Source organism: Pinus tabuliformis, chromosome 6 (genome assembly GCF_031772625.1).
Source record: "Pinus tabuliformis cultivar Carrire ecotype Pingquan chromosome 6, CPIR1, whole genome shotgun sequence".
NCBI lineage: Eukaryota > Viridiplantae > Streptophyta > Pinopsida > Pinales > Pinaceae > Pinus > Pinus tabuliformis.
This window is the reverse complement of record NC_142292.1, coordinates 867,059,172-867,131,260: the sequence shown is the minus strand read 5'-3', so window position 1 is coordinate 867,131,260 and position 72,089 is coordinate 867,059,172.

The window sequence follows — 72,089 nt, the reverse complement described above, 5'->3', positions numbered from 1 at the left end:
AAATGTAGTATCCTGAGAGTAAGAATATATGAAACATTGAATAATTAGTCATTACAAACTACATAAAGTTATTAATATTTAATTATATCCATGGAGGAATGTATTCCTATGATAATAAAGTTACGAATATTTTAAAATGTGTTTAATGGCTTAAGAATAACGTTAAGCACATAACTGCAAAGGAATTTTGAAAAGAATCCAAATGACCAAGTACACATTTATAATTAAATGGAAGTAAGATGCAGAATCATAAATAATCATGATGTGTACTATTGTTCCATTCAAAGAAGATATATAGTGGAAGGGAAACCCAGTATACCATCTCATTATAAAAGGCTTGGGAAAATCTTATAAGCCAGAGTAAGGTGGTACAAGAACCATAAACAATTTGTTCCATATGAATAAATTACTCCATATGAATTGGAGTCCAAAAGCAATTATGTGTATAACCGAAGAAATCTAGATTTTGTGGAATATATATATATATATATATATATATATATAAGGTGTGTTTGGAATAATATAAGAATGCAAGAAATTAAACTAGGAATCTATGATATTAACAAATTGTCTAAGAAAAATTATTGACCCTAAGAATGAGGAGCATGTTGTGCATCCACAAAATACAAGACGTTGTAACGTATATAAATACCAATAGAAAATGGATTAAAACAGAGGTTAAGAACCTATATCCTACAAATATGGTTAGCACAATAAGAGCAAGTACTGGAAAAGGAGTTTCTTACGAATATTTAATATTAATATTGGTACAACTGAAACATTCCTATCAAGGAAATAGGTAAATATTTTTGCAACTTCCTCACTTGAGGAGACTCGAGAACTAATTCCTTTATATATTAAAATTTACAAAGTTTAGATATGTGAATTCCCTCAATAATTAGAACACAGTGTGTGACCAATGAAAAAATCCCACCAAGAAAACATACATACATATATATACATATATATCTATATATATATATATATATATATATATATATATATATATATATATGAAATCATGAAGAGGAAATTACAATGGCCTTGAAAAGGGATAATAAATTCTTGATTGGTAGAAATGAAGGACGAAATGGTCCTCAGACATATATGGAATATGAGGTAAGGAAATCGTAACCAAGAGAATTGGTTGATAAGAGGATACCTCAGAAAAATGTGAAAAGTCACATAAGTGAAAGGCCACTAAATATGTTATATAGTCAAGATGGGATAGAATATCATCATAAATTGTAGTGAAAGGAAAAATCAATCACTAGAACAACAAACTAGATAGAACAATTGGAGACTATTAAGTTAAAAATAATAGTAATAGTGGCATTTTAACAGCCTGAGAAACTAGAAAAAACATGAAGGCACTCAGAGGTGGTGCAATAAAGATGCAGAAATTGTCAACCTTACACAGAAAAGGGTAACAGTAAAATGGACCAAAGCTAAAATTAGGAGTGAAAATGCGTAATCCCTCAAGTGGAACTATAATAAACCCTAATTAGGGAAAATAAAATCATTGATTTTCAACAATTTCATGACTGAAATGGTCTCAAATTTATATGGGATTAGAGATCAATATTTTTATTTTGTTAGAAACTTCACAAATAAACAAAAATGACCATAAAAGTGGTTGATTGGAATGATGTAACTAGATAACCTAGAAGTTTTGATTAAAATCCTGGAGTAGCCTAGCATAGTGGAAACAAAAGTTGGCTTAATTGTGAATCCATAATTAGGGAAGAAATCCCCAAAATTAAACTTTTGCTAGATTATGTATTGTTATAATATATATGCAAATAGGTGTGAAGATGTCTGGAATAGATGAAAAAAAACAATTTTACCAACATGTTATATGTTAAGAAATTTGAGTGCCTAGAAATGAAAAAGGAAAATACTCCATGATTATACACAAGAGTAAGATGCACATATTCTCCATAGATAACCTAAAATGTAGGTCAAACCAGAAAATTAAAGAAGTGAGTTCAATGAAAAGAGTGGATAAGGTAAACAGAAAAAGGGGTGTTGTAGAGCTAGGGAATTATATTTTTTTTGACCTTGAAATTTGATTATATCAAGATAACCCTTAATTATCTATGTTGGTATTGTAAGTTTCTTGTATTTTGTCCTTGTACTTGTGTAGGCCTATAGAGTACCATCAAGATCGACTTAACTATGTCCACCTTGGAACGGAATTGATAATAATGTAATAGTGATGAAAATGGAAAAGATAATAGGTTTCACCACACTTAAGTATGCATGACAGATGTGTAATTGATACGATGGTATCAAAATAGCAACAAAAGATAGAATGTTACAACTAGGTATTTAATTATTATGGTCTCTGTGTAAGTGACATGAAATGAAAAATGGAAATTCGATATCTTTAATTTCATATTGAATGGCATCCATGTGACTTGGCATAGTCGTGAATAAATGGACAAAAGAGTTGTTGGGCTGCCAAATTAACATTCACTTTCACTCTATTTTTCATATTTAACCTCATTTTGTCACCTCATTCCATCACATTATCATTACATGACCTCACATTATCATTACTACATGAGTTCACATTTACATTTTCCAAAGTTATTAAGTTCATGTACTTAGAGTGAATTTATGATTAAAAGTTAGAAAAATAACATGTATTTTCTTATACCTAAAAGTGTCTTGAGTTTGATGACATGTGTAGATCATTTGGAAGCTTCCAAGGCACCCTTATGTGGCCTCCCAAGCACAAATTCGAATTTCAACTCAAGAGGTGGACCATATTCCAAGGAGAAAGATCATGGAGATCATGATGTGTCATAGGATTTGTATCTAGTATTTAAGGATAAGTTGAGACAAGTATGGATCTAGTATATATTTAAGGGATCTACATTTATCGAGTAGATATCCCTAATTCATGTATAAATAAGAGGAGCATCCTTAAAAGGAGGAAAAATGTTTATCAGTTATTCATTAGCATCAGATTTATGATTGTTCATTCAGCATGAATAATATCATTTTCTCCAAAATTATGAGTTATGAGTGTTGTTTGATACTTAAGGTGTGAGAGTTGTTCATGTGTGCTCATTGAGGAATGGAAGGATCCCCATACCAAGATAAGTACACTTATTTGTAGAGTAATGTTCATAGTTGTGAATATACTAGTTTTAATTATGGATGTTCATCTTATATCTTTGCTGTAAATACTTGTAGATAATTTCAGTATGAATTCATGTTATGGCCATGTTTTGTTGTGTGAAGATTGATCTCCTTTCAGTAGCTAGTTTTTATGTGGAAGGACAACCAGGACTCTTAGAAAAGATCCTCTTCTCTGTGAACTAGGACTGGACGAAATCAAGATTCGCTTTCTTATATGCTTTCCTAGACTAAATTTATATGCTTTCATAGTTACATTTCATCATGTTTTCTTAGATGTTTGGAAATGTTATTATAGAAGGAATGTGTAAGGATAACTAGGACTCTTGAACAAGAAGCTCTTCTCCGTCTTCTAAAATAGACTAATCTCATTGACCAATAATTTATATGCTTTCTTAAAATAGATCTGAATATTTTCTTTTCAAAATAGTTTAGATTTGTAATATGCATTTCCATTCTAAACAAAATTCCTACAACAGTTTCATCTGAGGTCCCGTATATTTTGGTTTTCTTCTAAGATTATGAAACCCCCTGGTTGACAAATTAAATGACAGGGATTTAGCATACCATTAAACCACCCTACATTTTTTGCGTTGTTGTCGGGGAAGAAAACTTAGATGTAAGCTGGTTAGGAGGATTGATTAGGAAACATTTTTCATTTAGGGTCATTTTCATTTAGGGTTAACTGCATTTCGGAATTTTCATTTAAATTTATTTTACATTTGCATATATAAAACATCCGCAAATCAAAAACCCCCATTCATTAAAAAATAAAAAATAAAAATCCATATGTATATATGTAAGAACGATGAGTATAAGTTTGGAACAACTGACTCAGATCCTAGCAAGAGTTAGGATCTCCTCTTCTTGCGAAGAACAGATCTTGACAGCAAAGAAAAGCTTAACTACTCCTCCATAAGAAAACAATGAATCAACATTCAAGTAATTCTGAACATCTAATGAGGAACAATTATTTGAACAGAAGATTGAGGAGGACAAAGAGAAGTTGCATCATGATCTAAATAAGATTGGAAATCACGCCTATGAAATCCTTATCGAAAGGTGGTTTCAATGGTTTCAACCAAATACCAGGTTAGATCAATTTCATTTTTGTTCTTATTTCTTTAAATCACAGTCACAAAAACTAGAATGGATCATCTTTGTATATTTTCATTTTAAAATTGCAAAATTGAAAATGAATATATTTTTATTACTATTGCGTGAATGGTTACATTGGAAATTTAACTATACGTAATGGTTTGTAATTTTCAATTAGCATAGAATAGGTAGGATGCTATCTGTTTCGAATAAGTATGCTCTCCTCCTGTGTTTTTGCACTATCTCGAGGATCAGAAAGTAGGATGTCTATAAACGTTTCAGGGTTTGCAATATACTTGTCTCCATTTGCTAAAAAAGATTTTTCTTCATCCTAAATCAATAAATTTTCTAGATCGTTTTAGAATTAGAATAAAATTTAAATTATTTTTAAAGATTTTAATTTTAATGCAACACACAAAAAATATTAGGAATAAAACTCAATTTCTTTTTAAGGATTTTATTTTTAAAACAACATAAAAATTAAAAAAAATATTAGGAATAAATTTAATTTCTTTTTAATTTTAAAAAGAAAATCAATTTTATTCTATTTTTTAATTTTTTTTAAATATAATATAAAAAAAAAAAAAAAAAAAAAAACAAAACAAAAACAAAACAAAAAAAAAAAAAAAAAAAAACAAAACAAAACAAAACAAAAACAAAACAAAACAAAACAAAACAAAACAAAAAAGACAAAACAAAACAAAACAAAAAACAAAAAAACAAAAATAAAATTAGAAATAAAATTCAATTTTTTTTTAAGATTTAATGCAACTTAAAAATTAAAAAATATTTTAGAAGAAAATTTAATCTCTTTTTTTTTGTAGTTTTTAACACAATAACAAAATTAAAAATTAAAAAAACAAAAACAAAAAAAAAACAAAAAAATTGAGAACCCATAAGCCTTTTACCCTACTGTGAACGTGTGAAACAAGTTTGATATTGCATAGCGAAACAATAGGAAGCCACAAAATAGTGGGAAGCTATGAAACAGTGTTTTCTTGTGCCTCCGCTCCATAGCATCATTCCTTTATCTTACGAATCCATATTCACTACAAGTAGGCAGAGAGATTCCATATATGATATTGCTCTCTGATGAGTTTTTGTTTTTTATAATGACATATATAAAACATTCATGTCTCTCTGTTAAATGCAAGGCCTGCATATCGAGAGATTAATTGGTAATTGGTTGCATTCTTGCTACTGTCAACGAGCTCATGCGAATGCTTGCTAGGATATGTTTCTTTATGTCAACGAGCTATGGAATCGTCTTCAACCCTCTTAAAACATCGTTTATCGCACCTTAAGCTACTTTTATTAGGTTTGTATCATCGCACATTACAAGTGGATTTTTTGTATTAACACAAACTTTTCCTATGTTCTCTCTCCCCAAGATCTTGATTGCCTAATCTAGCATTCATGTAAAGATATGATTCAATTGAGTGATATATTTAGAAGTCAAATTGGCCAGTGAGGAAAATCAGGAATTTGTTCGCATATTAAGGAAGAGATCACACCAAAGATAAGTGAAAAATATGTTTCCAACTTTGATTTGAATAAAACTGTCCTTAAAAATATCTCAAAGAAAATCGATTGCAATTTCAGCGTAAAATCCAAAATTCGAAAAGGGAGGAATTCGCATGAGCAGGGGACTGGATGAGATGCTACAATTAATACAAAAATATTATTTCTTCAACACTCTGTGGAATGCAGTCACAGAGAAATAATGCAGGGGTATCAACGAAAATGAAAGAAACACCTAGATCTACGTTAGCCGATGATCAGCAAGTTCCCTGTGAGAATTTGCGTGGAAATGATTTCGCCCAACTTAAAAAAATATACATGGAATTATGGCATGTGGTGCGGATTTCCCTTCGAGATTTAAAGTAGACAAAAACACACAACAGCCAGAGAACATAATGAACTTTAGACCCCTGCATCAATGCTTTTAGAGAAGCCAGCTAACCATTTTGTGTTGAAACGATTCTGATATTGTGATATTCCAAGGCCCATTCCAAGGTCTCATCTGTGACCTTACACTGAATGTTGAATTGGAGCCTACAGAACTGTGAATTGTTCTTCCTATCATTTAAATGCGACCAAGGAATTGGAGAAACTATGTTGCTATTGAATTGCGGTTCTCTATTATTTGTATTACAATCACTTTGGAAAGCTCATTCCCATTTTAAACTACATGCATACAAACATCCAACACTAGACATTTAGTCTCCACCACTTCATCAAGGCCTATGGCTTCTCTGAAGAGTAAATCAATGGTCTTCCTGTGAGATGAAATTTTGACAGCGAAATGCCTCCTTCTCGCTCAGAAATGTAGTGATACTTGCCTTCTTGTTGGCATCGTGTTTGTTTGTTTTTATTTCCTCGATATACATTATTTCTCTCTAATATTCAGATGTTGAAGTAGCAACATGTTTTTGCAGCAATGGATTTGTAGCAATGCATCATCTACTGCAGCCTCAGCCTTGCTCATGCCTACTGCAACATTACAAAGACACAAAAAGTCACACAACTACATGACAGGTTTTGTTGCATAGTCATCGACCCTCTCAAGGCGCGACTTAGTGAATTCTAGACGACCGGTGGAACGTTTAATCCTTCTTAAACCTCAGCGTGGTATGGGTAGGTGATTCCGCTGGCATATGTTTCTTCCTATTTGCTGCATAAAATCACATTTTAGAAAAACACATTGACTTCTATAAGGTTTGTGGTTTGAAAATCTTTTGTTGACACCCCCTGCATTGCTAACATCCTCTAACTTATGGCAATGTGTGGCATGACCTGTGTGGAGTGCATGACTTTATTATGTTTTTTATTTTTAGTTTTTTTTAATAAAAAATACAAAATAAGTTTTAGTTTTAAATTTTAGATTTTTTTTTAACAAAACAAAACAAAAAACAAAAAAAATTAATTAATTAAAAATTAAAAATTAAAAAATAAATCAAAACAATTAAAAAATAAAATAAAAGTTCAAAACAATTAAAAACAAAAAACAAAAAAATCAAAACAATTATAAAAAAAAATTAAAACAATTAAAAAAACAACAAATAAAAAAAATTAAGAATTTTGCAAATGGACATTTCATAACTCTTGAAAACAATTTATGCTAACTTGCTTTCGTGCAGTTATTTCAAAGGAACTTGTGCGCAAAGGCGACAAGTAAAAGAAAATTCATTTTATTTTGGTTGCTAAGCATTCATACTCATTCTTGCATTTTATGTCTTCCAAAAAGCTCTCACAGCTTTCATGCAGGATTTGTACTGAGATTTTACAGGTGTGTAGACGATCCAAGTTCATGCAGATGTGATCTCCAGAAATCACATTCATCATTGAAAGCTTGAAGGAGCTAATTACATATGTCATGACATTTGCCGCTACACAGAAATATTTTGTGTCATGATATGTTTACCCACACTTCTCCTTCAAAGCCTCATTAGTCATCCATGTTAAATTCCACTGATTCATTGCCTTATCCATCATGACTTCATACATGTCTACTTTTCTGAGTCGCACAAATTTTTACCTACTTTTCAGTTCATATTTTTGCCTCGCGGATAAACCATCCATCTTTCTACATTGCCTTGTGTTTCCTTGCCATAAAAATTGTTTGACTTTAACATATTTTATATGTAGTCCTACCAATCATTTTGTATGAACTCGCGTTGACTGATGTGGGATTCCTTAAGGACCACCTTTCAACAAGTCTTGACCCATCAACCTCAGCACCTTATCTTGGATAAAGACTAGAGTCATTATTAGTACCTTGAGGCTTGCATGCCTTAATGGCAAGTCTTCTCGCCAATGAACAATGGGAATACATCAATGTCCCTTGATCGTTAGATCTTGCAAGTAGCTCGATGTGATCTCATTTATTCACACTTCGCAATATGTACTTGGGTACCTTGGCACTCATTGACATTAATGGTGAGTTTGCCTCACATTGGTTAACGGCATTCATCAATGGCTGGTAATCCAATGACTTCTTTCCTTGTTCGACATCGACACATTTATTCACATGGAAAGAATTGTGACACAATATGAGACGACATGAAGACTATATGATTTAGTAGCAGATTCAACAGTATTTTATACTTTGGAACAGATTCAATAGCAGTAATAAAGGATCCACATTCACGAATTCTTCCATAATGTATATAACCAAGATGCAGATCACATTCTTATATTCTTCATTCCATGATTCAGCAGCAGCAGCTACATTTTTCTATATACATAGTTTGTCCACTTAGGTAAGTAAAGGTATGTTCTTTTCTATATTTTTATCATATAATTCCTTTAGTACTGAAATTATAATTTTTGGGAAATGCTTCTGATCCAGATTTAAATAGTAACGCAACAAATTACAGAGATAACTATAAATACAGATATGCATTGGAAATAATACATCATTGTTGGCATTTTGGCTCAGGTGTGGCGCTATGATACAGGTGTTGTCCTTGATGGCAACTCTCTTTGATGACAGATCTCCGTTCAGACTACAAGAATGAAGAGAAATCTCATATACGCAGGTTAATTAAGTCAAAGTTGCGTATACACGCTGGTGATATGCATACTAAGTCGCGTATACGCAGGAGATCTATATACGAAGGCGCGTATACACGCGGATGCATGAATAGAAAAGGGCGTATATGTCGGGAAGTTTCCTTTTGGTCCATGGTAGTTAGTCCTCGGTACTTGTGCCCATGTCTTTGGACCAAAGTACCTCGACAAACGTGTAGATCTCTAGTTTTGAAGTTGATGGTTTTGGATTTCTATGGTTTTGGCTCTTGGTATTGAGCAAGGCCTAAGGCTATATAAGGAGAAGAAGATCATTAGGCAAGATCACCTTGAAAAGGCTTGAATATCTGAAAATAAAGAGATCTGGTATGCAGGTTCTGGGTTGCTTGATCTAAGCTAAGGAGAGATCACATCGGTTGATGGAAGTCTAGATCTAAGGATAGATCGAGGTCTATTGGTTTGAAATGCACTATTATGATATGGTTGATCATGCGTATTTCTAGATCTGCATACTGACGCAATGTTATGTTCTGGGTCTAACTGATGTCTGGTACAGCTGCAAGTTAAGAGAATTTATTTTTAGATCTGTACGCTGTTTGCCTTCGGTAAAAGCGCGTGTATACGCGGGTTTCTCTCATTGAAGTAGCGTATATCTTTTGAAGTTTGATTTTGGGGTTGCAGTTGGATCTGACTGCTATTGCAGAGTTCTGTAATCTGCTCTGTGTTCTTGTGACTGGTGTTGACAGGGTTCAGTGATTCAAAGATTGATGATGCTAGTATTGGTTGTTTTGTGCTTCAATGATCTGTTGTGAAAGTTGAATGAATTGTGGTCTTCAGATTGTAATGTTGTGCTTCAGGAATATCCAGTCTGAAAATGTATGAAAGGTGGTACCTGAAAGAAAGAAGATTGTAGGTCAGCACCTACGTACTAGTATCTTAGCTAGTACAAGAGCAAAGGGGGTTGGAGCTCCCTTCCAAGGAAGTTTGGAGAACGAGAGAAGGTTGTAGCCTGCGTACTGGTATAAGGCTGCACCAGTACAAAAAGATTGTAAACTGAAGTTTCATATTAAAGAAAGATAGAGACAACTTGCAGCAGGTGGTTTTCACCCACATTGGGTTTCCACCTTATATCTTGGTGTTCATGTGTGTGGTTTTTGTGTGATGATCTGTTCTGTTATACTGCATCTGTTTTACTATCATGGTTAATAATGTCCTGATGCATTTACTGAAGATAAACGGCTGAATCATAAGTTTTCTGATTATACGCTGGTTTCTTTAGACACAGTAGCGTGTACACGCAGTTTTACTTAACTGAAGTAGTGTATATGTTTCTGAGCATTGAAAAAGTTTTACAGATCTGATAATACTGATTCACCCCCCCTCTCAGTATTATTTCCTACAATTGGTATCAGAGCCGGTCCTTTAGAGAAGCTTGATCGCTTGAAGGTAGATCATTCATCATGAGCAACTACGAGAAAGAAGCATCAATCAGGCCACCGGTTTTTGATGGGACAAACTTCAATTATTGGAAGGTAAGAGTTACTGCATATCTTCAATCTCTTGGTACAGAAGTTTGGGACATTGTAGAAACAGGCTATGTTTTTCCTTCAGCTACTCCTACAGATCCAGCTGAGAAAAAGAAGTATGAAACAAATGCAAAAGCAGTCAGTACTCTATTAGGAAGTATATCCCAAACGGAATTCATGAAGGTAATGCACTTCAAATCCGCAAAAGAGATATGGGACAAAATGGTCACAAGCTATGAAGGAGATGAACAGGTAAAGCGTGCTAAACTTCAAACTCTCAGGATTCAGTATGAGACTCTCAAGATGTATAATGATGAAAGTGTGGCTAATTATTTTCTTCGGGTAGATGAGATTGTTAATTGTATGAAAAATTTGGGTGAAGAAATAAAAGAGGCTATAGTAGTTGAAAAGGTTCTAAGATCATTGTCCCCCAAGTTTGAATCTAAAGTATCTGCAATAGAAGAAAAGGAAAATCTCCGAATTCTCACTATGTCTCAGCTTCATGGAATTCTAACCGCTTATGAAATGAGAAAGGGAGGTCCATCAGACAGAAGAGAAGCTGCCTTCAAAGCTTCAGGCAAAGAAGATTATTATGAAGCAAATCATGTGCCAGAAGATGAAGAAGAAGAATCAAATTTTGTCAGAAATCTTCAAAGGGGTTCCGGAAGGTTCAGAGGTAAGTTACCTTTTAAATGTTTTGCTTGTGGAAGAGTAGGTCATTATGCTGCCAAATGTCCTCACAAAGATAAGAATGACAAGGGAAAGGAACCTGTTAGATGGAACAAGAAACAGAATGAAAAGAAGAAAAGCTATTACACTCATGAGGATAGTGATGGTCTTTCAAATAGTGATGAAGATGAACAAGGTAATAGATATAAACTTTTAATGGCTTTTGAAGATGATGACTACATGGATGCTATAGATGTAGAAGGCTTTTATGAAGAAATGAAATATCTCAAAGTTTGTTTAGAAGAGAAGAATGCTATTATTGATTCTCTACAATGTCAACTAGCTGAAAAGGAAAAACATCTTGAAAAATTGGAATGTGAGATTGTTTGTCTTAGAAAGGAGATTGAGAAAACCAAAGCAATTAATCTTAAGTTTGTTAAAGGATCTGAAACCTTGGATGAGATTATCAATGTGCAACGATCTCCTCTGATCAAGACAGGTCTTGGATATAATGGAGAAACATCTCAAGCCTCTACCTCTAAAAGTTATCTTGATGCAGCAAGGAGAAGCGAGCAAAGGCCAAATAAAAGTCATCAGGTGAATCAGGGACAGTTTATCTCAAGAAAAGACCATCAAGAAATTCAGGGACAAACTGCCTTAAGGACAAACAGAAGCTACAATCAGCCACAGGTAAAATCTTCCCAATTTGCTCCAAGAATGAATAGAAGCTACAATCGGTTGGATGATAGATCTGATTATCGCAGAAGTTTCTTTAATGGCCAATGCTTTTCTTGCCATAACTTCGGTCACAAAGCAGCTCAATGTGTTGCCTACAAAACAATCATGACTAGAGAAGCTCAAAAGCAACGGAGAATGACTGGAACCATGAAAAGGACTTATAACAATTTTTCGGTTCTTGAAAATGAAGTTGAATGCTCTATTTGTAATAACTTTGGTCATGAAGACTCTGAATGCAGGAGCAGATTCCGGAAGACAACTCAGAAGGAACAAACCTCAAATGTTAGAACATGGAGAATAAAAGAATCACAACCAGAAAGATGTGGGATAGCCTTTTATGCAGAAGGTCAAGAAAGTCTATGGTACATTGACAGCGGATGTTCGAAGCATATGACAGGGGACAAAGAAAAGCTTGAGTCATATACCGCATTAGAAAAGGGGAAGAAAGTTTCTTTTGGGGACGATATCTCTGCAGCCATAAAAGGAAAAGGTGTTGCTCCGTTGAAAGAGAAAGTCAAAGCAGGAAATGTTTTATATGTTGATGGATTGAAGCATAATCTTCTAAGTGTCAGTCAGATGTGCGATCAAGGAACTGAGGTAATATTTAGATCAAATGGATGCTATGTTCGCGATCTTGATACAGGTAAAACTGTGATCAAAGGAAGAAGGACTCCAAATAATCTATATATCTTTGAGGAAGGACAACAATGCTACTTAAGCAAGAATGATGAACATTGGCTATGGCATCGGAGGTTGGGGCATCTAAGCTTTTCACAAATAAGGAAAGCATGCAAATATCAGGCAGTTCATGGTCTTCCAGATATCAAAATTCCAGACAATACCATATGCAAATCTTGTCAGTTTGGAAAACAAACCAGAACTAACTTTCCAGAGAAGGAAGGATCAACTAGCATGCCTCTCGAGCTAGTCCATACAGATGTATGTGGTCCATTTAGGAAGAGGACACCTAGAGGAGAAGAATATCTGATATTATTCATTTATTATTTCTCCAGATTTGTTTGGTTAGGGCTCATGAAGCACAAAGATGAAGCATTCGAAAAATTCAAATCCTTCAAAGCCTTGGTTGAAAATGAATCAGGACACAAAATTAAGTGCCTCAGATCTGACAGAGGTGGGGAGTTCACCTCAAATGAATTTTTCGATTTCTGTGACGAACATGGGATAAGAAGAGAATTCTCTACAGCTAGAACTCCTCAGCAAAATGGGGTTGTGGAAAGAATGAACAGAACTATCCAACAAATGGCTCGTGCTATGCTCGATGAATCAGGTACTCCCGCAACCTTCTGGGGTGAAGCTGCACATGCTGCTATTATTATTCTTAACAAAACAAATGTCCGAGTAAACAGCACTCAAACACCTCATGAGCTCTGGAGTGGTAAGACTCCTTCGGTGAAGCACTTCAAAATATTTGGGAGCAAATGTTATATTAAGAATACTGATGAGCAACTTGGAAAACTTGAACCAAGAGCAGATGAAGGTATTCTTCTTGGTTATTCTCCACATAGCAAAGCATACAAGTGCTACAATAAAAGACTTGGCAGAATTGTTGACAGCATTGATGTAGTGGTTGATGAGAAGGGATATATTCCTAGGCAAGTTCATCATGAAGACATTGAAGAAGATGAAGGCTACCCTCAAAGGCGGAATGATGAAGAAGAAGAACCTCAAGAAGAAGAATAATCTCAAGAAGAACCAGAGGAGCAGACAAGAATAGAAGAGAAGACTCCATCCAGATATGTTCAAAAGAATCATCCAGAATCTCAGATTGTGGGGCAGAAAGAAGCAGGAGTACAAACAAGAAGGACACTTGCAGAAGCTTCAAGCTATTTGGCATTCCTCTCCTCCACTGAACCACAAAATGTGAAAGAGGCATGCAAAGATGAATGTTGGGTCAAAGCAATGGATGAAGAACTTGAGCAGATAGAAAAGAACAACACTTGGGAACTGGTCCCTAGACCAAAAGATAAGAATGTCATAGGGACAAAATGGGTCTTCAAAAATAAATTGAATGAAAATGGAGAAGTAATTAGAAACAAGGCCAGACTTGTTTGTAAAGGGTATGCGCAGCAAGAAGGAATAGATTTTGAAGAGACCTTTGCTCCTGTAGCAAGACTTGAGGCCATCCGAATGTTCCTTGCTATCTCAAGCTTTCAAAACTTCAAGGTATTTCAAATGGATGTGAAATCAGCTTTTCTGAATGGAGACTTAGAAGAAGAAGTATATATTGAGCAGCCAGATGGTTTCATTCTTGGGAATGATCCAAACCTTGTATGCAGATTGAAAAAGGCTCTCTATGGACTCAAACAAGCTCCAAGGGCTTGGTACTATCTGTTGGACAAATATCTTCACCAACAAGGCTTTTCAAAAGGATCAGCAGATAGCAATCTCTATATAAAAGTTGAAAATAACAAATTGCTAATTCTTGTTGTTTATGTAGATGATATTATCTTTGGCAGCAATGAAGAGACTATGAGTCAAAACTTTGCCTTGGTTATGCAGAAAGAATTCGAAATGTCACTACTTGGAGAATTGACATATTTTCTTGGATTGCAAATCCAACAAAATGAAGGAGGTATATTCTTGTCTCAAACCAAATACCTCAAACAAATCTTGAAGAAGTATGGCATGGAAGAGTCAAAGCCAGTATGTACACCCATGGTTACAGGATGCAGCCTCAGTGCAAATGATGAATCAGCAGCCGTTCACCAACCCACTTATAGATCCATGATTGGGAGTTTGCTTTATTTGACAGGTACCCGACCAGATATTACACATGCAGTAGGAATTGTTGGAAGATTTCAAGCCAACCCAAAGGAAACTCATCTTCAGGCAGTCAAAAGAATCTTCAAGTATCTTCAAGGGACCCAAAACTATGGCTTATGGTATCCTAGAAATACAGATCTCACTCTTCATGCTTACACAGATGCAGATTGGGCTGGAAGTGTGGATGATAGGAAAAGCACAAGTGGTGGTGCCTTCTTCATGGGTTCCAGATTAGTATCATGGTTCAGCAAGAAACAGAGTTCGATTGCCTTATCTACAACTGAAGCAGAATATGTGACTGCGGCATCTTGTTGCACACAACTTCTTTGGATGATGCAGACCTTGCAGGACTTTCAAATCACTTGCACTCCACCAGTATCTATCTTATGTGACAATACAAGTGCAATCAGCATTTCAAAGAATCCAGTCATGCACTCAAAGACCAAGCACATACCAATCAAGTACCATTTTCTTCGGGAGCAAGTGCTTGAGCAGAAGGTCAAGTTGGAGTATGTTCCTTCTAAGGAACAAGTTGCTGATATTCTCACAAAACCACTGCCCACGGAAACTTTTGAATATCTCAGACAAAAGCTGGGAGTAGTTGATGCTTCATCCTGCTGTTGAAGCATGTTCTACAGAAAAGTTGGTATACGCAGGTTACGTAAAGGATATCCGCGTATATACGCCTATTGGTGCGGGGTAAGTCGCGTGTATGTTGTACGCTTGTTGCAGAAAGTATATCCGCGTACATACGCTGGTTTATGCAGGAGAAATCGCGTATATGGAGTTCTGAACAGCAAGGGCAAACTCTGGTTTGAAAAGGTCTGAGATGGGTATGTCAGAATTCATCAGACTCAGTTTCAGGGGGTGCAGCAGGCACAGGTTCAGGGGGAGCAGCTTAAAAGTCTCATTAAGCATTGTTGGCATTTAGATGTTTTGGTTGTTGGTTTCAGGAGAAGGAGCTCAGAAAGAAATCCTGGTTGTTGATCTAAAAGATGTTTATCAGATGCTGCTGGTGACTTTCATAAGTCTTGGTCTAGATCTGTTGTCTCTATGTCATGTCTCTCTTTTGTGATATCTCTTTTATGGTGTCAAGGTCATGTAACGGCCTATGTTGGTTTCCCCACTATGCCTGGGATGAATGATGTAATATAATTGATTGTTTCTGATGTGTCCCCTCTTGGTAGGGAGTATGGATGTATGTATTGAGTCTTTTGGTGATAGGAAGGTCCCTTATGGTGTATAAGTCTTGGTTCTTGTTGAAGAACATCTTTTGCAGATCTGGCCTACAGTCAGGGGGAGCATGTTTCAGCACAGCCAAGCAGAGGTATCAGCATGTACTCAGGGGAAGCACAGCCCTTTGCCCTTGATGACAAAGGGGGAGAATGATTCTAAGGATCTGAAGGTTGCCATCAAGTCCAAAGGGGGAGATTGTTGGCATTTTGGCTCAGGTGTGGCGCTATGATACAGGTGTTGTCCTTGATGGCAACTCTCTTTGATGACAGATCTCCGTTCAGACTACAAGAATGAAGAGAAATCTCATATACGTAGGTTAATTAAGTCAAAGTTGCGTATACACGCTGGTGATATGCATACTAAGTCGCGTATACGCAGGAGATCTATATACGAAGGCGCGTATACACGCAGATGCATGAACAGAAAAGGGCGTATATGTCGGGAAGTTTCCTTTCGGTCCATGGTAGTTAGTCCTCGGTACTTGTGCCCATGTCTTTGGACCAAAGTACCTCGACAGACGTGTAGATCTCTAGTTTTGAAGTTGATGGTTTTGAATTTCTATGGTTTTGGCTCTTGGTATTGAGCAAGGCCTAAGGCTATATAAGGAGAAGAAGATCATTAGGCAAGATCACCTTGAAAAGGCTTGAATATCTGAAAAGAAAGAGATTTGGTATGCAGGTTCTGGGTTGCTTAATCTAAGCTAAGGAGAGATCACATCGGTTGATGGAAATCTAGATCTAAGGATAGATCGAGGTCTATTGGTTTGAAATGCACTATTATGATATGGTTGATCATGCGTATTTCTAGATCTGCATACTGACGCAATGTTATGTTCTGGGTCTAACTGATGTCTGGTACAGCTGCAAGTTAAGAGAATTTATTTTTAGATCTGTACGCTGTTTGCCTTCGGTAAAAGCGCGTGTATACGCGGGTTTCTCTCATTGAAGTAGCGTATATCTTTTGAAGTTTGATTTTGGGGTTGCAGTTGGATCTGACTGCTATTGCAGAGTTCTGTAATCTGCTCTGTGTTCTTGTGACTGGTGTTGACAGGGTTTTCAGTGGTTCAGTGATTCAAAGATTGATGATGCTAGTATTGGTTGTTTTGTGCTTCAATGATCTGTTGTGAAAGTTGAATGAATTGTGGTCTTCAGATTGTAATGTTGTGCTTCAGGAATATCCAGTCTGAAAATGTATGAAAGGTGGTACCTGAAAGAAAGAAGATTGTAGGTCAGCACCTACGTACTAGTATCTTAGCTAGTACAAGAGCAAAGGGGGTTGGAGCTCCCTTCCAAGGAAGTTTGGAGAACGAGAGAAGGTTGTAGCCTGCGTACTGGTATAAGGCTGCACCAGTACAAAAAGATTGTAAACTGAAGTTTCATATTAAAGAAAGATAGAGACAACTTGCAGCAGGTGGTTTTCACCCACATTGGGTTTCCACCTTATATCTTGGTGTTCATGTGTGTGGTTTTTGTGTGATGATCTGTTCTGTTATACTGCATCTGTTTTACTATCATGGTTAATAATGTCCTGATGCATTTACTGAAGATAAACGGCTGAATCATAAGTTTTCTGATTATACGCTGGTTTCTTTAGACACAGTAGCGTGTACACGCAGTTTTACTTAACTGAAGTAGCGTATATGTTTCTGAGCATTGAAAAAGTTTTACAGATCTGATAATACTGATTCACCCCCCCTCTCAGTATTATTTCCTACAATCATTTCATTACTGTAAAATACTGAAATATGCTTACAAACAAAAATGAAAAGAAACCAGCTAGGGCGATGGTAGCTTATCTCTGAGAAGAGACGTGGTGGCTACATGCCTCTGAACTATCTTACAATGAGGCTTGAAGGCCTATTTATTGTTGAGAAACAATGGAAAACCCTAAACATCCAAAAACCTAACCCTAGAAGATGAAACACCAAACTGGTAAATTGGTACATCAACTTCCCGGGGTTGTAACTTTGGCATACAATCTCCGTTTGTCATGCACAGTATCTCGTTAGAAAGATATATCTGAGAATTACAACTTTGGGAAGAGCAACATCAGTCCATGGATCCATGTTTCTCCCAGTTTTTCCAAAAAAATGTCGTTTAGGGCCTCAAAACAGCTTTGGAAGTTCAAGACCCAAAAAACTACTAAAAATAGTAAATTGTGCTACAATTAAGGAAACTGAAAAGCTGAAAGTAACAATCGTGGGTGTCCAAATGGACTTGTGATGCGGGAGCATGTGACTCAGAGGGGAAGAATCTTCCAAATTATTCCAAAAATCCAAAAAAAATTACAGGCAAGGGAGTGGGGTCCTTTAGCCTGCAATTTCTATGTTTTCTTAGTTAAAATTAGAATAAATTCTAGCAATAAATCATGTTATTTGTAACAGAGCTTTTCAAGCTTTAAATCACCTGTAAAGCATGCTTTTCTTTGTATTGGATAAGGACGAGAGGGCCTATCCTTAATTATAAATAAAATGGCAGCAAAGCTCTCATCAGACAGAGGAGAGGGGCGAGTGCCTTAGTTTTACTTTGGGAATTTTTCTCTCGATGTCTCTTATTTAATGATTCTGTAAATTGCTTGCATAGTTTATTTTTATGGCGCCTTAATATTGTGGAACGATTCTGATTCCTCACGTTATAATATTGTCTATTAGTCAACGAAGGTTCCTTTCCTTTCATTCATAACTATACTGCTTTGATTCTTATTTTGCTGTGGCGCACATATTTTCTTGGTATGGCAAGAACGCTTGTAAGTTTCATTAAGTAGCGAGGTCGCTGTTGAGAATTCATAGCCAAAGGCGTAGAACCATATCGGCCAAGACATATCAGCATCGAAAGGAATTTTCTTTCACTGTTCATTGGATTGTATGCGACTCATAAAGCCTTCCGTCCGAGCGGTGGTATAGTGTGGTCAAGAAGCTCATTGAAACTATATTGAATGTCGCTTGACAAAGCATTCTGGTCCGAACAGAGCATAGCATGATTAAGGCGAATTCCGGATTTAGCGAATTGATATAAACTACAGTATATATTTATCGCTGAGTCCATAATTCGGAGGTGGAGAACTTATCAATTGAACCGACCAGCGACAAGCGGAACTGGCGATATATTAATGCTGCGTAATAATGTATCGGGTCCGTTGAGAACCATTGTTGGAGCGATCGCCGAATTATATATATGTATTGGACCAAACATAAAGGGCGGAGATAGAAATTGTGACTTATATATATATCTATACATATATATATATATATATATATATATATATATATATATATATATATATATATATATATATATATATATATATCGACTTTAAATTACAGCGAGCAGAGATATATATATGTAGGCTTCGGTCCATAATATAAGGCCTTTGTACATGGTAACGTCCAGCATATATACCATCGCCGATGATAAAGAGGAAAGGGAAACGTACCGTGGGCACATGGACAACGTGGATACATACATTGTGTGCGTAAGTCCGCCAAGTGGACACTGCCTTTAAGACTTCACATCAAAGAGAAAAGCCACTGTTTGTTAATGAACCTGATAGAGTCTTTTTTTAAAAAGAATAAACCATCAGTTTGATGATTGATGCGCTCAATCCAGAAGAAAGGGAAGTCGATCAAGATATTGCAGAACTTGCTGGCAGACTAGGAAGATTGTCACTAACGCCTGCACCCACACCATCATTAGTGGTATCAGAGCCCACAACTGACATTGAATTGAATCTCAGGAGCAGAAGAAGGATGGCTTTCAGAGTTGGAAGAGGACGAGGACGTGGTGGAAGAGGACGACCTGCTGCAAATGTTGAACTATTGGAAATAGTGGAAGAGCTACGAGCTAGAGTGGATGCATTAACTTCAGATAGAAATATAGATGATGGAGATGTCAGTGAGCCTGAAATTGAAGCTGCTGAAGAAGAGGAAGCTGTACAGGTTACTCCTGAGATGAGATTCTTTCAGTCAGTGTTAAAATCCACCGCCAGGCCATGGAACCAATTAGTACTAGTATATCAAGGAGGACTGAATCCAGAAGAATTGATCGACTGGATTAACAGCATGGAGAAATTCTTTGATTACGAAGAAACAGAGGATGAGAAGAAAGTAAAGTTTGTTGTCACCAAGTTAAAAGGCCATGCAGCGCTCTGGTGGGATGGTGTGCAGGCGGAAAGGAAGAGACTTGGTAAGCAGCCAATCAAGAACTGGAGCAGAATGGTAGAAAAGTTAAGAGGTAAGTTCTTGCCAAGTAATTATCAGCAAACATTGTTTAGACAAATGCAAAATCTTAGACAGAGAGCTTTAACAGTAAAAGAGTATACATAAGAGTTTTATAAAGTAAGCATAAGAGCGGGAGAAGCCCAAGACACAGATGAGAAGGTGGCTAGATATATGAATGGCCTCAGGATGGACATTCAGGATGAGATAAGCCTGTTGTCTCCTAAAACAGTAGAGGAAGCTTATCAGATAGCACTGAAAGCGGAGGAAAAGCTCATAAGGAAGCAGTCTGCCAAAGGGAGAGGGACTTTCAGAGGAAAAGGAAGTCAAGGTGGTAGAGGTAGATCTACAGCACCTAGAGATGGAGCTAGCAGTAGCTCAACCCAGCATGCACCTAGAGAAGGTGATGCAAGAGGCAGAGGGAGTTTTTCCAGAGGAAGAGGAGGCAGAGGAAGAGGCAGAGAAATAAGATGTTACAGGTGTAACAAACTGGGACACAGAGCTTTTGAGTGCCCAGAGAATGCAGACACAAAGCAGAGGAATGCAATTGTTGCTCCAGCTGAAGAAGAAGCACCAGCGGCAGCGGTAGTAGAAGAAGAAAACACACCAGAAAGAGGAGAATCTCTGGTGGTTAATAAAGTTTTACTTAAGCCAGTGAAAGAGGTGGTTGTTGAACCGCCACAAAGGAAAACTTTATTTAGGACAGTGTGTAAAGTCCAAGGCAAATGTTTCCAGATGATCGTTGATAGTGGCAGCACTGATAATTTGGTCTCTACAGAGGTAGTGGAGAAATTGAAACTGAAAACAATGAAGCATCCAACACCTTATAAGGTGTCATGGTTACAAAAGGGACATCAACTGTTGGTAAGTGAACAGTGTGAAGTGGAATTTCAAGTGGGCAAGTACAAGGATAAAATTGTTTGTGATGTGATGCCTATGGACGTGTGTCACATATTGCTTGGGAGGCCTTGGCAATACGACAGAGGAGACATACATGACGGGAAGCGAAACACCTACAAGTTTGGAAAAGATGGTGTTAATCATACATTGTTACCTCTGCAACAAGAAGATGTACCGGGACAAAAGACTGATCCAAAAACTCTGTTGCTTGGAGGGAAGGAGTACTTGAAGCAGATTGAAGAAAATGAGGTAAACTTTGCTGTGATTTACAAGCCCAAGGTAATATTGACTTCTACTAAAATTTCTGAATTACCCATTGAAATTCAAGAAATGTTGGAGAATTATTGTGATATTATTGTTGATGATTTGCCTAATGAATTACCGCCAATCCGAAAAATCAGTCATCATATAGACTTGATTCCTGGAGCAAGTCTACCTAACAAAGCCGCATATAGAATGACTCCTGTAGAAAATGAGGAAGTTAAGAAACAGGTGCAAGAATTGCTTGACAAGGGGTTGATTAAAGAAAGTCTGAGTCCTTGTGCAGTACCAACCGTGCTGAGCTCGAAGAAAGATGGAGGCTGGAGAATGTGTACAGATTCAAGAGCCATCAATAAGATTACAATCAGGTACAGATTTCCATTACCCAGAATTGAAGATTTAATGGATTGCTTGTCTGGCGCAAAATATTTTTCAAAGTTAGATCTTAAAAGTGGCTATCATCAGATAAGGATAAGAGAAGGGGATGAATGGAAAACCGCTTTTAAGACCAACGAAGGATTATATGAATGGAGAGTGATGCCTTTTGGGTTGTCCAATGCACCAAGTACATTCATGAGGCTTATGAATGAAGTCCTTAAAGAATTTATTGGTAAATTTGTAATAGTATATCTGGATGATATATTAGTCTATAGCAGATCCAAGGAAGAACACTTGAGGCATTTAAATTATGTTCTACAGAAGCTGCAGCAAGAAAAATTATTTTTGAATTTGAAAAAGCGTTTATTTTTGAAAGAGGAGCTGGTGTACTTGGGATTTGTTATCTCAGCTGAAGGATTGAAGATGGATCCAGAAAAAATCAAAGCAATTGTGGAGTGGCCTTCACCCAAGAGTATTTTTGAGGTAAGGAGTTTTCATGGTCTTGCTAGTTTTTACAGAAAATTCATTAAGAATTTTAGTAAAATTAATGCACCTATTATTGAGACCATAAAGAAAGATAAACAGCCATTCAAGTGGACTGCTGAAGCAGAGAGAAATTTTCATCTGTTAAAGAGGAAAATAATTGAAAAGCCTGTTTTGGTTCTTCCTGATTTTAACAAAACTTTTCAAGTTAAGTGTGATGCCATCGCAGAAGCAATTGGAGGAGTTTTGAGCCAAGAAGACAGACCAATAGCTTACTTCAATGAAAAGCTAAATGAGGCAAAAAGAAAGTATTCTTCTTATGATAAAGAGTTTTATGCAGTTGTACAGGCACTAAAGAAGTGGAGGCATTATTTGATGTCGAAAGAATTTATTCTTTACTCAGATAATCATGCATTGCATTTTATAATGCAGCAGCCAAAACTCAGCCAGAGACATTCTAAATGGGTAGAATATCTTCAAGGCTTTCATTTTGTGTTAAAACATATAACTGGACAGTCAAACAAAGTTGCAGATGCCTTAAGTAGGAGGATTGTATTGCTGCAAGAAAGTCAAATCCAAGTGTTGGGTTTTGATTTTCTTAAGGAATTATATAAAACTGCTTCAGATTTCAAGGAAGCATTTGAGGCTTGTGAAAATCCTGTTTTGGCAGACAGGAGCAAGTGGCTGGATTATTTTATACAAGATGGACTATTATTTAAGAAAAATCAGCTGTGCATACCCAACTGTTCAATGAGAGAAAATTTAATCAAAGAGAAGCATAGTGGAGGACTTGCAGGACATTTTGGTAGAGAGAAGACCTTTGAACAACTCAACAGATTTTACTTCTGGCCGAAAATGAAATCTGAAGTAGAGAAGTATGTAAGGAATTGTAAATTCTGTCAGTATGCAAAAGGAAGGAGCCAGAACATAGGGTTGTATATTCCATTGCCAATTCCAGATAGGCCTTGGGATATGGTAAGTATGGATTTTGTGTTAGGATTGCCAAAGACTCAAAGAGGCTATGATTCAATTTTTGTGGTAGTGGACAGATTTTCAAAGATGGCACACTTTATTCCATGTTATAAAACTAGTGATGCTTCTCATATTGCTAACTTGTTTTTTAAAGAAATTGTAAGGTTACATGGATTGCCCAAAAGTATTGTTTCAGATTCAAAATTCGTTGGACATTTCTGGAGAACACTATGGAAGAAGCTGGGAACTAAATTAAATTTTAGTTCTGCCTATCATCCACAAACTGATGGACAGACTGAGGTTGTGAATAGAAGTTTAGGAAATCTTTTGAGGAGCTTTACTACAGAGCATCCAAAGCAATGGGATCAAGTGTTACCACAAGTTGAATATGCATATAATGATTCACCGAACAGAAGCACAGGACAGAGCCCGTTCCATATTGTTTATGGAATGCACCCAAGGGGAATATCTGAATTAAGAAATTTGGGAAAAGAGGAAATGAGAAGTGCAGAAGGTGAAGACTTTGCTTCAAGAATGCAGGCAATACATGAACAGGTGAAACAGTAGCTACAAGACAGCAACATTCAATATAAAACCAGAGCAGACATGAGGAGAAGAGAAATGAACTTTGAAGTTGGAGACTTGGTTTTAGCACACCTCAGAAAAGAGAGATTTCCAAAGGGAGAGTATAATAAATTAAAATCCAAGAAAATTGGACCATGCAGGATACTGAGGAAATTCTCTGCAAATGCTTATGAGATTGAATTACCACCTGGTGTGGGAATATCACCAATTTTTAATGTTGCAGACCTGTACAAGTATGAGAATGAAGCTGCAGATGATAAAGCACAAGATCAAGAGACTCCAGAGATTGACTGGGTAAAATAGTTACCCACAGCCAAGAATTTACAGCCAGAAAGAATTCTAGACAAGAAAGTATACAAGAAGACAAGGGCACGAGAGTATTTCCAGTATCTGGTGAAATGGAAGGAACAGCCGATTACTGAAGCTACTTGGGTTACAGAAGACATTCTACAGAAATTGGGCAAATCTGTAGATGAACTCATGGACAGGAGCCCATGAAGAATTTTGTCCTCAGGAGTCTGATGCGGGAGCATGTGACTCAGAGGGGAAGAATCTTCCAAATTATTCCAAAAATCCAAAAAAAATTACAGGCAAGGGAGTGGGGTCCTTTAGCCTGCAATTTCTATGCTTTCTTAGTTAAAATTAGAATAAATTCTAGCAATAAATCATGCTATTTGTAACAGAGCTTTTCAAGCTTTAAATCACCTGTAAAGCATGCTTTTCTTTGTATTGGATAAGGACGAGAGGGCCTATCCTTAATTATAAATAAAATGGCAGCAAAGCTCTCATCAGACAGAGGAGAGAGGCGAGTGCCTTAGTTTTACTTTTGGAATTTTTCTCTCGATGTCTCCTATTTAATGATTCTGTAAATTGCTTGCATAGTTTATTTTTATGGCGCCTTAATATTGTGGAACGATTCTGATTCCTCATATTATAATATTGTCTATTAGTCAACGAAGGTTCCTTTCCTTTCATTCATAACTATACTGCTTTGATTCTTATTTTGTTGTGGCGCACATATTTTCTTGGTATGGCAAGAACGCTTGTAAGTTTCATTAAGTAGCGGTGTCGCTGTTGAGAATTCATAGCCAAAGGCATAGAACCATATCGGCCAAGACATATCAGCATCGAAAGGAATTTTCTTTCACTGTTCGTTGGATTGTATGCGACTCATAAAGCCTTCCGTCCGAGCGGTGGTATAGTGTGGTCAAGAAGCTCGTTGAAACTATATTGAATGTCGCTTGACAAAGCATTCTGGTCCGAACAGAGCATAGCATGATTAAGGCGAATTCTGGATTTAGCGAATGGAGAACTTATCAATTGAAACAACCAGCGACAAGCGGAACTGGCGATATATTAATGCTGCGTAATAATGTATCGGGTCCGTTGAGAACCATTGTTGGAGCGATCGCCGAATTATATATATGTATTGGACCAAACATAAAGGGCGGAGATAGAAATTGCGACTTATATATATATATCAACTTTAAATTACAGTGAGCAGAGATATATATATGTAGGCATCGGTCCATAGTATAAGGCCTTTGTACATGGTAACATCCAGCATATATATACCATCGCCGATGATAAAGAGGAAATGGAAACGTACCGTGGGCACATGGACAACGTGGATACATACATTGTGTGCGTAAGTCCGCCAAGTGGACACTGCCTTTAAGACTTCACATCAAAGAGAAAAGCCACTGTTTGTTAATGAACCTGATAAAGTCTTTTTTTAAAAAGAATAAACCATCAGTTTGATGATTGATGTGCTCAATCCAGAAGAAAGGGAAATCGATCAAGATATTGCAGAACTTGCTAGCAGACTAGGAAGATTGTCCCTAACGCCTGCACCCTCACCATCAACTTGGTGGGTGGCCACCAATATCCACCTGGATTAGCTTCACCATATTCCCTTTATCATTTCATAAAACAAAAACTGAAAATACCTTTAATTGGGGGGGAGGGGAGGGGGAGAATTCATGTTCATACCTCATATTCACATTTCGTGATATATATCGCATTCATATTCCATTATCACCTTTCATATGTCATATATGTCCTTTATGCACATGTCATCCTAACCAACATACTTTTCCAAATAACTACTTTTGCATTATTATCCAAACATTACATGTTTTGAAAATAATGATCAAAGAATGAATGGTTGATTAAATGTTTTCAAATTCTTTTGGTGCAACACAAAAACAAAAAATTATTTCTACACAAGAACCAATACTAATCAAATTTTGGTTGTCACACAAGAGCCAACCAAAATAATATGTTGCAATTGAATGTTTTTCAAATAGAACACTTTGCAAAACGAACAAAGTTGTCAAAAATTCTGCGAAGTTAAAAAATTGATATCAGCCAAAGTTCATATACAAGCAAGAAAATTCAAAAAGATTAAATCATGATTAAGTGAATCAATGCAATAAGATTTCATGAGGACATGCAATAACTTAAGTTGGGGGGTATTTTGGGCCACCAAATTAACACACTTTCACTCTAGTTTTCACCTTTATCCTCATTTTTTTCACCTCATTCCATCACATTATCATTACATAACCCTAAATTATCATTACTACATGATTTCACATTTACATTTTCCAAAATTATTAAGTTCATGTATTTAGAGTGAATTTATGATTAAAAGTTAGAAAACTAACATGTATTTACTTATACCTAAAAGTGGATTGAGTTTGATGACATGTGTAGATCATTTGGAAGCTTCCAAGGAACCCTTATGTGGCATCCCATGCACAAATTCGAATTTCAACTCAAGAGGTGGACCATATTCCAAGGAGAAAGATCATGGAGATCTTGATGCATCATAGGATTTGTATCTAATATTTAGGGATAAGTTAAAACAAGTATGGATCTAGTAGATATTTAAGGGATTTACGCTTATTGAGTAGATATCCCTAATTCCTGTATAAATAAGAGGATCATCCTTCAAAGGAGGAAAAAGAGTTATCAGTTATTCATTGGTATTAGATTTATGATTGTTCATTCAACATGAATAATATCATTTTCTCCAAAATTATGAGTTATGAGTGTTGTTTGATTCTTAAGGTGTGATAGTTGTTCATGTGTGCTCATTGAGGAATGAAAGGATCCCCATACCAAGCTAAGTACTCTTTGTTGTAGAGTAATGTTCATAGTTGTGAATATACTAGTTTTAATTTTGGATATTCATCTTATTTCTTTGTTGTAATACTTGTAGATAATTTCAGTATGAATTCATGTTATGGCCATGTTTTGTTGTGTGAAGATTGATCTTCTTTCAGTAGCTAGTTTTATGTGGAAGGACAACTAGGAATCTTAGAAAAGAGCCTCTTCTCCATGAACTAGGACTGGACGGAATCAAGATTCACTTTCTTATATGCTTTCCTAGACTAGATTTAAATTCTTTCATAGTTACATTTCATCATGCTTTCTTAGATGGTTGGCAATGTTATTATAGAAGGAATCTAGAAGGACAACGAGGACTCTTGAACAAGAGGCTCTTCTCCGTCTTCTAAAATAGACTAATCTCATTAACCAATTATTTATATGCTTTCATAAAATAGATTTGAATCTTTTCTTTTCAAAATAGTTTAGATTTGTAATACGTATTTCCATTCTAAAAAAACTTCCTACAACAGTTTCATCTGAGGTCCCATATGGTTTTCTTCAAAGTTTATGAAGCCCCTGGGTTGACAAATTAAATGACAAGGATTTAGCATGTCGTTAAATCACCCTACAAGAGCCTATTGGTATTATGTGATATTATACTAATATTTTTGACCTTGTTGGGTGCATGTGGATAGATTTGTTTGCGTACAGGTGGATGATCCTTGGGTGGAATGCATTAATGAAAATAGGAAGCACTTGTTTAGCATGTATGAAATTATGTTAGGGAATGACCATGAAATGACCATAAAAGTATGTTTTACTCTAGAACTAAGTCATCGCTCAAAGTAAATTGAAATGGAAGCATTGTAGTACTGAAGAGTCTATTGTAGAAATGAAAGAAGAAATGCAGTAGGCATTTCCTTCCCATATTAAGAAATATGGAATTAAGGAATCACTGAGGATGGTGTTTACTAAAAGGGGGGAAGATGTAACACCCCTATGGATTTATTTTTTAAGCATTTACTATTTTTAGGAACTGAACTATTATTGGATTTAATCGTAATGGAAGTCATAATGAGATTTATGTGATGATGTAATTATTTTATTATTATTGAGTTAATAAATAAATTGCTAGGAAATATTCAAGAAAGTGCATTAGAGTTTAGAAAACTTCTTGTCACCTTAGAAAAAGTTGTTGGTGGACAAGTTCACGTGATGGACCTTCCCTAAAAGAAAATAATTGAAAGAAATAAAATTAACATAATGGGAGAGAAAGGTTATCTTAATCACTTAGTTGGAGATAAATACGAAGTGAGGTGGAATAAAGCACCTGGGAGAGAAAAGAGTGATTTATAAAAACACTAAAACAAAAAATCCTATGCAAAAGGTTGGTAGACCTTAATGTAGGGTGTTGCTAAAAATTATGTTGGGAAGAAAATTATAAAATAAAACCACCCATGAATAAAAGAGGCTGTTGATTCGTGAGTGGAAGAAGATCTTAGGTCGGGGGCACTGGCAGAGGCAGCTCATGGTTGGGTATTGTTCGGACTCGCAGAGGCACCTCGTGGTTGGGATGAATGTTCTCTATGCTTGAGTATTTCCCAAACAATTGATTTGATCATATAATTTTAGTTTTTATTAACTCATGTTGAATTATATATTTCTATCAATTTTGTCACTGTAGTAAAGCTCTATGAAAAGCTATTGGAAATTGTATAGCTTGTATAAGAAAATTTATATGGTAATAAATAAAATAAATGATTATGATTAAAATTGTGCATGCATAAATAGAATAGTCATGTGCATGTATGCTCTTTAGATATATTTAGTTAATTTTTATGATTAAAAAGATTTCACATATACATTCTATCTTATTTTATGATATTATGCATATGATACTTATACATATATAAGCAAGAAAACTTACAAAGTTACAAGTCTCAAGCTTGGAGAGGAGTTAGAATTTTACGTATGAGAAAATCAATCCAAATAATTAGCCTAATATTAATTGGTATAAATTATCACCAAATTAAAGTGAAAATACATAATTTTATATTTTAGTATTAACTCAAATAAAGCATTTAGAATTTTACTCTATGGTAGTAGAGTAATCTTAATTTTAAATATAGATTTACGATTGGTAATATTTTACTATTAACTTAAATAAGAATTTGGAATTTTAGTATATAGTATTAAAATAATTCCAATCCCACGAAAAGGAACAATTATGGTTAGTAAAAAGTCAAAAATTTTAAGTAAACCATAACTACTTTCAAATTGAATTAATGGTTGCAAATATACATACTGTGCAAACAATTCATAAAAGACTTGGATATACATTACTCAAGTATTATGTATATATATATAAATAAATAATTACACGTTAATTTTAAATTTATTTTTTTTCTATGAACACGTTTAACAAAAATGTAACCAATTACGAAACTTGAAATCTATCCAAAAGGAGAAAAGAAATAACCTCTTTTATGAAGTTATATATATGAAAATCCTAGTTTATAAGTTTATATTACATAAACCGTGCACAAGAAAACTTTGAAGGAAATAGATAAATAACCCAGAAGGAGTGATATCTTAAAAAAAAACCTTGAAGGAAATAGATAAATAAAACCATGAAGGAAATAGATAAACAAGGGGAGCTACGACGCAGCGAGTCCCTGCGTGAAGTAAAACAATGAACTGAGTAGCATCGTTGAAATCAAACTTGCACCAAGTGATGCTACTCCTCTGCCCAGAAATAGGTCTTCTTCAACCCACATGATGAATACATGGCGGGTGTAAATCCTTGATCAACTCTTTTGCATTTTCAGCAGTCACGGTGGACGTCGAGTCGGGTAAACCGAGAACAAAGGTCTTCTGCTCACTATTGCTTTCATAAGAAAATGAATGAAAAGTTCCCATCGTTTCCTTGTTGTTGAGCGTCTCTTCTCTCCCTCCAAGTCCACCGACCACACCAGTGGAATCTGCCTCGCCGTTTCCCACGCCTAAGGCAATATCAGTGAATCCAGTGCTAGAGAAATACTTACCTCGTCCTCGTGCTAGTGAATCCAGTGCCCATGTTCTTTTCCTCGTCATGATGTTCAAATCGATCATTGGGCATGAATAAATGCAAAAGGAACAAGAATTTCATGGTTAGGGTTTCGATGGCTCCCGGCGTAAGCGTGGGTGAAAATCGTCCTCCTACACATGCGATATTTCTAGGAGACAAGCCACTTTTGTCAACGGAAGTAAGCACCCAGTCGACTTGAACTGCACGCATTAAATATAACAAGGCGAACTATGAAACTACAAATTGATGTGAATTAATGTGCGAGCCGTTCCTCTTTCCCTTGTAGACAAGGAGTGCTATGATAGAAAATCTATAGGTGTCTCGGGCGGCAAAATGGCAAGTGCGAATTAAAGCACATGTAGAGATGCTTTCAAACCCCACGGCTACACTATGTGGAACCCAAAAAAGTGGAAAAAAGGTCCAATGAACGGAGAGAGACCAGGGAAAACGGTTAGTGTTTGTTCCAATCAAACGATAACCCTTGGATTAAACCAAATTGATCTCCACTATTGAACAACACTTGCACGACCATTCGGGAATCACCCTATGTAATCATATGCCAACAATAAAACTCTAGAAAAATCCCTTTTATCCGACGTGAGTGATGTTTTTTAAGAACTCAAGCGAGAAACAGACTAGGAACCAAATCAAAGGTGTATGTGGCACGTTCGAATGACTCATTAAAACTCCACGCGTGAAGCCCTTTCAGAAGTAGCTCTCCACGCGTGAAGCCACTCTCCACCCGTCAAACGATGATGTTGATGGTGGTAAGTATTTCTCTAGCACTGGATTCACTGATATTGCCTCAGGCGTGGGAAACGGCGAGGCAGATTCCACTGGTGTGGTCGGTGGACTTGGAGGGAGAGAAGAGACGCTCAACAACAAGGAAACGATGGGAACTTTTCATTCATTTTCTTATGAAAGCAATAGTGAGCAGAAGACCTTTGTTCTCGGTTTACCCGACTCGACGTCCACCGTGACTGCTGAAAATGCAAAAGAGTTTCGGACTGATAACATTGATCAAGGATTTACAGTGGCGATCTTGTGTCTGACGATTTAGTTGCTACTGGAAGACCTATTTCTGGGCAGAGAAGTAGAGGTATTAGGGAGTCATTAGATATCAGACAAAGTCCTCCTGTTTTTGAATCGAATGCAGTAAGAAGGGTAAGGGTGGATTCGGTGAGCAGAGAGAAGGACAGAGTAAAAACGAGTTCCTTTGTTGAAGGCATCAAAGGAAGAAATGCGGCTGCGGCCACTGTCTTCTGAGGGCGCCGCAGACTCATATAAAGGACTGCATTTTGTTCGCCGAATTCGAATCTGGGGCTGTTCCAGTTCCTGCTCCCGAACGAAGGTGCAGGCGAAGGCGATGGCGATGACGCTGGGGGTGTCTGAAACCTTGATCTGCTGTTCTTGGAAGAATCCATGGAATTCTTTGTCGCGGGTAGTAAGCATTCTTCTTCTCAAGTCTCGCAAGAATCGTTAAGCAGCAGCAACCATGGCGTGCAGGAAAGATGGTGTCTGTTGCACATTTATAGCGGGAGGTTTTACCGCTTCTCAGACAATAGGGGTACACTCAGGTAAATTCACAAATTCACTTTGTTTTTTGTTTCTCGCTCTGTTTGTTTTCTAAGTAAACACCAGAATTAGCTGCAATGCATTTCCTGTCAGAATAAACACATCCAATTAAAAATAGGCTTCAGAACCCTGTAGATTAGATGCAGGAGTCGCAAGCAAGAATGTAGAGAATTATTTTGAACCCCATGTTTTGTACCTACCAGAAACCCAGAACTATGTGAATTGTAGCAATAATAATATTGCCGCAGTCATTCGATGAAAGGAAACAAAACAACTTGAACCATAACATGTAGGGGCATCATTACCTAAATCATTCGCTCATTACCTAAATCATTCGCTGAGATCCTGGGCGCTAATGACAAACCTGGCATTGGAGTTAAGAAAATAGATTAGAAATCGGTGAAAAGAGACCCTAAATTTCGTACACAAACCATTACAGACCTCACCCAGTAATTCCCTGCTTCCTGCAATAAATTCATTTCGGTCAGTATGTTAACTGTCAGCTGCCGTTTTCAAATTAGGGTTCTCAATTACCGTCTGTATTGGGTATGTGGTGCATTTCCTCAAAAATTTCATAAATTGCAAGAAATATAAAGGAATTTTTCAACAACAAAAGTGAAAAACAATTTCTTAATTTACAGTTTGTACTCAAAAGTATTCATACCTATCTGTGCAGGTTGAATAAGACTCGGATCATGCAGAACAGACACTGTTTTCGAAGGAACGTTTCGATGCCAAACAAGACACTGATCATGACAGTAGCAAATACAGCATGGATGGAGCCCAACGGCCTCATAGATTTGTTGCTGTGGTGGAGCTATGCCGCCTGAGCACTGGTCATGCTACATTTACCTGAACCTGAAACATCTGCAAGAGGATGCATGGACGCAAGGCATTATAACAAAGAAAGAAAGCTCAGACGACTGATGGAGTCTCCGACGAACATGAGCCTCTTTCCTCTCAGCCTCTCCAGCAGGTCCGTAGCGTTCAACCTTCAAGGCTAGACAATTGCTAAGTTAGATGGTTAGGCAACTTGGTCTCAGATTCCATTACAGTATAAGCATATATTCAAAATAGATGAGGATGCATTTGGTTAAGAAGACGATACCTTGTTCATAGAACGAAAGCAGACGACGCACAAAAGAGCAGGTGGAAGACGACGCACAAAAGAGCAGGTGGAAGACGATTATAAAGCAGAGCACAGCTGCGCTGCATCATCCACCTGTAACACATGCAAACACACTTGTAGTAATTACCTGCGATTGATAATGAACTTATGCTAATGAACTTATCATAGGTTGCTTGTAACTATCTGCCCATCCCAACATTTAATGTTTCAAAACTAATGTTAACATTAAAACAAGCCCTTTTACGGTTAGCCAAAATGCAGCAGCCTTAAAACCAATATAACCCATGGTCAGGCCTCTTCCGCCTCGGGAAGAGGCCAAATAAGATGAGAAAGTTTAAGCCCGAATGCGACTTTGGTTATGTGCACATAAAACCTCACACGACTTTAGTATAACCGCCGTATAACAGATGGAGAAAGCATTGAACTAATGCTAAGTCGGCATTGAACGATTACAATAGTCCCTGCCGGATGCCAGATGGCAGGGACTAATAACCATGAAGGAGTGATATCTAAAAAAGTGATATCTAAAAAAGGAAACTTTATAGTTCGATTAAGCCAACAATATACAAATCTAACCTAGTAGGCTTAACATGTAAAAAAAATAAGAAAACCCTTATTTGGGTTATAATTTATGAATTCGTCCAGTCGGCTTAACATGTAAAAAATAAGAAAACCCTTATTTGGGTTATAATTTATTCAACGAATTCATAGCGATGTGATTGATGTGAATTCAAGAAGGCTGGAGTGATTGATGTGCCACGAAGCTTCAAGAAGGCTAGAGTGATTCATGACACTGAAAAATGTGCAGAATGTGAACCAGTTAAACCACTTTTTTCGTTTAATGACATACCTAAAACAAGCATTCACAAAACTCGGATTATTACCCTCTAGTAAATAACGAATTTAACACATGACAAGAAAAATAATAAAGTAAAGAATGGAGAAGCTATGTTATCAATCCTTATTAAAGGAAATAGTCTCGGCACCAAATCCATCGAGACATAACTACAATAGTAGGACAAAGAGGGGCATTTGAAACCCTTGTTACTTCAAATAAATTTTATACAAGTGAGAAACCAAAAAGGACACTGAAATCTAAAATACTTTGTCTGAATTCCCATTGTAATAACTAAATTTAGAAATTAAATTATGATAGAGAATTGAAGCATATTCTTCTCTAAACCATAAAAAAAAATGGGAAGGAAATCTCCTTACTTTGCATCTATTTCCATATAGTGGCTTTTCTCTGTAAACCAAAAGGGATGAAGTTAAAGCATGAAGAATAAGTGGAATTGGTAACCATTGCGGGAAAAATTTAGAGTAGCAATAGGGTTACCTTAGACAGTGGTACTATAAGTGAAACTTGTATAATGGTGCTCAAGAGGTTATACATGCAACTTTTGAACAAGGCAAAAGTAAAATAAGTAATAAGAATTACAAAGTTGAGTGAAAACATAAAAAAAAATGTGTTGCTATACAAGAATGAATCCTAGTTAAAATTAAATAAGTAATAAGAATTACGAAGTTGAGTGAAAAAATAAACAAAAAAAAATGTGCCATTATCCGCTATACAAGGATGAATCCTGGTTAAAATTATATAAAGGAAGGTTTTCGTTAAATTTACAAAACAACCAAACAAATCAATAAGGAGTGAAATTACCCTGTATTAGTAACTCCAAAATCAAAACCCTTTGAGATGAGAACACTTGAGAAATGCCAAGCAATACATTATAAGGAATCCCTGAAAATAAGAGTAAAAATACCTTAGTGATCGGCATAACTACTGAAACTAGGAAACAATACTAAAGCCAAAGAAAAGGGTTTTCTTCTAACTACATAGGTGAATGGAAATTACCTTCTCCGGCAACAAAAGGCGAAGAATCTTGTTCATAGCCACGTTAATATCATAGTACCGAGGTGAAAAAAATACAAGGTGATAGGAAACTAAGGCACCTTCCCAAGTTTCATAGCACGAGACATGGCCGCAAATACCAAACCATCGAAATGAAACAATGTCACGAATTAGGGTTGAGATTTGGAAGAACCCTAATCAATTCTCGCCACTAGATTAAGAATGAGGAATCTAAGTTGTCCAAAGTGTGCATATGTAATGTACCCCGGTAACCTCGTATGTAAAAGCAGGGAGTTAGAATTTTTTATAAAAATTACCCACATGTAATTATCCAATTTACAACTCCACATTCCTCATTAACCATTAGATATAATGTTCATTAATACATCAAGTAAATTGCAGTAAAAGACAATAAGTTGCATAACCATTAACCACCTATATGGTAGTGTAATAACATAAACTGTCTCATGAACCTTTCGTCCATTTTATGATTTTTTTTCTTTACCATACAAATTAATCACATACTTTGGACATTATGATTATCACATCAAAATAAAGAAACATCATCATCAAGGATTCAACATCATCCAACTGACACAAAAGGAAATCACACCATTGAACACCGATATACCCTGGAAACCCCGTAGGGTGAAAACCAGTAAACGTTTAATCTTATTGTTAAATGCTTGTGAGGGATTTCACCCCTCACTCAATGGCTTATAAGAGATTCCATCCCCTAACCATTGTTATAAAATTATTACATTGAATTATCATTAAGTTATTACATAACTAGCTAAAAGCTAATACATTTTCCATGAAACCCCTTTCTTACATACTGCCACATGCAACATTCCTTGTGGCGTGATTGTTCTAGCAATGGATGATCCTGTAACTCTAACTCATCTGCATGGACCATTAATCCTTTTCCTGCCACAATGTTAAACATCACTTTTCTTTGGCACCAACCGCCATCATTTCCTGTCAATGATGTCGTCAACAAGCTTTGGCAACAAGATTAGATACCATATTAATGAATCAATAATCAACCTCTAAAAGAGATTTTTTAACATCTACTCATTTGCATGAGCAAGCATAACATACTAATTAACTAGTACATATATTCAAGTAAATTCTTGTTCTACCTTTCACAATGCTTATTCACACTAATGCATATTTCTCTTTAAGAGATCTAATCATTAGTTTTACAAGTCCATGTTTCCCTTTAAAACATATAACACATTAGTTTTACAAGTCCATGTTTCCCTTTAAAACATACAACACATTAGTTATGTTTACATACAGGTAATAAACTATTGTTTCTGCGCCTTTGCACATGCGTTCCTTCCACATAGTTATTTTCCAAGAAATTAACATAGTTTCTTTAACATACACAGAACACATCTCCATAACACAATGACTATTCTTTGAGTATCCAATAGCTTATCTTAATAGCCCTTCTTTAATATATGCAACGCATATTCCCTTCTCTAGAACTCTACCATCATTTCATGTAAACAATTACTTACTTCTTTCTTAAAGGAAGTCATCATAACCCCATTTCTCTATCTTCCTATAAGTATGTTTCTCATGCTTTTCCTTTCAAGAAATTATTATAGATACCCATCTTTACGCTTAAAGAATCAAGAAACAATAACAAGGTTAACTTAACCTTTTATGCACCAAAATCAAGAATTCGATCCAACTCATCTAGAAAGATAATCTTTTCAAGAGTTTAATATTTCCAAGAATGTTAACATCGATTATCATTATTTACAAAAAATTCAACATAATACTTTCTCTACGTACACACCAAAACATATTCCCAATGTCACAATAGCTACCCTTATGTGCATGCAACATGTGTTTTTCCTAACACAATTACTTTTATTTCAATGCACATAATCTTTTCATGAAACAAGTGTGGATTCTTGCTCTTGTATGAACACAATTCATATGTGGCTTTTAAGGAAAGAATCTCTATTTTTGTTTCAAGAGATCTCTCATAAAATCCATTATTTTCATACATGAAGTATGCACACTTTTCCTAAAAAGAAACTATCTTAATGACCATTATTTACGTATATATAGAACATACTTTTCTTCAAGAAAGTTGGTAATGATTATCTATGTGCCTAAAAGCACACTACATATTTTATTCAAAGAAAACTCTGCCATTTTTCATACTACGTCCTCAAGAAGTTTATATGCCTCACCATCTTTTCTCAAGAAGATATTTTGGCTATTTAGCAAGAACCTTGTGTAATTTGTTCCAAAGAATAATGAAGCTACTTAGCTTTTAATACTCTCAAGCAATCACACAACTACTTAGTTTTTACTGTGCTATGTACCTAAACTCAAGCAACAATTATTCCTGAGAGAACTTAGATTCCTGCAATATTTTATCACATGGAAAATTGCATTGCCTAGAATCTAAAGAATTAAAGCTCACAAGGAGGTATGTGGCTTCAAATCATAGTGCCAAGTATAGTATAACACAACACCTTCATTAAATTAATATTCCACATACACGAGCGGATCTGAGGTACAACTGTGTATGAACTAGAAATGTAATGTATTTTGCAGTGTAATTTAAAATGTGAGTTAAATAGAAGTAAAGCTCAAACTTTAGCTATAGATTGTTATATTATTTAAGTATGTTTTTAATTAAAGATATGAAAGGTAAGTCAGATAAAAAAAAAAGTGGGTGCCAAATTTCATCGGTAAGACCCATTAATAAGAATTTGACTATGGTACTTTAAAGGAAAGTAATTTTTAATCAATTTAATTAAAACAAAAGGAGAGTAATTATATCATTGGTATGACCATAACGAACTAATGGCTAGTTCAATAATTCTATCTGGTGGCATGTCTAAATACTCTAAATATTGACTAGGTGTAATCCACCTTAGAATCTAATATGGGTTCATACATAAAATGACAAATAATTTGATTATAATAATATTACATCTATATATGAGGAAGTACAGTGATTAAGTGATACGTATAAATGAAGTAATGTCAAAGAAAAGAAAAGAGCAATTACAAGTGAAATTGAGGTATTTGAAACACAACTAGAATATCTTTTTAATAGAAATCCATAATTGTTATTTTAAATGTGTGTTATAGTATTTTTATGAAAAAAATAAAAAAAATTAATATTAAGTAATTTTTATTTAAAATGTAATAGCTTAGTTATTTTGTTTCATAACTTTCTTTAATTAATTATTTTTTAAACATTTTTCATAGAAATTTTCCTTAAAATATAATTATTCATAAACTATCATGGATATTCTACTTTATAATGTGTAATGACAAATATACTAAAATATGAAATCTATATTATGAGGATTAATTTTCTTTAGATTTTTCTTGATTTATTAAGTTATTGTTTTATGCTTAAGCATGCAACATATAAAATGTGGAATATAGATAATAGATCAAAGAGACAATCACAAACCACAATAACACAAAAATATGACTTGGGCAACCCTCTCAGGAGAAAACCTAGATGGAAGGTGAGGTTGATCTACTTTCTCTTTTTTTAAATTGAAATGGTGCAAATACAAAGGAGTGGCACATGTGGCCTATTGACTTCTATAGAACACAAACCCTCTTTTCACTATCCTCTCTCTATCCACTCTTAGTTACTCTACTTTACTATGGAACAAAGTGCACTAGAATAGAATCCCACCCATTTGTGTCATAGTGGCTTGGTTATCACACAACCTGATAGGAAACTAGCGGTTAAATTTAACACATTCAATGTTCAATAAGAGTTAAAACTTAACCTTTCTAAAGAATTCTTCATAGAGCCCACAAGGCTAGCCTCTTTTCCATGAGTAGTGATAGTCGACATGCATTCTCTCGAATTATGGTGGTCAAACACAATAGGTAAAATTTCGGAAGGTATAACATTTGCATCTAAACATCGATTATCATGATTCCTACATCGTTGGAAAGATCTTATAACATAGAATAGTGAAAGAGGTGAATTTCTAAAGAAATAAATTTTTACCCAAAAAAATGTCATTTAAGGCATTAAAATCACCCCAAAAGGTTTTTTATCCCAATTCTTCAAACTAGGTCCCACCACTAAAGTTGCCCTTTTAATTTTATTTCTCCAGGTTTTCCATCCTAAAAACATCAAGATGGATGAAAAACAATATAATGATCCAATGTAGATCATACTTCCTCATTTTGGGATGATTTTGATCCATATTGAGGTGAGTAAATTTTTCCACTACATTCTCCATGTAGTACCATTTAGTCTTACCTAGAAGTTGTAATTTCAACCCAGTATGTCAAAGGTCGTGCTACCTCTTTCTTATAGTTTTGGATCAATTTTGAAAAATTGTATCCTCTATCAACTCTACTTGAGCATCTAGTGTGAAATCCTTTATAGAAGGTAGGACCTACTCCACTTTCTAATCTAGCATGGAAGGCCCATACAGTTTCATATTTTCCAGATACAACACTAAGTTCATGCATATGAATGGAGGTATATTGAGTTTATAGGAATTATCTCCCACCTCTTTTAATATCTAAAAAATATAATATCACAAAGCCTTGATTTTATTTCCATAACCTTATAGCCTCTCCTTGTTTAATTGTAACCATAATCATTCTCCCACCTTAAATAAATTTTCTATTTTCAGTTCTTTAGGTTGAGTTCTAGATATAACTTCCAACGCACTCCTGAATGTGACCATAAATGTTACAATGTTACAATGGTTTCTAGGATCATTTCACTAGTGTGTTGTGTCTATTGTCTTCTTGTTCTTCCCCATTTTCCATTTCTTCTTCCCTTCTTTGGAAACTTCCTAAAGATCTATTTGCTTTGAACCACTAGACTACACACTCTTGAATGTGACCATCAATGTTACAGTGTTACAGTGGTTTCTAGGATCATTGCACTAGTGTGTTGTGGCTATTTTATTCTTGTTCTTCCCCATTTTCCATTTCTTCTTCCCTTCTTTGGAAACTTCCTAATGATCTATTTTCTTTGTACCACTAGACTACCATTTCTTCTAGCATGTGTTTTCGAAGTATTGTTCCTATACACAAGCCTCATCCACCGTTCCAGGTTTGAACAACAACACTTGCATCCATATATGGTTGTGTAGACCCATTATATTCTTAAGTAGTATGTATGGGTGCATAAGATAGACATCCAACATTCTTGTCATATTCTGGAATTGTGTGGTGTGCTCATGTACACTCTACCCTTACCTCTGACTAAAATAATACCATAAGATCCATTGTTCCTCTACATTCATAATAGGGTAGAATTGAGAATTTATGACAGTTTTAAAATATTTCTACTTGGTCATTAGAGGATCCCCTTCCAACCTTCACATTTATGTGTGGATTCCCCACCAAGTCAAGGCATGGCACTCTAGTTTTAAATGAGAAGGAAAAAAAATTGTATTCCTTATTTATGTGGTGGACACTAAAATAAACCTCTAAATGATGCAAAAATAATCTAATTCCAAAGCATCAATACGACTTTCATGTTTACCTTTGCTTTCATATTGAACAAAAACTATGAATGGCTGACAACACTCGAACTAGGTTGTTATTTTTTTAGTTCTTATTGTAATGTACCCCTTTGGGCCTACCCCGAAAAATAGCTGCTTGGATCCATTAATTAAAATTTTGTTTTATATATAGTTAAATTTCAATGGAGGTACAGGTGGAGTTAACCAAATCATTACATGCACAGTAATCATCCAAGAAACTATACTCAAAATCTTAGCTATTGAATACTAGCAAGATAATGAACCATATTTCACACTCTTATTTTAGCACATGTAACCAACAAACTTGGAATAATTCTTGCAAGCATTAAGGGATATTGATTTAAGTTTGGCTAGAAATAAAGAAAAATGCAGAGCACCTACAGTATTATATCATGTTAATGAGGACATGTGCAATCAAATTAGGAGTAACCTAGAAAAATATGCCAAATAATTCAAAGTAGAGATAATTGTGTAGCAACAAACCCTTTCCCCACAACTGGATCTAGAATCCATGCATACCTGTAAGGTTCATTTCAAGACATTTACTAATAAACCATATTGTGGCAATATTATAACAAAAGGAAAATTAACATGTTGAAGAGTTGGAAGATTTACCTGCAAAGACTAGACTAGAGAACACCCTTTTTCCTTGCATCCACCTGGTAGAGGATGTGAGGAGTGTTCAAACTGTGAAAATTCCTTGAAATGTGGCAACTGGAATTAATTCTCCTAATTGATTATTTAATTTACTAATTTTTAATTAATAACAAATTAATCACACTGCAATTTATTCATAAAATAAAATAAATGTTGCGGAAGTAAAAATGATAGAAACTAAGAAATTCTAGCACACATACAAAAATTATGACACCGTCATTTTTGGACAATGCCCCCAGAAAAACCCAATGTGGGAAAATTGGTGTAGTAGTTGAGTGTTTTATTATTATGCAGCAATGAGAAATTCTAAGTACAACTAGATGCCCAAAACTAGAAATCCTCTACAATATAAATTGGCCACAAAAGTTAGTGAGACAATTATTGCCTCACCTCACATTGATCTAGCTCCACGACTGGCACAAATAGGCAACACAAAAGCCCATGCATCAACTTCTACGCAAATGCTACACAGACCCTCTTATGCTCTACCTTGTTCCTCTTACTGATTGGGTTTCAAATATTGTTCCTGTCATGAAGAAACAAGGACAATATGAGTGTGCATCGATTATAGGGATGTTAATCAGGCTTGTCCAAAAGACAATTATCCCACTCCCTTTATCAACCAGATTATTAATGAATGTGCAAGAGGTGAAATATTTTCATTTATGGATGGTTTTTCCGGCTATAATCATATCAATATCCACTCAGAGGACCAATCTAAAACTGCTTTTATTTGTCCATGGGGCACATTCGCTTACAGGAAATGCCCTTTTGGTTTGAAGAATGTTGGATCCACTTTTCAGAGGGAAATGAACTATGCCTTCCATGACATCAAACACATTGTTCAACCATACCTTGATGATTTACCTACTCATTCACGAAAGTGGACTGATCACCCCCAACATTTGAGAGCTTTATTTTTACGATCCCGACACTACAAAATACAACTCAATCCACACAAATGTGTGTTTTGTGTTGGTTCTGGTCATTTACTTGGTTTTGTAGTGTCTAAGGAATGAATTCAACTCGACCCTCTTAAGGTTCAGGAAATTCTTGACTTGCCTCCACCTTCTAATCTACTACAGTTACAGAGACTCCAAAGGAAGGCAAGTTAGGACTTTCACATGATAGTTCTACTCCTTATTATCCACAAGCTAAATGGACAAGTTGAGGTCATCAATAAATTCCTTAATAGAATGCTTCAAAGAATTATAGGGGTTCATATACGAAACTGGCATTTAGTCATGTACTCTGCTTTGTGGGTGTACTGAACCTCGGTAAGGAATGCAACTAGATTCATACCTTTCAATTGGTGTATGGTCTGGAGGAAATCTTGCCGATACAATGTGAAATTTCATCTCTTAAACTCGTAATTGACCTATTACCTGACACTTATGATGAAGAAGTGTGTTTCTTAGAACTCATCCATCTGGATGAAACCCATCATGAAGCCGCATCGACTTACAAAGCACATAAGAAATGAATCAAGGCACAATACGATCGAAATGTCAAGCCTCGCATTTTCTCAGAAGGAGACCTGGTCTTGCTTTATGATTAGGAAGTTGATAAACTAGGAGCAGGAAAATTTGAACTACTATGGATGGGCCCTTACATTATCAAGCATGTTCTGGCAGAAGGTGCCTACAAGTTGGTGGATTATGATGGAATTCCATTTTTGCAGCCCTGAAACGAGTTGTATCTCAAACATTACTATGCTTAATTGAGTGTAGTAAAATCACTGTATATATGCTTGAATTGCATGTGTGTGTGTCAGTGTGTCTTTTAGAATTTTTATGTGGTTAGTAATCCATTTTGAATTTGGTGCAGATGTCGAAATATTTGGAACCATTTTTTGGTTACGTCGATGGTGCTAGTCATAGTACGCAGAACCTATCCTCTGTAGCATGGGCCATTTTCGCTCCAAGTGGCGAGTTAGTGACATTTCAAGGGATTTATATTGATTGTTCTACAAATAATATCGCTGAGTATAGTTCATTGATCGAACTTCTCCCTTATGCCATTTCACTTGGCATTCGTTGAATCATCATTAGGCTGAACTCACAACTCGTCGTACTACAACTTACAAGTGTTTATACCGTCTGAAACCCAACTATTCTTCATATGTTCCTTAGATTTCATATTTTGGAAAGACATTTTGAGTACATTCAATATCAACATATTTCCAGAAACTTTATCACATTAACTAATTCATTAGCGAACTATGTGTTAAACAAACATTTGCAACACATGTAAAAGTAAATTTTCAATTCACATCATTAGTTGAATAGGATTGCACATAACCATATATAAAAACTCTGAAAGTAAAAATAGATAGATGTTTTAAAGTTTTTACAAATTTTTTGTCCAAGACATGTTTGATCATCTAACCTCAAAACTCAAAATGCATACAAAAATCATCCTAAGTAGACCTAGTGATGCTCATGATAACAGGTCACAACCTGAGCTATCATGTGCAATAGCCTCATCCAACGGCTAGGAACACCAATAGTATGGCGTTGTAGCCTCATAGGTAACTCCTCAATCTGAATATCTAGAATATTGAGGGTTAACCCCTCTACAAGATCTTGCAACTCTGCCAGTGTCTCAGTCAAATCCAAATCCTGGAGAACTGCTCTCCCGACATTTCTCCACACTGGTCCACCTACCTCCCGTTGATGTCCCATAGGTCAAACAGTACCAACATCTGTATGCATGAGAACAATTTTAGTTTATTCTTGGAAACATCAAAAACACAAAAATATGTAGAAACTTAAAAATCAAAAACATTTGGTCAAAAACAATTTACCTATAGCACCACATTGAGCACCCACTGGTAAACTCAAATCTGGATCTCCACGAAAATCCATCCCTGTGTATGGATGCTCCTCGATGAAAATGTGTTGTCGATCAAGCCAACTGAAGAATGCAGTAGAAAATGTGATTAATGACTGACCAGCATGTCTAGTCATGAATTCAACCCACCTCTGCATCAGTGGATCTCTAGGACCAGCTACGCCCAGTGTTACATGCTAAGGTTGCATCAATGGTATTCTCTCTAAGGTAAAAGTGATTAAGAGTGATCCATAGCTAAAATTCTTCATCTTACTGCTCTTTACCTTTGTCAGCTACTCTTTCATTGAAGAAAGTACAACCTCACACCAGTTGAATACAGTTGGCTCAAGAAACTCAAGCGCATACTGCATGTATGATCTATTCGCCAAATGAAGTGTCACATTGCCTGCCAACTTTACAATAGTGAAAAGGATTGTTCTCAAAAGAAAATCACATATATCCCTTATGTTTATTTTCCCATCCTTGCTAGGCTGTGTACCTGGCCGACAAAATTGTCGAATGTAGTCCCTCACTGATTCACACCCACGGGAAAATCCTAAAAGAGAAATGGGGGCACCACATCTCAACAACCCGATAAGAAAGTAAAAATCATCGATCATAATAGGGACCACTTTTTCCCTTATGTAAAAATCTTTATCCATTAGATCCCATGCATGAACTAAGAACTACAATAGTTCTAATTGTTGCCTCATCTTGGACAACCTGAAGTATTTGAGAAACCCATAGTTTCTGAGGGCCTCAACGGTACCCGGATCATTTAGGTCAACCATGTCTTGTTCTTCATGCTCTCTTTCTTTCAAAGTAATAGACATTCTGATCTGATCAAAGCATGAAATCAAACCATAAGCTTAGTTAGGATCCTTTTCATGCAAAAAACTGGAGAAATTTTAGACCAAATAGGTGAAACAAATTTGTGAAACTCGCCCAGCGTAGCCTAGGTCAGGAGACAGTGCACTATAGAGCAAGTACCCTTCTGTTTGGGTGCTCTGCAGCATAGTTTTTTATGTGGAAGGCTGCGTTGATCCCAGGGAAAAATATACTAACCCCAGGGGCCCCAAAAACCCAAAAAATTTGCCTGAAACTACAAAAGAATGACATGAAAAAAAAAGAGAAGAGGTAGATCTTCTACCTGGTCTGGACGGCACAAGAAATGATCAATAAAATCTCTCGCTATCATTTGCTAAATTTCAAGGTAAAAAACTGGTTCAGAGCACAAAACTGAATGGTAAATATCAAATGGTGAAAATGACATGGTAAATTCTTGTTTTATGTTTATTTCATGATCATTAAATGAATAAACTTTAGTCTTTACCTATTTTTACCAATGAAACATGTATGTTTAATCTGTTTGGTGGTTCTTTGAGCAGGTTTACAGCTGACTTACTGAATTTGACGTGCACGATCGTGAATTGTATCTTTGACCACAGAGCATACTTTTATCTCTTTTTCGAGCTCTGTTAAACATTGAAAAAGGAACCCCCTTGGAGTCCTCTTTAATCTTTTTTCAAAATCTTGAAATATGAAAAGATTGTCAAGTGCTTGTCCTTTTCAGCTTGTTAACGGATTGGAAATGACATCTACTTAGTATAAGTTTAACCCTTTTCTGGATTGAGATAGATTATTTATGAAAAAGGAATACGTTGATCAAACATGGTCAATAGGTTCTCTCTCGTATTATTTTACTCTTTTTCAGACTTGAGAGACAAATCTACGAAAAAGAACTTGTGGATTTTTCTTTTTGTTCCTTTTCAAACTCTCTAAACATGAAAAGGACCGAGTTATCATTGTCGTTAAACTCGTTAAAACATCAAATAGAGACAAACTTGTCCATCATGACAAGACCGAGTTTCACCTTCGTTAGACTCATTAAAACATCACATAGCGATGGATTCACCCGAAGGGTGGAATTATACAACAAGCATATGTTATCCTCCTCAATCTTAATAAAAAATAAAGAGGTATTGGTCAGCAATCACTTGGGAAAATGGGAAAAGGGGTAAACCACTTTATGGTTGCAGGTCTTTCTTGCACATGACACTTTCACTTCATCTATGTGACTGCTTTGGTTGGGTTGTCTGCTTGATGGTTATCATACCTATGGTCTATCATACCATCCACTACTTTGCTTTTCGGTCAATACTGCCAATTCATTCAGTGTCACCGACATGTTCAAGAGAAGTCACTCAGTAAACGTCATCCTTTGCAATACTCATAAACCTTCATTTTCATGACCACCATTCCTGAACCTTGTGTCTTCAGTCACATTCTGTCTCAAAAATCATTACAATAGTTTCATGGCGTTGATGTGGGATACATCAAGGCCCTCTTGCAACGAGTCGCTTCTTGTTGATATTAGCACATTATCCAAGAAGTTGACTTAGAAACACCCTTTCAGTACCTTAGGGCTTGCATACATCAATGGAAAGTTTCTCACTTCCAACGATAGGTTGACATCATTGACCTTCGACCAAAATACTTTGTATGGTGTTCGACATCAAAACATCTATTCACACCATGCAAAATGTATTGTAGTACCTTGAGAATCATTATCATTATATCTCTCTCGCTTCTGTTAATGGCTTACATCATTGGCTGGTAATCAGACGATGTCTTCCCATGTTCGACTTCAGATCACATATTCACATGGTTAGACTTGTACTTGAGTGAATGATTGGACGAGATAGAAGACCCCGGATCTAGTTTCATCCATCTGGGCTACGATTTCAGGAGAGTACTAAATCATCTATATGATGGCTTTACATTGATGGTCATCCCATCATGGGTCTATATCTGTAGACAATTATCTATGTACATGTAATGAAAGTTTATATGTTGAGCATGGGTATGCCTTCCATCAGCGATTCATGAAAAATCCAAAATATCATGATATTATGTATTGTAATTGATGTTGTTCACCATCCACTTCAGAACCTCCTCATCACATCGTAAAGCATATCACTCGACATTATTATTTTCAAGTTCATGCTTTAGGGGACAACTGTTACAGGTCTATTTGGGCACAACCCTCCTAACATTCAGATTAATACTATTAGGGCTCATCAAACCCTAATTGAGTTGCTACATGCCCTAGAAAATTCATCACGTCGAATTCCATCATTCCTAAGAGTTTCGTAGCCTAAAGACATCCTGAAATGAATCCTTGAGGGACTAGCAGAGCCTTGGTCAAGGGTAAATTCACTGCAAAGAACTTAGGCCCATTCAATCCTACTCTGCAGAGCACCTAGGCCCACTTTGACCTGCACTAGGCAAGATTGAGCGAAATCTTCAAAGGGTTCTGGGAATATTCCTACATTCTAGACCATTCTAGAAGATTCCCACCTCTTATCCTCTCCTATGAGCTCGAAATTGGATAGGAATTGAATCAAATAACCTCTTTTCCTCTCATCCCTTCCTCCATGGAAATTAACTCCCAAATTGGAAATCCATTCAATGCCCAATTTATGACAAAACCACCTCCATTTCCCTATAAATTGAGCACTCATCATAGTGATTAGGGGTTGGACTTTGAAGAATTGTAAGGAGATACTATCTGTTTGAGGTTTGAGATCATAAGCAATTATTTTTATGTTGCTGGAGTGTTGTGCTTTTGGTGTGATGAATAATGGAACTCAAGCTGGATGAGTGACATGGGATCAGAATTCTTTGGTTGTAACTCTTCCTTCTACTTAATAAATTTGTTTACAACTTTTCCCATATTCTTGTCTTTATGTATGATGATTATATGTGTAAATGATTTTGATTCCATTTTCTTATAGTAGATAGATCTCTTTCTTTGATTGGTTTTTGTCCTCTGTTTATGATTGCGGGTACTGATTGAGCGGATTCAGTTCGAGAAGGAGTGACGAGAGCTATTCAAAGGAGACAAAGGGAAGTGAAAGATAACAAGTAGGTCCCTTGTCTTATTTATATTCTATAGGAAAAGGTTAAACTCTTTAATTATGTTGTTCTAAGTGTAGCTACCCACTTAGGGAAGTTGTGTTTATCTATAGATGCAAAATTCCACATAACAGAAGGCTTTTATGCTACCATTCTGAAGTGTTTCATGGAGTGTTTCTTAACTACCCTACCTACAACAATGAGCTCTATGCCTTGCTACAAGTTGTGAAGAAGTGGAAACACTACCTGAAGGGATAGTAATCAACATTGATCACTAGCCACTATAGTACCTATAGTCCTAGAGTCAGCTACAGTAGACTAGTCATTATAAGAGTATGGAGTTTTTATAGAAGTTTCATTTAGTGATCAAGTAAAAGAAGGGCAGCTCAAACAAGTTGGTTGACATGATTTAAAGGCCACCCACATAAAATATCACATATTTGGGAACTCTTATGCACATGGAGACTTTCACCCATGATGCATACAGAGAGGAATATAAAGAGGATGATGACTTCAAGGATGTGTTTCAAATGTTATAAATCCAAATTAATGTGCACAATGGTGACAAAGCAATTGACTACCATCTCCAAAATGGGTTACTCTATAGGTTAGATATGTTATGTGTTCCTAAAGGTGAGAAACTATAGTTTATTAGGAAGGATCATACCTCCAAGGTTGCAGAGAATTTTTGTGTAGGGGAGATAGTGTCCAACCTGTAGAGGTATGTGTACTGGCCCAAGATGCAAGAACAAGTAGTTAGGTTCAAAAGAGGATTCATGCTTTGTTGTACCAGCAATATTAGTAATAGAAAACGGGGCCTATGTCATACATTTCCTATACCCATCTATCCTTGGGAAAGCATTTCCATGGGACTTTGTGGGAACTTTAATGAAATCTAGGAAATGACATGACTACCTATTCTTAATAGTTGATAGGTTTAGCAAGATGTTTGTTCCAATTCCCTATAAAAAGACAATTGGTGGGAAAGAAGCAGTGAAATTGTTATTTTCATAGGTATGGTTGCACTTTGGGATACCAAGGAGCATCATTTTGGATAGGGACACAAGGTTTATCAGTGAATTTTAAACTACATTGTAGGAGAAGTTGGACATGAAGTTGAAGAGGTTTGTAGCATTCCATCCATAGATAGATGGGAAAACATAAGTAGTCAACTAGGATTTGGTTTAGATTTTTCAAGGTTACAATCAGAAGCATATAAAGAATTAGGATGAAAATATGGTATATATATAGTAGTCTTATAACACAGAAATCCACACTTTTGCTAGTAGGTCCTCATTTGAAACCTGTTTTGGATTTTTCCACCTTCACCTTTAGATATGCATATGGGAAATAAGGAGGAGAGAGGGAGGATCTTATAAGGGATTCCTTAAGGGAAGAAAAATTATTGAGAAGATCAGGAAAATCCATCTACATGTACAAGAGATGTTGTAGAAGTCACTGAAAAAATACAAGGCTAGGCATGATCAACATAGAACAAAGAAGTCATTCAAGGTGGTAGACAAAGTATGGTTGTAGTTGAATAAAGAGAGGCTATAGGGTCCTAGTAAGAGAATCAAGGCTCTACGATATGGTACCTTTGAGATACTAGAAAATGTTGGAGATAATTCCTATGGACTCAACCTAGCCCCATACATGTGCATTTACTCAGTGGTGAATGTAGAAAATTTGAAACTCTATGAGCCTACCATGCTGCAGGAATAGGAAGAGGAGTGGGTCCTACCTACTATATATGATTTGGTATGAGAATATCAATTGATTTGATAGAGGATTTATTTTTTTAGAAGAGGAATAGAACTACAAGATAGGGGTAGCGTGACCTTGGGAAGATTCGGTTGAAAGGGAAGCTTCCAAGCAAGGCTAAATGGTACCCTAGGGAGAAGGTAGAGGAAAATTTTGCTCACCTCATTTAATAAAATATTTTTGGTATCACAAAATGGGGAGTTATGATATATATCTTATCATTATATTATTTTTCATCCATATCCATGATTTCAAAGTGGAAAAATTAGAGGAATCAGTGCTCAGACCAATTTTACGAGTAAGTTCTTGTTTAGCGAATTAGGGTCTAAAACCTTCTAAAAGTAGTTTGAGGCATCATATGGCATTTTTTAGGGGTAAATATTTTTAAATTAATATCTACACCTTATATCGATATTTTACACATAGATACCTTTCCAAGGGTGCAATAATTGCCTCAATTGGAGTGTGTATGTAAATGTTATGCCACCCAAAATTTGAACTTCCTATTTTGACCACCATTATTTGAGAGGATGCCACATCAACCACTATTATTCATGGAAAAGGGACTAATCACATCATCATGATAAAGAAGACCCTATAATATTCAATATTGTAACTCTAATTAAGAGTTGATTGATTCAAACGTAACCACTAGTAGGTTATCGAGCTCTGTTATAATTGGGCCATTAGGAGGAAAATAGGTTCCATGTTATTCAACGGATTTTTTTACATAGATGAGAAGAGTATTTTAGAGTGGATAGAGAGAAAAAAATAGAGATGGTTTGTAAACCATAGTAACCCATGAGCCATAGGTCTCACTTATTTAGACTTGCATCCATTTCCATTCAAAGAAGGAGAGAGCAAATCAGCCTCACCTTCTAGTTGATATTTCTCCTATAATAGTTTCCCAAGTCATATATTGTTTAATTATGGTTATGAGTTATTGTATTTGTGTATGTTCTCTATTTTCCATATTTCACATATTGGAGGCATAAGCATAACACAATAAACTAATCTATAAATCTGAGGAAAAATTAACCCTCACAGTGTCAATTTCGTATTTTCAAATATATTTTAGCAGATATGTTGTAATGAATTGTACATTGGAATATCCATGGTAGTTTACACATCAGAGCAAGGCCTATATTTTATTGTCTAAAGTATTTTATGGAGTATTTCTCTACTACCCTTATATGACAAGGAGCTTTATGCCCTAGTACAATTTGTAAAAAAACATGAAACATTATCTAATGGTAAAGGAAACCAGCATCCACATCGATCACTAGCCACTACAAAATCTGTAGACCTAGAGTCATTTATATAAAACCAAACACTACAAGAGGATGGGATTCTTATATCAGTTTCATTTACTCATCAAGTACAAGAAGGAAATCACAAACAAGTTGATCATCATGCTTTCAAGGCCACCCACATAAAAAATAACAACTTTGGGAACTTTTATGCACACGGATATTTTCACCCATGATACATACAGTGTCATATATAGAAGATGAGGACTTCAAGAAGGTGTTTCAACAACTGCAGAGCCAAATTCACATAAAAAGTGATGATAACAAATTTGAATATCATCTATATAATTGGTTACTTTATAGAGTGGACAAGCTTTGTTTTCCTAGGAACACAATGCTTTTCCACTCTATAAATTCCAATTTTGTAGGAAATTCCCTACAAAACTCCCTCTGATTTTGTAGGGAATTTTGGCGTTGGGAAGATAGTTTCCAACCTATAAAGGCATGTGTACAAGAATGGAATGCAAGAATATGTAGCAAGTTACATTATGGGTTATACAATTTATTGTACCAACAAGCCCCGTAATAGGAAATAGGGTCCATACCATCCCTTATCTATACCCAATCATACTTGGGAAAGCATTTCCATGGATTTTGTGGTAGGTTTACCAACAACTAGGAAGGGACATGACTACCTATTTGTGGTAGTTGACAATTTTAAAAATATGTGCATTATCATGCCCCATAAAATGGCCACTAAAAGGCAAGAAGAATAAAACTTATTTTTTAAATGGATTAGGTGTTATTATATTAGCTAGTAGAAGTCATCAGGGTTCCAATAAATGTTATTTTATTTTGTTTCATGGTTAAGCAGAGTAGCTGGGAGTGGGCATAAAGAGAGAAAAATAAAGGGGGTTAATATTCTCTAGTAGCCTTTTAGGCAACAAGTCTTAAGTAGCTCCATATGGAGTACCTCTTCTTTGTATTTGTACATTTTCAGTACTAGATAAAAGAGAGTAGAGAAACCCCGCATTTTATCTAGGTTTTCTCTCGCAATGGTTTCCTAGGTAAAATATTTGTATATGTTGTGGACAGTATGTGTATTTATTTCTATTTTATATTTCTTGCATTTTAGCTAATTTAATGACTTAAGCATAAAACCAACTAACTAAAGAATTTGGAATATAAGGAAAATTTAACAATACAAATTTTACTAGTTTTATTAAATTTATTTTGATGAATCGTTCCAATGAAATTTTCATGGCAGTTTACATACCAACAAAAATTTGGAGGTGTTGATGTTGTGGGGAAAAATGCCTATGCAAGACGATCCTATCCACCTAAGGTGTGACAGTGCCTTAGCAACAAACAGAGACAACTATTCTAGTATTCTTCCTTTATGAATTAAGAATGAAGAGATAGATAGATGGACTAACCGGTGTCTTCCGTTTGTCCCTCGATCCGGCTTCTCTTCTCTTGGAGAGTTCCCAGCTACTTGCCTTCTCGCTCGCCCAGCTTCAAGAGGTTTCTGCAAGATCACAATAAGAGAACACTATACAAGACATGGATTCATATTCATAACTAGTTCAGGATTAGAAATAAACTAAACATACTAATGCATTCATACATCAAAAATACATCAGCATATAGGAGAAACCAAGATAGCTTTATTGATAAATAACAAGGTTCAGGAAGAGATACAACCCAGAGGGCTCCAATCCAGCATCTCCTTCCCAGCAAATGGAATTCCTATCTTCACCCCTTTCAAAGCATTAAGCACCCAATGATTCCAATCTCAAACCAACAGCAATTCTTTGCAATAACAAAATTCCAGCCCCTAGATCTCATGGAGGAGAGATCCATATATAGATGTTTGGAGAGAGGATGAGTCAGCTTGAGATCTGACTAGTGTCCTCTCCCTCTGTCAGTTCTTGAGTCCACTTGGAGGTTCTTGCTTCCACTTGGAGATTTGGAACCTCTTACTCATAACCAGTCGAATTCCTTGAGGCAAGTGTCATTTTGGAAGCTTTGGGTTTTGACACCTTGAGAAATGAGCCTGCCACTTGTCCATTCTCGTTCAGCGCAGGTAGCTAGTGTTCCAGTTGACATTCAACGCAAGTAGCCAGTGTTGTCTTTGACATTCAGCCCAAATAGCTAGTGTAGCCACTGAAATGATCCTGAATGGACTTGTTTTTGAGCAGTTTCTGGTGGAGAACTTCTGTGAATTGCTGTGGTTTGTTAGCCTTGTTCCTCTAGGGGTAGGAACAACATGTTTAGGGACTTTGGATCCCTTAGATTATGGACATTTCATGCTCAATGCTATAAGGCACAAAAATGTCTATAACAGTTGCCCCCTAAAGTATGAGGCTGTTTATCGGGTGAAATGCTTTATCAGGGGGATCCGAAGTTCATCCAATGCTGGGAGGAGACCTGTAATAAGATACAATACAATACATTATTTTTCATACTGCTTTCATGATCTATCTGAGTCGGGCATTCCCATGCTCAGCTTTATAAATTCATTTTTCTGTACATAGAACAGACAATCGTCTGATGGTAGACTGATAATTTTGATGAAATTATCATCCTTTGAGTAGGATGATTATCTGCTGCAATGATGTAAATGTCAATGTCTTTATCTTTCCTGAATATATATCACAGCCCGGATGGATGAAACTAGATCCGGGGTCTTCAAACTCGTTCGATCTTCACTCTAAGTACAAGTCGATCCATGTGAGAAATGTTCTGAAGTCGAACATGGAAAGACATCGCTTGATTACCGATCAATGATGTAAACCATTAACAAGCGCGAGAGGAATCACCGATAATGATAATGACCCTCAAGGTACTGCAGTACAATTCACGTGGTGTGAATAAAGGACTTGGCGTCGAACACCACGCAAAATCTTTCGGTCGAAGGTCATTGATGTATACCTGTCGCCGGAAGTGAGAAACTTGCCATTGTGGCATGCAAGCTTCAAAGTACTGAAGGGGTTGTTCCTAGATCAATTTCTTGGATAATGAGCTGATGTCGACAAGAAGTGATCCGTCAAAGGAGGGCCTTAATGAATCCCACATCATTGACACGGAATGGAGCTAATGATTTTAATGGAGGTGAAAACGATCTGTGACATATGATTCAGGGTGGCGGTCATGAACGGATGAAGGATAATGTATGGCAGTGGATGGGACACGGTTGACTTTTCTGAACGACTTCTCTTGAACATATGGCGACACTGATGTGATGGATTGGTAGCATTACCCCAAATATGGATGGTATGGCGAGACCATGGATATGACCGGTGAATGAAACAACCCAACCCGATTGTGGTACGGAGGAAAAGTGTCATGTTCAAGAGCGACTTGCTACCATCAAAGTTTTCTTTAGTTTCTCCCAATTTTTCCCCAGTCATTGCTGACCAGTACCTCTTTATTTTTGTCAAGCTTGAGGAGGATAACATATGCTTGTTCTATAACCTGCCCTTCGGGCAAGCCCATCGCTATGTTTTAACGAGCCTAGCGATAGTGAAACGCGTTCTCGTCTAAAGACAAGTTTGTCGCTATTTAATGATTTTAACGAGTCTAACGACAAGGATAACTTGGTCCTTTTCATTTTTAGAGAGTCTGAAAAGGTACATAAAGTCAACTCCAAAATTCCTTTTTCGTCATCTAATCCCTTAAGTCCGAAAAAGTATAAAAAAATACAGAAGGGATGAGTTTTCGATAGTTTTAAGGAACCGAATAAAACAAGCGCTCGATATTTTTGTGCAATAATCCCTCAGGTCCAAAAAGATTAAAATCTAGAGGAGGGATAGCTCTTCCTGTCCCTTTAACGAGCTGGAAGGCCAAGGACTCGGCAATCTTTTCATATTTTACGAGTCAGTTGAAAAGAGCTTAAAGAAGACTCGTCTTCTGAGGAACGAGTGATAAACAGGGTTAGCAGCTGATTCCAGGTACAGGTTGGAATTTTCCAATCACGGCAGTGTCACAAGGATGGCTAGGTGAAATCACTCTTCGCAGTTGTTCCTCAAAATGGGTAAACAATCATATGGAGGTGAACGATCAGCCAATGGAAAAGTGGAGGTGATGGTGCAAACACGACCAAGGCTTTAACGGCTGATGATATTACATTCACAGTGGTTATTTACCGGGTAGGTTCATTTTTTATTTTAAAATGAGCTTAAACGCTGGTGGAAACACTTGCTCATTGCTTATGTTTATTTTTTAATGAGCATGAAGTCCGCGTTAAAACTGCTCGGATCTTGCTTTTATTTTTTAACGAGCATGAACTTTGTGCTAAAACTGCTCGAATACCCAGTCATATGATAAGAGTGTCTCATTGAGATTCTATTTTTTATGGAGCTTCATCTCACGAAGCTATGCCCCGCATCCTTTCTTCATGCAAGTTAGGAAACGGCTAACCCAAAAAACAGATAAATAACCGCTCTTTGCTTGCACTCCAAAAGGTTTGCATGCCCCCAGGTATAAAATAGAGTTTCAAGGTTACCTCTACTTCACTTCCGCCAAAACATTTGTTTTAATGAGAGAGGCTTACCTCTTTCAGGTTACCCAAAGATTGTCTCGATAATCTTTCAAACAAAACTCTTCCTCGGCAATGTCTACCGAAGTAGACAAAGGTGAGCGACGTAGCCCGCCAACTCACATAACTTTGACAAAAGAATCTTATTCTAGAATAACCCTCTTCCTAGACGGACGGGGTACAGACTAGTCATATTCTCCCGCGGAAACCTACTCTATACCCAAAGTTTCCCTGCCGAAGCAGACCAGGACCCATGCCCCCTGGGTTCCAGTCATATCCTCCTGGATTACTCGCGCTCATCAGGAGGATGGACCGTGGGTTGAGACAGTTCTTGCGTGAATAGACCATTTAGGGATGGTAAATGACTATTTGCGATGCGTGATCTGGGAAACGAAAGTTGGTCCACGAGCTTGACCACTCTTCCTTCATGCGGAAAACACATTACTCTAAAGAGTGAGGAGACTATAGCTCCCATGCAATATATATAGTCTCGTCCAAGGAGTAGGTTATAATCCAAGGGTCCTTGAACGACCATCACGTTCATTTGAACGGTCTTCCCTTTCAATGTTATGGGCACATTGGGGAGGATCCCTAAAGGTCGACTGGTTCCTTTATCAAAGCCTAATAGATTTCTCATTTCAGGCAAAAGCGCTGGCAAACCAAGCGCTTTCCAAGCAATAGAGGAAAGGATACTCACAGATGCCCCCTCATCAATGATAGTGCCAGCCATTACCATTCTGTATATTTGAACGATAATTCTGAACGGTATGCCTAGTTGGTTCCAATCAAAGGACACAACCAGGTTGCTTGGTGGTGGGACAGAATAAACGGCCGGATATCGCTCTGACGAGCTTCCTTCCTGCAATAAAGTAATGGGGGCATTGCCTCCTTGTTCATCAGAGTCAGTGTTGATGAAGAGAATTTGGACGGTGTCATCTTTATTCTCCTCTGTGATGGTATCATTCGAAGATAGAGCCTCTGAAGGCAAAACCGGGTCAACTGCCATCTCAACCTTTTGACTTTCGTCAGGCATGGATCCATACGGTTCATCTTCAATGATAGGTATTTCAGCTGACCACCTGGGCGGGCCAGCCGGGTTCTCAACTAGTGAAGGACTTGGCAGGAGTTTTTGATATCTAGGAGGAAGTTGCGCTCGTAGAATCGGGTGATCTTCCAGAACTCTTTTAGCCTCGTCTAAGAAGGGACAACGGTGGATGGCGTGATCGCCTTCACACAGTTTGCAGGGAAATCTAGCTTTCCCTCTCTGTCCTGGGACTTCACTTTCACTAGTCGACGGTGAGCTGTCAACATGGCTATCAGAGGTCAACGCTACCAAATTGTGCAAACGGGGAGACCAGTCCCTTAGTATCCGAGGGATGCAGGGACAATCTCTGTGGAAGTGGTCTCCCTTGCATATGACACATGGCGATTTAGGCCTGGTCAGTGCTGTGTGTGGATTTTTGTCAGACGACACTTGTTTGCCCCCAGTCGCCTTTGGCTCCTTCTTCTTCTTCTCTTTCTTCTTATTTTCCTTCTTCTCCTTAGGAACCTGGTTTTTGGTTTTACCGGTTCCGTCAAGCAAAGAGGAAGGAGGAGAGGAAGATGAAGTAGAAGGCTGGTTGGCAACTCTGATCTGGTCTAACTGTTGACTTGACTGTTCAGGAATGGTGGTGTTCTGAACGACATTGGTTGAAAAGAGCCAGACTGGCAGGCCAATTGTCAGTCCTGGAAGCGACAATGTGGCCATGTGGGGCGCACCAACATCTCCCCAAGAGGAGAAGGGACTAGGATTTCCACCAAGGGGAATTCCTTGGTTGGTGTGCTCCATTTTTTCAACCTAAAGATCAACGCAGGAATAAAGGGTGATTGTTCCGTTTAAAATAAATTTTAACGACGCTTTAGACACAACTTGCTTTTTCAATTTTAAAGAGTCGAGAAAAAGCTAAAGATGACTCTAGTCTCCTTCGATGTTTTAACGAGCCCGAAGTGACAAATGCTCGGATGGACTTTTTCCGTTATAGAGTCTGAAAAAGGCCAAAAGGAACTGCTCTAGAGTTCTAGGCAGAGGGTGTGCCAAACTTTTCGCAAAACCGCAGAATACTTTTTAGGGTACGGGAAGTTGATCTTCCTGAATGATGTGTTCAGTGCATTGCGATCAGTAGGGCGGCTGACACGGCTTCCTAAGGATAAAGGTTTTATGCCTATAGGGGTCTCCCAATATATACGCGACGGTACGTGGGAGCACAATCCGTACTGGCGCTATCGTCCCTCAGGAGGAATCACCCACCATCCACGAGATCGACAGTCACCAGGCTTAACGACGCCGGAACACGTCTCTAGCCTAGACCTCTATGTTGTGCGTTATGTTGCAAAGCGTTGTTAAGTTCATTCAATTTATTTTAGGTTGATCTTTTTAGAAGTTTGCCTTTCAAGGTTCACCACGAGATGTATGATACAATTCCTAAATGCAGTCTAAAGATGATAAGCAAGCTTTATATCTTTTCAACTTTGAAAATCCTAGCTACTAAGGGAAAAGAAAGACACCATCTTTTCTCAAAGATCAATCAGCACACTCTAATGCACTTTTCCTAAATCCAACATGCAAACTATCAAATGCAAATGCACAATGCAGGTGTTTGTTTTCCGCTTTCTTAGTATTGATGCCTACAAAGAAAGCTTTTTGTACAGCTTTGAATTTGCTTTTAAATGATCAAATACAAACAAGTTTACTTTTTCGAAATCAAAGAAGATAGAAGAGATTACAACACTTAACGATTTTCAAAATGAATACTTGTTTCGACACTTAAAAGAGACAAACTCAAACCAATAAGCAAGAGTAAATGTATAATCAATCTACAAACAGCCAATGAACTCTCTTCTAAGATCACAATCAACAGATCTGAATCAAGGGCTTCAGGATGACTATTTCACTCATGCAAAGGAAAACTGTAAATGATTCCACAAACACATAAAAACACTCACAGTCTTTTTGTACAAAAGGAGGCGGAATCTAAGCAGAGAAAAGGAGTTATCAGACTGGTACCTATGCTGGTTACAGGCTGCAAAAATCAGAGATCAAAACAAGGCAAAACAGAGCAGAGAACCCCAGCTGCACAAGGACAAACTGGTTCAGCACAACCTCAACACAGGGGTTTTGACATTCAGCGCAGGTAGCCTTCATGGGACCTGCGTTGAAATGCAGAATCCCTTCACTGGGTCTACGCTGAAGGAGAAACTCTCGTTTCCCACAGGTTCTGGGTCACAGATTGCTATTTAATCAACTGTTTCAGGCCAAATAAAAGCAACAAGCAAGGTGTAATCAAAGGGATGCTTTGAGGGGCTACTAAGATCTATCACAAGGATCATCAAATCATTTGTGAATCCATTGTTCAGATCATAGACAAGTCCAGTGATTGGATCAAGGCAGCAACTGTCTACTTTGCATCCGGGAAAGATGCAGTTCGATTGTTGCTGTCAAGTCTATGAAACAAACAATGATAGAAACACAAATAAAATGACTAAACAGATCTCCCCAGTGGAGTCGCCAATTTGTTGTGGGGAAAAATGCCTATGCAGGACGATCCTATCCACCTAAGGTGTGACAGTGCCTTAGCAACAAACAGAGACAGCTATTCTAGTATTCTTCCTTTATGAATTAAGAATGAAGAGATAGATAGATGGACTAACCGGTGTCTTCTGTTTGTCCCTCGATCCGGCTTCTCTTCTCTTGGAGAGTTCCCAACTACTTGCCTTCTCGCTCGCCCAGCTTCAAGAGGTTTCTGCAAGATCACAATAAGAGAACACTATACAAGACATGGATTCATATTCATAACTAGTTCAGGATTAGAAATAAACTAAACATACTAATGCATTCATACATCAAAAATACATCAGCATATAGGAGAAACCAAGATAGCTTTATTGATGAATAACAAGGTTCAGGAAGAGATACAACCCAGAGGGCTCCAATCCAGCATCTCCTTCCCAGCAAATGGAATTCCTATCTTCACCCCTTTCAAAGCATTAAGCACCCAATGATTCCAATCTCAAACCAACAGCAATTCTTTGCAATAACAAAATTCCAACCCCTAGATCTCATGGAGGAGAGATCCATATATATATATGTTTGGAGAGAGGATGAGTCAGCTTGAGATCTGACTCGTGTCCTCTCCCTCTATCAGTTATTGAGTCCACTTGGAGGTTCTTGCTTCCACTTGGAGATTTGGAACCTCTTACTCATCACCAGTCGAATTCCCTGAGGCAAGTGTCATTTTGGAAGCTTCCTGGGTTTTGACACCTTGAAAAATGAGCCTGCCACTTGTCCATTCTCGTTCAGCGCAGGTAGCTAGTGTTCCAGTTGACATTCAACGCAGGTAGCCAGTGTTGGCTTTGACATTCAGCGCAAACAGCTAGTGTAGCCACTGAAATGATCCTGAATTGACTTGTTTTTGAGCAGTTTCTGGTGGAGAACTTCTGTGAATTGTTGTGGTTTGTTAGCCTTGTTCCTCTAGGGGTAGGAACAACATGTTTAGGGACTTTGGATCCCTTAGATTATGGACATTTCATGCTCAATGCTGTAAGGCACAAAAATGTCTATAACAGTTGATGCCTCCCTTGAAAATGTAATGCTTTGTGAATTTATACTTAAGATAATTGGTTTTATTTTTCTTAAAACATGAAGATGATAATAAACCTATTTGGAAAATAAATTGTTGAGTGTGTAGGGCTTAGGATCATTGTTTAGGTCATCAAATCTTATGAACACCATACACTATCCGAAATGGAAGAAATCCATGACCAAATGAGTGTGTGGGGTTTTGCAATGGTGCATTGATCCGGATTTAAACAGCAACGCAACAATTTACAGAGATAACCATATACACAAAGATGCAGCGGAAATAATACTTCATTTCATTAATGGAAAATACTGAAATATGCTTACAACCAGAAATGGAAATAAACCAGCTAGGGCGATGGTAGCTTATCTCTGAGAAGAGATGTGGTGGCTACATGCCTCTGAATTGTGTTACAATGAGGCTCAAAGGCCTATTTATTGTTGAGAAACAATGGAAAACCCTTAACATTCCAAAACCTAACCCTAGAAGATGAAACGCCAAACTGTGGGCCCCTTTTGGGTAAATTGGTACACCAACTTCCCAGGGTCGTAACTTTGGCATACGATCTCCGTTTGACGCGTACAATAGCTCGTTAGAAAGATCTATCCAAGCACTGCCACTTTGGGAGGCAACATCGGTCCATGGACCCATGTTGCCCCAGATTTCCCAAAAAACGCCGTTTAGGGCCTCAAAACGGCTCCGGAAGTTCAGGACCCGAAAAACTGCTAAAAATAGTAAGTTGTGCTACAATTAAGGAAACTGAAAATGCTAAGAGACAAAATGGTGGGGGTCCAGGTGGACTTGGCAAGTGGCCTCCAATATCCACTTGGATCATTCCTCCCCCCTTAGGAAGCAATGGTCCCCATTGCGTTGAGTTCCTCCATGAGATTAGTAAACTTTTGCTGAACTTGTTCCCTGGTGAGCCACTTGCCCTGCTGAAGGAGTTGGCCTGCTTTGAAAACTCGATACAAATGGATATTCTGTTGGCGAGTGTTCTTGATCTGTGTGTCCATGATCCGATCAGTTGCAGCTTGTTCCATGCAATATGGATTTAATTCTGTGGTTGTGAGCTGTTCAGCAATGTCGGATGTGTCTAGCAATGGTGGAAAGTATGGCCGAAGGCGGTCCACATTGAACACTGGGTGCAGGCCAAGGAATGGGGGAATGCTGAGCTCAAATGCATTGTCTCACATAGCCTTAGTAATGGTGTAAGGACCATATCGGAGTGGTCTCAGTTTCCGATAGGCTCCAGTAAGGTGTTCCTTTTGCAAATGCAACCAGACTTTGTCACCCACCTGAAACTTGTGTGGCACCCGATGTTGATCATGTCGCTGCTTGTACTTGGCATTTGATTTCTCCAGAATGTCATGGACCTGCTGGCGAATATGTTGGATGCGCTCAATGAAGCTGGTGGCCTTATCTGTTTCGGACTGGACATGAGCTGAATTTATGTGATTAGCTGCAAGTGGTATGGCCACATCAATGGGGCATAGTGGCTGGAAACCCAAAGCCACCTGAAAAGGGCTATGGCCAGTGGAGCTGTGAAGAGCTCGGTTGTAGCTGTGCTGAACATAGGGGAGGCTCTCGTCCCATGTGCGTGGATTCTTTGAGTTATACATGCGCAGAATGTGCACAATCATCCTATTGACAACCTCTGTCTGGCCATCAGTTTGAGGATGGAAGGTTGTGGACTTCGTGAGTTTGGTGTCCAGCATTGACTAGAGACTGGACCAAAATGTGCTGAGAAACCGACTGTCCTAATCTGAGATGATAGACTGTGGGATCCCAAAGTGCACCCACACTCGTTCAAAGAAGAGTTTAGCAGTGGCTTCTGCTGTGATATTCTTCTTGCAGGCCGCCATAATGGCCATCTTCGAGAACCTGTCGACGACCACAAAAACATAGTCATTTCAATGCTTAGTGGAAGGAAGGCCTGACATGTAATCCATGGAGATGGATTCCCAAGGTCGACTAGGGGTAGGCAACGGGGTATAGAGGCCGTGCTTCTTGATGGTCGGTTTGGCAATGGCACAGGTAGTACATGATCTGATGTACTTCCCAACATCCTGTCGAAGATTCGGCCAATAGAAATAATTTTGCAGTACTGCCACTGTTTTCTCGACCCCGAAATGCCCAGCAGCCCGACTGTAGTGTGCTTCCCAAATCATCTTGGCACGCTCGCTTGAAGGAACACAAAGGTGACCTAGGTGGCATAACAGGGCATCCTGGAGGTGAAAATATGGAACATGCCGACCCTCCAAGAGTGTCTGGTATGTGTGGCCGAATTCTGGGTCGCTTTTGTAGAGAAGTGGCCAATCATAAGTCTCGTGCCCACAAGAGTTGAGCACGGTGGTTAACGCCATGATCGGTGGTCGACTGAGGCAATCTGCAACATTATTGGTGTTGCCCTTCTTATACTTGATATTCAAGTGGAACTGTTGCAGGTATGTAGACCACTTCTGATGGCGATCATTCTGCAATTTCCCTTGGGTCTGTATGAACTGCAGGGGTCGGTGGTCTGTGTGGATGACTATTTCCTTCCCCAAAATGTAATGCTTCCATTGTCGGCAGGCCTGTACAATGGAATACATCTCTTTATCATAAGTGGGGTACTTCCGGACTGTGTCTGAAAGTGTTTCACTGTGATATGCCACTGGATGTCCCTGTTGAGTAAGGACTGCCCCAATAGCATAGTCAGAGGCATATGTCTCGACCTCAAATGGTTGTTTTAAATCTGGTAACGCGAGCACTGGTGCCGTGCAGAGGCGATCCTTCAACTCCATGAATGCCTTCTGTTGAGATTCAGACCAAAAGAATTTTGCTCTCGCACCTCCCTTGGTGACTTGACTCAAGGGCCAAGTAATATGAGAAAACCCCAACACGAACCTGCGGTAGAAGTTGGCAAGACCTAGAAAGCTACGGAGCTCTGTTAGAGTGGTTGGAGATGGCCAATCCCAAATGACTTGGATCTTGGCTGGATCGACATGCGCCCCCTGTTCATCAATGATGTATCCTAGATACTGAACCTGGGTCATGCCAAAAGTGCATTTCTCCAAATTGGCACATAGGTTGTGTTGCCGCAGTGTTTGGAGAACCTGTCGGATGTGGTGGAGGTGTTCTTCCCAACTCTGGCTGAAGATCAGAATGTCATCCAAATATACTACTACAAAGGAGTTGGTGAATGGCCGCAAGATGTCATCCATAAGCCTCATGAAGGTTGCAGGAGCATTCGTCAATCCGAAAGGCATAACCAACCATTCGAAAAGTCCCTCCTTGGATTTGAAGGCAGTCTTCCACACATCAGAGGGTTCGATTGGTACCTGGTGATATCCTGACTTCAGATCAATCTTGCTGAAATATTTCGCCCCCTTTAGTTGGTCCAGGAGGTCATCAATCCGCGGGATCGGGTACCTATTACGGACAGTGATCTTGTTCAGCGCCTGATAGTCAATACAGAGTCTCCACGTCCCATCCTTCTTCTGTACCAACACGATCGGGCTCCCACAAGGTGATGAACTCGAACGGATGTGACCTTTCTGCAGGAGCTCCTGAATCTGCCTCTTGATTTCATTGTTCTCCAGAACGGAGCACCGATAAATTGGTCCATTGGGTAGTGGCGCACCTGGGGTCAGATCGATGGAGTGCTTGACCTGACAGTGCAGAGGAACCCCTGCAGGGGAGGTGAAGATGTTCTCGTACTCCTCCACAACCTTGTCCATCTGTAGTTGTCGTGCAGAGGGACCCCGTTTAGAGGCCGCGGCCACTGTCTTCTTCTTTCCTTGAGGGCGTATCATCAGAAAAACAAATTTCCTGGTTTTGGAAATGATCTTACTGCATTGTTTTGCAGTAATCAAAGAGATGACGGTAGGTGGTGCTACCTCTGGTATCCTGTACAACTTATTTCCCAATGTAATAATAACAGCACGGGGCCTTGATTCATACACAGCATGTCACTTCCACAAGTATGGCTGTCCTAATAATACATCACAAACTTCAAGGGGAGCAATTTCACACAATACCTCATCCGTGAAGGGCTTGATGTTGTATGGAAGGCGACACTGCTGGCTCACGCGAAGATCTCGTCCTTGGTGAAGCCACCCAATGGTGTATGGTTGTGGATGTGCTGTGGTCGGTAAGCCCAACCGCTTCACGACCTCTGCTGAAATGAGGTTCTTTTGACTCCCGCTATCAACAATGAACTGTATCGGGGAGCCCTTTACCCACATCTGGGAGTGGAAGAGACGCTCCTCCTCTTCTGGATCTTCGGGTTCATTTTTCTGGATCTTGGCGGTAGCAACAGTGGCGTTGGGATCTGCATCAATGATCTGCTTCCCTTTGTCATTCCCCTTATCGGGTTCTGACTCAGAGTCGAAACATGCATCTGATTCTGAAACCTTTAGCTCAGCCACCAGTGACTGCTTGGCCCGACACTCACTTGTGTTGTGGGTGGAGCTCTTATGGAACTCACACCATTTTCCCGTGTCCTTTTTCGACTTCGCGGCGCTGTTCTTTGCTTGCAGCTTCGGCGGGTTGTCTTGGGCTGTCCCGCCTTGGCTTTGTCCTTTGTTCTGTGGTTTAGGTGCACCTTTCCCCTGCTTTGGATTCGCAGATCCAAAGTCTCGCTTCTTTTTCTTAAACTTCTGCTCGACCTTGACGGCATATCGGTATGCTACACCGAGCGAGGAGATGTTTAGGAATTATATTTCTTCCTGGATGTACTTGTGCAGGCAGCCACGGTATTTGAGTATCAAATGTTGCTCCGAATCCTTGATACCCAACTTTGTGCGAAGGGTATGGAAAAGATTGGTGAACTCTGGCACGTCTTGGTCCCTTCCCTGCCGCAGCGTGGTCCACTTTATGTATTCATCCTCATAGCTTCCGACAGGGTAGTACTGCTCCTTGATGGCCTCTCGGAATGAATTCCCGGTGGGTGCGGCTGAAAATAGTGAGCCAGTACTTTCATCCTTTTGCTCGCAGTAGGTTTCCCATCAGTCCTTGACGTGGGGGGCTTCTTTGAGAAGAGCGAAAACAATCTTTTCCCGACTCGAAAATTCATGAACAGAAAAATAACCCTCTAGCAGATTTAACCATTTATCTACGGCATCTGCGTCTATCTGACCCTCGAATATGGGGATTTCAAAATTAACTTGTACCTTAAAGGGCGTGGCATTTCCAGAGTAGCTGCTGGAAGCCAATGCATCGCTTCTGGGTAGCCGCTGAAGGATCTGGGCAAAGCTGTCCATCATCGCGTTCCGTTGTCGCTCGAGGGTTTCTTCGAGCAAGATTTTGATGGGATCTCCTGCCCCCTCGTCTTTCTTCTCATCCGCCATGGGAGGCCGTCGGGATTTCCGAGGCTGGTCTTGCAAAGGTTCGACTAGTTCAAGCCCTAACTCCTTATATCCCGACCTTGTTGGGGACATGCAAAGAAAAACAGAGACAAAGCAGACCGCTCTGATACCACTGATCCGGATTTAAACAGGAATGCAAAAAATTACAGAGATAACCATATACACAAAGATGCAGCGGAAATAATACTTCATTTCATTAATGGAAAATACTGAAATATGCTTACAACCAGAAATGGAAATAAACCAGCTAGGGCGATGGTAGCATATCTCTGAGAAGAGATGTGGTGGCTACATGCCTCTGAACTGTGTTACAATGAGGCTCAAAGGCCTATTTATTGTTGAGAAACAATGGAAAACCCTTAACATTCCAAAACCTAACCCTAGAAGATGAAACGCCAAACTGTGGGCCCCGTTTGGGTAAATTGGTACACCAACTTCCCAGGGTCGTAACTTTGGCATACGATCTCCGTTTGACGCGTACAATAGCTCGTTAGAAATATCTATCCGAGCACTGCCACTTTGGGAGGCAACATCGGTCCATGGACCCATGTTGCCACAGATTTCCCAAAAAACGTCGTTTAGGGCCTCAAAACAGCTCCGGAAGTTCAGGACCCGAAAAACTGCTAAAAATAGTAAGTTGTGCTACAATTAAGGAAACTGAAAATGCTGAGAGACACAATGGTGGGGGTCCAGGTGGACTTGGCAGGTGGCCACCAATATCCACCTGGATCATGCATTAGGATGATGCCTTATGGATTATGAGATGTGTCTAAAAATACATAAATTTGTTAAAGCATTTAAACCATGAATGTAAATAAATAATCTTTATGAACACCATACACTATTTGAAATGGAATATATCCATGACCAAATGAGTGTGTGTGGTTTTTCAATGGTGAATTAGGATGATGCCTTAGGGATTATGAGATGTGTCTAAAAATGCGTAAATTTGTTAAATCATTTAAACCTTGAATGTAAATAAATAATCCTTAAATATTAATAAATGTATATAGAAAGTTTATATGAGTATTGAGAGATAAGCAAACCCATAAATTTGAAGAAAAAATATGGGGTCCCCTCTTATCCCCTCATTACCTTACAGTCTAGTTTCTCGCAATCTTTTGGAAAGTATTACTTCTTTATTTTTTTAGAATTTAACTTTCACTTTTTATTTTCCTTTTAGTTCAATCTCCTTTATTTTAATAGAAGTTTATTTGTTTGAGCATTTTCAATTCTTTTCTACCTTTTATTATCACAGTTATTCTCTTCCAACTCTTAAGTCATACCAAATTCTCAAATCAAACCCCATTTTGACTTTATTCACGCCCAATTTCAAAATCATGTCTAACTCTCCAATCATGTCCCTTTTATTTTTTTGTTCAAACATTTTTTTGTTTTCTCTTTAAATCCATTTTACTTTGAACCTCCCTTCCTAATTCATTTTTGAAGTTGGGCCCAACTTCAAATATTGGTCTCTCTCTTCACCATATTTTCTTACCCTTGTCCTAATTTGGGGATCATCCCTAATTTCCAAATCAATCGTTTCCATCTCAATTTCAAATTGTATAGACTTTAATTTATGTTTGATATTTTTATATTTATATTTCATCTTCAATTTGGAGCTTTGGATTTTACCTTTGAATGACATATTTTTAATTGGTCCAAGACCTTGAATCAGGCTCTCCATTCAACAAAGTGCTTCAACCTTGTTGTGATTGAATGATCAAGCCTTATGCCCAAATAGGCCTTCCCTCTCCAAAAGATAGTGAGAAGGGGTCTCAATTTTTCAATTGGCTCCAATTTCAAAGTCAACCTCCTATTCCACTACCTATTTGTTTGACTCTTAGATTTTCTTTGAAGTCACCTAGCAACCTTCAAACTCTTGTTGTTGATAAAAATCACTACGTTCAAAACCTTGAAGTTTTATTGTGATCATATCCAACTTCAAAAATTGGACCTCCTCCTAGTGAATTTTTTTCTCAATTTTCAATCAACGCATATATGCATGTTATTCCCCCTTTAATTTCAAACTCTTCATGTGTAAAATAGTTTTAAGAGTTTGAATTGAATGCTTAACATGGACATGTCATGTATGCATATCACATTTTTAAAGCACAGCCCTCAACTCAATTCAATGAAGACATAATTTGAATCACCATCTTTCAAACTTATAACTAAATCTAAACTTCCTCTTGGTCATTTTGATTTAAAATACAAAGTCCAATGCCAAGCTCATCTAATTAAACAATTTATGCATTGAAACAATGATTAGCCTCCCTTGATCATAACACCTAAAATATCAAATAAGATTGGGAATATTATAGCCAAGAAAAGTTCACTTTTCTCTTGGATTCACTGACCAAGTACTTGACTCCAAAATTCTCTTCTTCGATTAGAAAATTTTTATTTTAAATGAGCTAGGTGGTTTTTTTCTTTGTTTTAATTGGTGGAGATATCTATACATATTCAAATTTTTGTTAGTTTGAATTTAGTTATTGATTGCATGTGTGCATAATATATTTCCTCTTTCAACCACAAAAAAGCATTCATTCATAAGTGAGCTATTTGAATGAACCTAAATTCTTATTCTTCCCCTACAAATTGATTTTGAAAAATGGGTCCAAATTAAATTATAAATTCCCAACTAAAATTCAAAGTTATACCATGATGGTATGTGCCTTTTGTTTGATTCAATATCACCATTTTTAAAGTTAGTTTCTATTTTTAATTGGTAAAATGAAACTCTTAATGTTTTTAATATAATTCTTTTAGCTAAACCCCGCATACATTTCTTTTTGTGTTGCACTTAACGATAGGAATTTTTGCACAGACACCAAAGGGTACAATAAGAGAGTGAAAGATTAGTAAGAGAGATCAATTGTGTGTTGACCAAAGCATAAAATTGAGGTCATAGAAGTTACTAAAGAAATAACACCAACAAGTGAATATGCTCCCACAATGGTAAAATCATTAGCTATAAGGAAAATAATTTTTTCAAAGGCAAGTAGCCAATTGTAACACTACCTCCCACCTTCTTGACCTTCCAAGGTGAACAAGAGGTGTTACTTTTTTCTAACCCAAATTACAAGGTCTCATTATGGAAATTGGGTTAGAAAAATCCTTAATTTCTAATTGTATTGAAACTAAAACTAATACCACCATCATGTCCAGCTCGTCGAGAGCTTTATAGTGATATAAACTTTATAAAAACCCAATTCCTAGATCAAAATTTATGGCCATTTAAAGCTTGGTCATTAAATATTGCCATGTTAGTTAGAAACATCCACGTGACACCCACATGGACCCTACGTGGTAACCCCCACCTCACTTGGTAGGTCCATGTCATCACGCTCTATCATTGCTTTGCCCCCAAGGAAAATTCCACATCACTTCCTTTCTCGGGCCCCACTGCACTATCCCTTTACCTATTTTGTATCCCAATCTCGTTATAATGGATTCTTTTAGAACACCATGCATATCATTTTCCAAACCACTGAGGTGAGTTAGAGGCTATTGTTGTGTCCTATTGGGAACTAATATCGCTCCCCGACCCTGTCAACCATAGCCTCCTTTTCCACATGCACTACCAGAGAACGGAAACCATGAGGTCTATGACTAGGACATGAATGTTTTCGTCTTGTGATATAACAAGCTTCCAGTCACCTTCTTTTGTCTCTCACCCTGCCCCTCCCACTAGCACACAAAGAAGGGTTGAGGCTCCCAAAGGATCACAGTGGTACATGCGCATTCCCACCTCCTAATAGGAAAAATTTTGTCTTTTGACTCTTGTCTCCTAGGTTGCGCTAATATGGCAAGCACTCTTAACTTCCAAGGTAAGAAAAGAAATCCCTTCCTTATAGCATGGAAATTGCTCCTCCTCCAATGCCCCTTTTAACACTTAGAAAGAATTAGGTTCTCCCTCCTAATATTTGTTATTAATAGGGAATGCCCTTGAAACTTGGTCATATTTGGACTATCCCTCCTGAGTTATAATATCATTTGGAAAGCCTGTGGTTCCCTTACACTGATATTATGACTATGCGGCCTCTTGATTCAGGGCCTCATCACACTAGAATAATAATTCCTCGGCGGTATGATGGCAGTCAATATATATATATATATATATATATATATATATATATATATATATATAGATATATATATATATATATATATATATATATATATATATATATATATATATATATATATAGAGAGAGAGAGAGAGAGAGAGAGAGAGGCGTGGTTTCTTTAAACAATTCAACAGCGTAGGGCATTGTGATATGATACATATTATTACAATAAATTAACTAGTCAAACAGAGATTCTACTTATCTCTCTCATCATAGCAATGAACAATAGCCATTCCATCAGTAAACACAAGAACATACATTCCTCATCAAAACTATTGAAAATTGCAACAAGAAATGTTGAAAATAGCATCAAGAAAGATCATGATTTAATTTTGTCCTTGAATTAAATTAGGAATAAAATTGTAATTCCACATCACATGACAACTTGTATTAGTTAACTAAGTTAATTTGACTTATTTGGCTCAGTTATTTCGAGTTGAGGGGCTAACTTGAGTCATGTAGAGTGTCTCCTTTATAGGATCCCTAGTTGAGTTTATTTTGAGTTGTAATTAGTTAATTTTGTTTATCTGAGTTAAAGTCAGTTAAACTAATTCCAACTGATGGAGGAACTAGTAGGATGTCTAACAGTGGGGTGTTGCTTCATGTGTTCAACTAGTTAACTAATAATTTAGCCATAAATAACTCATGCATGCCAGATCTGAGAATTACCCAGTTGAGATTGGAGTTTAAGGGTAGTGTACTATCAGTTGTATAATTATTTGAATTGTACAGATGGTGCATGCAGTTAGAGGAAGATCCCAAAGGAACTATACAATCCAATGGAGGAAAATTCCTATTAAATAGGGGTTGAATTACTCATTGAACAATGCAAGGAAGTAGGAGCTTGGAAGGCTAGGAAATTAGTTAAGTGTTGGCTAGAGTCAGCATAGGAAGCTGTGAGACAGATAGAGATAGTTCAAAGGTTGCTCGGGCTTGAGAAAAGCATTGTAATCTTCTCATATTTTTTTACTAATGCAATACACAAATAGCAAGGGTTTTTAGTTGTTTCTTTCCCCAGGAAATTATTGCGTAATGTGTTGATTGAATTCTTTCTCTTGTATGATTCGTGATTTTGTAATCATTTAATTGTTTCTGTTGATGAGTAGATTAGATTCAAGTCTATTTTTTTAGTAAATTACAATTAGAAGTTTGAATCTACAAGGATTTTATATATGGTATCAGAGTTTAAATCATGATAGAAGAGAAGAATTCAAAGTTGTCCTTGCAGGTGAATAGAAATTGCATAATCATTCTTCAGAGCTAGCAGAATGTTGTTCTGTGGATTGAGACTCGAGTATGCGCTTGAGGGTAGCTCGAATTACATTTCTTGGAAGGATAGGATGGAGGCAGTGTTGGGAGATAATCAGCTGAAGGAATTCATAGATCATGATATATCGAAACCTCCAACATCTAATGCTAAAGATCTAGAAAAGTGGAAGAAGAGTGCAGCAAGAGCTAGGAGGATCATCCTGGAGGGCCTGAGAGACCACATAGTATTTAAACTACATGGAAAATATACTCCCTTTTCTATATGGAAGACCCTCAATGATATATTCAAAAATAGAAGTGAAGCCAAGAAACTTGAAATGATGAAGAAATTGAGGATTGGAGACAGTGGGTATGAGGTAGTCTTCAGAGATGGGAAGGCCTACCTCAAGCGTCTTGCTTCATGTCAACTCAAGAAATTTGGTGTTAGGGTCGAGAGCCTCTACACATTAGAGGAATAGGCATGAATAGCCTTGAGAAGCAAGGAAGTTATTAGAGATTTTGTGGTTGAGAGAGAGCATGATTTAGCTCTCAAGAGGAAGCCTTAGCCAATTGGCAGTTGGGCTGACTAGGAGGATGATTATGAAGAGGACCAGACATAGACCTCCAGTAGGAGGAGAGTTCGATACAAGTGGGAAGAAGTAGTACATGCATCCATACCTCTAGGTGTGAGGTGGGGCAATGTGAAGCAATAGTCCCAAGAGTGCAGAAATTTGGGGAGGATCCATTGAGGTGTTTTTTCTCTCATGGATCATTACCTTGATACGGGGCCCATAGTATCTAGTAGCATGAGGATCACTATCAATCAGATACTGAGGAGTGTGCAGCAATTGTTGGGAGCGGGATCCCCCAAGGGTAGTTTTTGGGCTAAAAGCCCATGTTTAAGTCAATTTTTGTAATATAATTGTAAAGACTCCACATTTTGTGGTCGCGGAGTGTGAAGGTGTTATGTGTCAAAAAGGGTATTCCACCATTAGTTTTGAAAAGTAAGGTGGCCTATAAGAGACCTACCCATGGTCCGTAAACCATGGGATTGTATAAAAAGAGTTAAGCTCTAAATAGTTTAGGCATCAATCAATCAATAGAATGGCAGATCATGTAATAAAGTGATAGCTCTGAAGAAGAAGTCTAAGTCTCAGGTCGTAGTGTTGATAGAGGCTCTGCAGCTGAGTGCGTAGAGGCCTAGGGTAGAAGTCCGCAGTTGAGTGCGCAAACCCTTGTAGCTGATTGCGCAGGGTGGACAGAGTCTGTAACACTTCGGAGATATTAATAAACGGAGTTATTCTGCAATTTTTGTGTCTTCGTACTGTTGATGGGTTTGGATATATTATGTATGAATTTCCCTTATTATGCTTATATGATGCGTGAATGAATGCAATTAAATTGAATAATTAAATGCAATTATGAATATCTGATTATGTGGTGATAACTTTAAATATGTGACAAGATAAGCAAATCACTTAGGATAATTGAGGAATCTGGATGGCACAGTGCCATAACAGCGTGAAAGTACCTAAGCCACAGGTTAAGGTTATGCGAAGGTCGATCGTATACTTTCACGAAGGTATTGAAGGCTGGAATAGGGGGTTTGTCTTACAAGCCCTAGAGTGAGATCACCTGCGCAAAGTTAGGGATACAAGAAATCAAAAGACATCACACCCATCTCAGGGTGCAGAGTCTTGGTTCCAGCATCCCCCCATACTTCTTCAGGTGAGAATTTCAAATGGTTGGTCATGCCTTTTGGGTTGACAATTTCCCCTTCAACCTTCATGCGGCTGATGGATGACATCTTCCAACCCTTCTCCAACTCATTCATGGTAGTATATCTAGACGACATCCAAATATTCATCTAGATTTGGGAAGAGCACATACACCATATTCGACAGGTCCTCCAAACCCAGCAACAACACAAATTGTGTGCCAATTTGGAGAAGTGCAGTTTTTGTATGACCCAGTTTTAATATCTGGGGTACATCATTGATGAGCATG